The 72,089-nt window shown below is 39.9% G+C and overlaps 1 protein-coding gene and 2 long non-coding RNA genes across 4 annotated transcripts; 1 reads left to right on the top strand and 2 right to left on the bottom strand.

Annotated features, from left to right (window-relative positions):
* Positions 1-2,020: 2,020 nt before the first annotated feature.
* TMEM212 (transmembrane protein 212) lies at positions 2,021-40,085 on the top strand. The gene is made up of 5 exons (XM_043875439.1): positions 2,021-2,194; positions 10,183-10,242; positions 11,208-11,531; positions 18,242-19,012; positions 40,057-40,085. The coding sequence occupies exons 1-4, from the start codon at positions 2,036-2,038 to the stop codon at positions 18,260-18,262; spliced, it is 564 nt and encodes a 187-aa protein (XP_043731374.1). The 5' UTR covers positions 2,021-2,035; the 3' UTR covers positions 18,263-19,012; positions 40,057-40,085.
* Positions 19,222-31,447, bottom strand: LOC122676112. The gene is made up of 3 exons (XR_006335430.1): positions 31,331-31,447; positions 24,828-24,883; positions 19,222-19,355 (listed from the first exon to the last, which is right to left on the bottom strand). It is a non-coding gene; the product is annotated as an uncharacterized LOC122676112 (long non-coding RNA).
* An 8,009-nt stretch (positions 40,086-48,094) lies between the features above and the next one.
* Positions 48,095-55,683, bottom strand: LOC122676111. 2 transcript variants are annotated; one of them, XR_006335429.1, is made up of 4 exons: positions 55,589-55,683; positions 54,040-54,094; positions 49,339-49,637; positions 48,095-49,092 (listed from the first exon to the last, which is right to left on the bottom strand). It is a non-coding gene; the product is annotated as an uncharacterized LOC122676111 (long non-coding RNA). The 2 variants fall into 2 exon arrangements; XR_006335428.1 differs by having other exon boundaries at positions 49,339-49,653; positions 55,589-55,668.
* Between the last annotated feature and the right edge of the window lie 16,406 nt (positions 55,684-72,089).

Raw genomic sequence — 72,089 nt, forward strand, 5'->3', positions numbered from 1 at the left:
TTCAGTCCAGACCCCTTGCCTCTGTAACAGGGGAACACACTGACATTAGCACACACTGGCTGTGGTGCTCATATACAGAGCTACGAGGAGGCAGACCCGTGGGACCCCAATTGCATAGCTGGGAAGTCGAATGTGTTCATTAATTAATTTAACAAGTGTGTCCTAAGTATCTACTCTGTGCTAGACATGATGCTAGGTGTTGGCAATATCTTATACACCAAGGGGATTTATAAGACTTATAAGGCCTCTGATCACATGGAACTTACCTAGTGGCATTGGTAGGGGGTGGAGGGTGGGGATTAGAGACTATACTCACAGTGTTGAGTGGAGATGGAAAATAACTGCTACAGTGGAAAGTCTGAGCTGGTTTTCTGAATTCTATCTGTCTAGGAATGCAACTTCTTCAAAATCTGGGTCACACAGTGGAATGGAGATTAAGACAGAAAAAGGGAGAGAATCAGAGAGAAGCTTCTCTCCTCGGCTATTCCCGCGAGCATCCTTTGGGAGTTTTTCCAAGCCATCAGAAAGGGTCAAACATAGTGTCTGTAAGATGACAGATAAGAGAAACAATGAAAACTATGCCTTTGTCCCTTATTTCTGAAAGAACTCCAAAGATGGAACATTCTGACGAAATAACAGGTATCTTCTCAAGCATCTTTGCTATTTGGAGGTCAGTGCTATGGAGGAGGGCATGGCAACCCACTCCAGTATTCTTGCCTGGAGAACCCCATGGTCAGAGGAGCCTGGCAGGCTACAGTCCATGGGGTAACAAAGAGTCGGACGTGACTGACTGAGTGCACATGCTCAGTGCTAAGCATTTTACCTGTATTGGCTCTTTTAATCCTCACAATCAACACCTAGTAAGATAAACGCTCATTTTGTTCCCATTTCCCACATGAAAAAACAGTCCTAAAAAATCTAAGCGACTTGCCCTTGCCTAAGGACGCATCCCTGGTAGAGAGTGGAACTAGGACAGGATCCTAGCTGCCTGACTCCAAAAGCCTTGTTCTAAACCACAATCTTTCCATCAACAAAATTATTTTCCTCATTGTATTTAAGGAAAAAGAGAAAAGGTACTAACATTGCATAGGCTATTTAATCACAAATCTTCTGAAAGAAGTCTGTGTTTTCCAGATGTTATCTTGAAAGAGATGGTCAAACCTGTCCTTTGAATCAAAAGCAAATACTTTCTTACAATGCATGAGAAATTAAGAGATGAACTTTTGCGATTGCTTAAATATCCATGAGCCCATCATCTAAATTTTGAATTATGATTCGTGAATGGAGATCAGTAATTCAACCAACTAATGAATTACTCCTCAAAGTTTATTTTATAACTGCATACATTTCCATCTTTGCCCTTTACTTGATAATTGAATTAACAATAAATAAACTGAGGTGAAGCTGGTTTAGTGAAAACAATGTAGAAGTCCCTAATGAAGCTTATGCCTGTTGGGGGATAAATTCATATCAAAAATTCAAAAATAATATAGTAAAACTGAACTTTGAAGGGGTGGAGAGGTCTTTCTTTTGCTTTAAATCATTTAAATTAAATGTAATGAAAACTGATCAGAGTGCTTATTTTTACTTTGTTTTGTGGGAAATTGTGCTGGGAAAGTGGATCTATTGTGCACAAAGGATGTTGGCTTTCTGCTGCAACCACCAGGCAGGTTGAGTTGAGAAACAATTAGCTCAGTCAGCAAGCCTTTGAATCTGATTAAGCCAGGAAGTGGTCACTCCCCACGACAGGACAGAATGAAGGGAATGAAGGCGGTGGCCCACAACAAGGAATGATCTCTCTGTGCCTGTCTGAAGTACTAGAATTTACTGTGTCAAATTTATGTCGAGGATTATTTCACTCCATTTTGTTATTATTTCACTAAAACCAAATATAATCTTGTTTCCAAGTGGATCAACAGTCCACATGTGTCATGGCTACTGTCTCTTAGAAACTTCTGTTTATCGAGGCCTGACATACTCTCATGTTTTGGTAACGAGACGTCTTTGAGACCCAGAACCCAAGTCACAGAGGAAAATGCAGCCTTTATACCAGTCTGCTGGCTGGATTCTCATCACTCTGGGGGCTCTCAGTGTATTCTCTGGAGTTATTGCTTTCTTCCCAGTCTTTTCCTGCAAGTTTTGGTTCACAGGATGGAGTGTCTGGATTGCTTGTCCCATCTGGAATGGAGTTTTGGTAGGAAAATATTTAATATTAATGTTTTCTATTACATATGTTGAGAGAATAAAGGAAAGAGGGATGAGAATGATACGTCTTTTAAAGTTTTTCAACAACATGAGGACATAAAAATTCTACAGAAAATCAGATTGTACCTTAGAACATTGATTTCTATTAGTTATCTTTTAAAATACACATTTTTCTTAATGTCATTTAATCATGTATACAGTATATCAGGTGGTACTAGTGGTAAACCTGCCTGTCAATGCAGGAGACGTAAGAGACGTTGGTTCAGTCTCTGGGTTGGGAAGAGTCCCTGAAGGAGGGCATGGCAGCCCATTCCAGTATTCTTGCCTGGATAATCCCATGGACAGAAGAGCCTGGTGGGCTTCAGTCCGTGAGGTTGCAAAGAGTTGGACATGGCTGACGTGATTTAGCATACACACACACAGAGTGTATCAGATATACTATAATGAAATGCTGTTCTCTCAAAACTTACTTTATTTGACTCTTCTCACCTTGGCATTCTGAGAAATCTATCTTTCAAAATTTGAGTTTAGAAAAAAAATACAAACCATGAAAAATAATTTTTAAATGAAGAACAGAGTAAAATAATTTTCAGGCAAATACTTTTATTAGAAACACTAAGGTGTGTTTATGTGACCAAGAAGTTTGCCAGCCCAAAGTCTTAGTTCTCCCATCATTTTCTCTGAACAAAACTGTTTGCACTGAAAATAACTGAAGAAGTTGGGTGATGGGCTTCACTAGCTTCATATGTTGCGAAACCTGCATGTGCTAGATACATGTGGATACTAAGTAACTGCTCAATGTCTTCCTGTTAAATGGTCTCACAGATGAACAATGATACTGGTACCTCAGCTTCCTGGGTCAAAGAGACAAACAAGGGTAGCCTTGAAGTAGGTGGCCACCATGGGGGCATGATTGAAGAGGAGTTATAGAGGCCTGAACATTCAACAAATCCTTCTCTCACTGTTTCCGGGATGCCTGATATTCATTATTGGAAACTAGATAATTCGATTTTGAAACTTGTTGATCTTATGGAGTTTTCTCTTACAATATAGCCACTGTTGAGAGGGGCAATATCTTGTCCTTTTTCTAAGATTTTTTTCGTGTGGACCATTTTTAAAGTCTTTATTGAATTTGTTACAATATTCCTTTTGTTTTATGTGGTTTTTTTGTTTGTTTTTGTCTTTTTGGCTGTGAGGCACCTGGGATCTTAGTTCCCTAACCAGGAATTGAACCCTCACCCCTCTGCACTGGAAGGGGAAGTCTTAAGGGAATTCCCTTAAGTCTTTTAAAAAAATCAAACTTTAATGGAGATGCCATTTAAAAGCAAATCCCTAGGAAATATTATTTTAATTTATTTATTAAATAAATATATATTGATAGCCTACTACAAGCTTTAGTTACAATGGAAAGGAAAATAAAGTCTTGCTATTAAAGGCACTCAGTCTAGGGGGGTTAATGATGGTGTGCAGATGGAGGAACACTGGATGGGAGGAGTGTGGAAATGAATGTGGAAACCACTTGATGGCATTTTTCTTTTCTTTATTTAACACATTTTTTACAACCACCACCCAAGTGTTGAACTTTTCCTCTTTCCCCCAACCCCTACCACAAACCACACAGTCATTCAAGAAAGTGTTTATTAAACATCTACTAGAATGCAGAGATGACAGTTACACTTATACAAAGGACTACCAACTTTTTTGTTAGTGACCCAGAGTAAGAAAAATATTTTACATCAAGATCTGAAATGTACATAAATAAATCTTTCAAGGGGAAAAGATAGATGTTGAAACATACATATAAGTAGATTTATAGAACAAAAGATTCACAAAAAAATACCTTAGCTTCTGTGTGAAGCAAATTCTTATATTTTCTATTCAATTTTAAAAAGAAAATTCTGACTTTACAACTAATGCAGAGTTTAACAAAACCATTATTATAGCTCAACCCTGTTTCCCCTTCTTATAAATCTTTGCTTATCCCAGCTGGGTCTATCATAATATAGTCAACAGATATTGGTGATTTGACTTAGTTCACAAATTATTGAATATAAACTTTCTACACCAAACATCTGTTTTACTAATCATGCTTTATTTAGCTAATCAGGCCCAGAGAAATGATATGGTAGCCCAGAACTAGTCAGTGGCTTTTTTATTTTGAGAGTGACAGCATAGGGAAGTAGAGTCAGAGAGTTAGGATTTGGGAAGGTGGGCCTTGTTTAAGGCCTGACTTTGACATTCTTGGTATGTAGTCAAGAGCAGGGCACTCATTCAGTTGGTTCTTCATTGCCTTTACCTATAGACCATGGAATTTCACAGGTAGAGAGCCCATGTGAAACTGTCTAACCTGAGAGGCTCAGAGAGAATGAACACAATTTGAACAAAGACTTCATATTTTCAAAGCCCTACAAATGCTAGTTAATACCATGCGTTTGATTTATGCCCCACTCTCTGTCTAAGCCCTTTGTTCTTAATCCCTTGCACCTGCCTCACTCTCCCAATCTGTTCCCTGATGACATGCTAAGTTCTCTATCATGTTACCTCCTGGACCTCACCTCCTATCACTCTTCTTTCAGATCATTTCTTTCCCATCACATTCCAAGGTGTGTCTGCCTCAGGGCCTTTGCACTGCCAGTTCTCTGTCTGAAACCTTTTCTCACACAGCTTATTCCCTAACTTCCTTCAGTTCTTGGGTCAAATGTCACTTTCTCACAGATGCCCTCCCTTACTGCCATATTTAAAATTATATACCTCCCCTACATTGGTATTCTCAGTCTCTCATCATTGTCCTATTTTTCACCCGTAGCCCTTAACACCATCTAATATACAAAGTAATTGTCTTATTTATTGTCACCCTTCCCCCCAAATGTACATTATACAAAGGCAGGATTTTTTTTTCTATTTTGTTCACTGCTGTATGTCCAACACTTAAAACAGAGTGAGTAAATATCATGCCATATATTCAGTAAATATTGCCTGATATTTGGCAGTGTTTGCCTGATATTTGCCTGAATTTGCCTGATATTGTCAGTGTTAAATGAGTGGTGAATCCCATGCTCTCCATTTTGATAGAACAAAACTCCTTATACAGTTGAACTCTGATTAGATTGTAAAGAATAAAGGTCCAGCTGATATTTATACTGAAGCAGGAAAAATACCCTCATGAGAAGGAAAGCAATAAGAAAGCTTACTCTTTCAATAAGATCTAAATTTGGAACAGTCTGATTTTTTTTTTTTCCTAGTGAGTTTTCGTAGTAAACCACAGCTCTGTCTGATCAGGGTCAATCTCAAAAGGTCTCTGACTCATCCTGCAGCCATCTCTGCCAATCACTTCTCAACTTGTGTGCAAAATTTATCTTCCTTTGGTAGAAAGATGATTTTTACACTTCAATAATATTTTCTTTTGAAAATGACTCCATATCTCTTTTGAGATTAGAAGAGAGAAAATTTTAGAAGTCATCTATACTTTGTATTTGTTTGGTGACTTTCATTCAAGGCTTTCTATTCTTCACAAATATTTCTCTTCAGACTCTCACCTCAATTTGGACAGCAACATGATAGTCAGTTTTCCTAGGATTTCTGATGTAGGTTATTTAAAGGTATCAGCTGCTAGAAGTGTGAAGCAAGGAGATCATAGTGCCTTAAGGACTGAGCTCCACTTTAATCCTGGAAAACCTGGCCTGTAGATCAAATTCAGATGAAGAGACTGAAGTGCAGTGAATTTAAAAACAGGACCTAAAGCCTGCAGGATCCAGTGACTTGGCCAACAGTGAGCAGCAGTGCTGCACCCACAGTCCTGCTTGGAGATAGGAACTTTGGAGAAAAGCGGGGCTAGACTCATTCATGCAATCTGCAGTCTCCTCATCCGTTAGAGAAGGGGCTTGATGGCACCAAATGCTCAAGACTCTCATAGCGTCAGCAGTCCTGTGATTTCCAACCAACCAATGGTCAGTTTTCTACTTAGCTATCCTAAACTTTTTGAAGCTTAATTTGTCCAAAAATGAAATCATCTTACCGCCAAAAGCACTTATTTCTTCTTCTGACTTGGCAGTCTTTGAACTCAATTTCAAACCCTCAAATGAATTTTGACTCAATCCTTTCCTCTAGTGTTTCTCAAACTGAAATGTGCATACGAACCAACTAGCACACTTGTGGCCAGTGTGCACATGTGTGCTCAGTTGTGTCCACCTCTCTGCAGCTCCATGGACAGAGCAATGTCAGGCTCCTCCATCCATGGGATTCTCAAAGCAAGAATACTGGAATGGGTCGCCATTTCCTTCTCCAGGGGATCTTCCTGAGCCAGGGATTGAACTCGTGTCTACTGCATCAGAGGGCAATTTCTTTACCACTGAGCCACCTGGGAAGCCGAATCAGCTAGAGATTTTGTTAAAAATGTTGGCTCTGATTCTACGAATCTAAAGGGCAGTTGAGATTCTGCATGTCTGACAAGTTCCCAAGAGATGAGATACTACTGGTCCTTCAGACTTAGGGCAGCAACACACGAATCCAGCCCATTTCAGCCCCACTTCCGCCCCACCACGTCCAATCTACTGCCAAGTAACTTGTATTTTTCCCACAAGGCAAAATCTCTATGTTCTTTTCCTTTTTCGCTCTCACTGCGCACCCCTGCCTACCTCCTTACCACTTCCCACCCCACTTAGGTTTTATGCCTTGAGACTTTGATAGCTAAACTGTGAGAATCTGTGTGTTAGTGGATTATAAAATCAAGCTGTGGGGTAGTGAGTATTTAAACATATAGAATAAAATCAAACAGAAAAGAGTTATATCACATAATAAAATTACGTGTTATCATGTAAAAATATTTATAACTTGGTCATGATGCAAAATGTGTATCTTATTATGGATAGAGGTTTAAAGAAAAAGCTTGAAGAGCAGGATCTTATAGAGATCTCTAGGTCTTACTCCATACCTATCCAGCATGCAACAAACAGCTTATCTCTCCAAACCTCTGCTGTGTCCATCTAGTCCTGTCTTTGAAAATCTTCAGTGTTGCTTCATCATCCAAAGTTCAGATTTGTTAGCCTGGACTTTGAGGCCCTCGTCTACCTGGCCTCTTGCAGCTTTTGAGCCTGGCTTCCTACTCCTCTCTGCCAGAGACTGACCCTCTGATGGTCCGGGGTCCTCTCACCTTTTATCCCCCAAGCACGCCTGCCATGTTCCCCCCCTGTGTATATGAGGTCCCAGCTGCCTGGACTGCCCTTTCCTCTGTCTCTCCCACTGAAATCACAACCATCCTTCAAGCAATCGCCTCCATCAGCGATTGTCCCCCGGAAGTGGTATCTTGTCACCGACCTCTTCTCACACAGAAAGCACTCACTCTTCCTGCCTAATTTTGTGGACATTCTTATGTCCTTCCTTTCACATCTGGATGTAAATTCCGTTGAGACTTGGAGCCATGGTTTGTATAATTATTGTTTGGTGAGCTTGCTTTTCTTATTTAGCTTCTCTGTGCCTCAGTTAAAAACTAGAAAATGATTTACCTCCTAGGGTCATTCATCGTGAGGATTAAATGAATTAACTCTTGTAAAGTGTTTGGTAGAGTGCCTGGTATCCAGTAAGTGCACAATAAATTCTCAATGTTATTATCGTCATTCCATTGGCATAGTGCCTATCATGAACCAGTACCCCCAAAGTAGATGTCTGTAAGTGAATAAATTAACCCATATTATAAGGATTCCTCTAAAAGTTTCTATTTCTGCTGTGAAGCTCTCTGCTTCCTTCAATTCATCTGCTTCTGGGAACTGCATCCTTACTGGGGCCATTTAAAGATTTAGTGGGAGGGTTCACAATTAGCAGGCAGAATGTGAGCAGCAACTTTTGCCAGACCCAAGTAATGTCCCTCAAGCTGCTCCCAGAGAACAAGTCCACAGCCAGACAAGAAGGCAGAGGGTGCAGGTCTGGGTCACCCTCTGCGCTCACACCCTCCTCAACCATAGCCTCGCCTCTGCCCTTCCTCACAAGCTGGCTACTCCTCTCTGCCCAATTCTTCACCTCTCAGAACTTCACCATTTCCTTTTCCCAACTGACTTCTCTTCCCTATTTGCAAATCTCTCCTTCTTAAATTCTTTTCCCTTTCCCTATCTAAAAATATTTTTTTCTAATGAGAGGAGGCAAGGGGAAAGCCCGTGCTCTGGGGGGAACACCCTCACTCCATGTCCCACCCACAGCCAGGCACCAAGAGAGTTGGGTGTGCTTGCGTCCTCAGTCACCATCCTCAGGGTGGATTGAACAAGTTACTGAATGGCATTCATACACCAACCTCCCCCATGAAAGATCTTTTTCAAAGTTTTGTGTAAACAAAGCAAAATTCAAGCTGGCAGCTACAACAGAAATAACAGGCAGCTGCGATTCTGCAGGATTTTTCAACTTTTGAAAGGAAAGAAACAGTTTGTGCCAACGTAGCTAAGCCCATCTAGAATGTAAGCATCTGATAATGTCAGTTATCTACTGGGACTTCAATCAGGAGAGGTGTCTCCTTTGCTTTTATTTCATTTGCTTTAGAGTTTCTCCTGCGTGGAGGAGTGACGTGTCAGTTGAGCGCTTTGCCTCTGAAAGCAGAGATTGGCCCCAAGCTTAGCATCAGTGCTACAGTTGCTCTTAATAATTCTCCTGTTTTGTTGTACTATTTATGCTGGCTCAACCTCCATAGGGTCGCTTGGAAACTTTCCTCTTGCAGAATCAAGCCCAACCTCGTTTGACTACAGATGGTTCTGTTTTTATCCATGGGAGTTTAATGGGATGGTGGTGCCAAATCTGGAATTTCAGGCTTAGCTACAATGAGAAGTTTTGTGTGAGTGTATGTATGTGTGCTTCCCCCCTCACTCTCAAATTCTCTAAATCCAATATTCAAAATAGAATATGCCAGGAAAATGAAAAGCTGCTTCTCAAAACAATAAATATACCAGACCTGGAGCTACAAAAAGTAACATCCCACAAAACCATTTTGGTAAAAGCTCTGATTTTTTTCTCCTTAAATTTGTTGATGCTATACACACAGTGAAGTTTATTTCTCTGTCAAAACCCTAAATTGTAACTATTTTTAGTCCTGTCCTCATTCTATATCTTATTTCTGGCACATCTCTTTCTGGTTTTCTCTCTCAACCCCAAAACATTCCTTGCACAGGGACAAATTATTTATGGGTTGGGAATAAGCAATTTCTGGATTCAGTGGCCACAAAGGTCTCCATCAGACCCAGTGCCAAATCAAAGATGAGTCCAGAATTTTTCCCCACTGTTTCTCAATTCTGATGACACCATTCCCTCCTTTGTTGAACTATTTTCATTCTGCATTTGGGAACTTTTTCTTCAACGGAGACTGTTAAAAAAATCTCTTAAAAGTTGGACACCACTGTCCCTAGAACCATAAATGCCCCATCATGCATTTATTCTAATGATAATTTTTATTACTTGAAAAATAGAGATCATGGATTTGTATCCCACCAACAGGGTAAGCCTGCAAAATCTCTGAAGAAAGCAAACAGTAAAAGATATGCTGCTACTGGGAGGGTTTGTCCGGGTGGGTGTGGGTAGGTTGAGGGGTGGGGTGGGGAGGAGGTTTTGTGACACATTTCCACTCCAGTTCCTCCTGTTTGTAATTTTAGCAATTTGTGAGAGAGATGAACAATAGACAGTTAACCAAAATAAAACATATGGCAAGGGTTATAAAGCCAAGCTTTTATTGCAGTGACATCTTACAGTAGTAAAGGTTATAATTGTGATGGCAATGGCAAGATAGAAAATTTAAAAATGAGCCTGTGTGAATCGTGTCTTTGTGACACTGATGGCTTCTTTTCCTCATTGGCATCACTGATGAGGAGGCAATCAAAGCCATAAAACCATTTAGCTATCTGCAATTCCTTCCAGTTCATGATAAAGTTGTCAAACTGTGAAGCAGATTGAACTCTTTCCAGAGGTACCTTCTCTCATGGATGTTATTTTACCATGTTCCTTTTCCAGGCCATCACAACTGGTATCCTCCTACTGTTGGCTCACAAAGAGTGGACACAGAGATACCTGGTAAATATATAGATGTCAAGTAAAGTGGTAGAGTAAGTTTGAAGCTTAAATCTCTACTAGTTCAGGATAGAATACAAAGAATGTGATTTCTGATTAAAACTGAATTTTGTCTAATTTATGCCTTATTATGATGCATTTCAATAAAACACTGTTTTAAATGACTAATTTTTATCTGATACCTGCTCCAAGCATTTTCTACAAATTACTGTGATTATGGCATTTAAGTATTGCATTAATAGTTTGGGAAGAACAGAACCTGTGTTAGTCTTCTTGAATTACATTTTGCAAAAATGGATCTATAGTCTTGTCTGTTTTAATGATTCATTTTCAAGTTCTCAATTCCTGTTTGGGATCTCTTTCCACTCTCTCTACTGCCTCTCCCATAAAAAGGATAAAAAGTCTATTTCTTGCATTTCAACAGTATACAGTCAAGTACAGAATGACTACCTTGAGCAGATTATAGCTCCTCTTCCCATGGCCACAGCAGGGCTTCTGAAACTTTATGTGTGAGTTACCTGGGTATCTGGTTAAAATGCAGATTCTGACTCTGAAGATCTGCAAGAGACTGAGATTCTCCATTTCTAATAAGCTCCCAGAGGGTGTCAGTTCTCCTGGACCATGGACCACACCCTAAATAACCAAGTCCTAGAATAAGGCAGGGATTCTGTTCACTCATTTCTACTTTTCCCACCCTAGACTGGTTCTCAACATGTGATAGGAGATAAATAAATGTTTCTTGAATGGACTTGATTTCATTTCTGCCCCAGTAGGTTGATATGTTATTCTCCCGTATTGAAGGGTCAAGAGGAAAACAAAAGGACCTAAAGAGGTAGCTGGAACCCATTTCTCCTTCATTTCCCAGTAGGAAAGATTAACAGGCAGCCTCTCTTTTTCCCTTGTGTTGCTAAGAAGCTTCTAAAAAATCGAGCTCCCAAAGTAATAATCTGTTTATGTTTTATTTTCAGTGGGAAGCTAGTTTCACCTCTGTGATTCTGAGCATGATGGGATGCCCACTTCATTTTACAGTAGCCTTGGTTTCTGCTCTCCTTGGCCCGTACTGCTTCTACTCACTTTCAGGGATTGCAGGGATCAATTACCTTGGTTATGCAGTTGCTTTTCCTTTTCCGTATGCAAAATTCCCATCAGTCTGTGTGGACCCGCCACACTATGAAGAGTACCACCTGACACTGCAAGCCCTCGACCTGTGCCTGAGCTTTGCCATGTTCTGTGTGTCCCTGACGGCCTTCATCACACTTTCTGCAAGACTTATCCAGAAGGGACATGTCAATGTAAGTTTCCAGAACAGGGCAGACACTTCTTGTGCCACTTTCAATGCTAACATGGAAAGTTTGGTATAGTAATACTTGATCTGTCTCTCTTACTTACCTGTGTATCTTGTATAACCAAAAATTTCCCCCTCTTTCTACTTCTACCCCAGCCAAGAGACTGATTTACATCAACATCAGATTCAGCTTTCTTTTTCCAAAAGGGCTGATAATAATATTAATGATATGATAATAGAAATATAAACTGAATATTTAGTATGTGTCCATTTCACAGATAGTAAACGGAGGCTAAAGAGTTTACATGACTTGTCCAGCTTATCACACAGCTTAGTGGATAGTAAGACCAGATTCAGACCTCAGAGCTATTTCTCTTCATTAGGCCAGATTTACCCTGGGCTCCCTCATCACCACCCTGTATCCTCTGCTCCTCTGCCAGACCTTTAAGATGCAAGGCTTTGGCTTCCTTGAGGACTAGAGTGGGTTGATTGGAAGAACAGCACAAGGGATTTCTGGTTCAAAATTCCTGTGGTTGACACTGGGTCCCTCTTTTGTAGGTTGAACAGCCTATCCCTAAAAAGAGATATTTCCCACTACAGACTGTTACACTGGCCTTATGATTCAAGTTAGGATTATATCAAGGTTAAGTAAATTTGGGTTATGTTAGCCAATTTTTTTCCAGTTTCATCCTATCAACACCAACCAGTAAAGCTGGAAGACAAGAATTTGGCACTCTTGATGCCTTTTGTGGTCAGTCTTGTCCTCTTCAACTTCTTCATAAATCTGCAAAGGAAATCCTGTACATTCTTAGGAACAGAGTTGATTTTACAAGCAACTCTCTGAGAAACAAGGCAAGCAGACCAAAATCACCACCCCCACTGTACTGCCGGAGCAGTTTAGTATTTGAGATCCCTCCCTTGTGGTGAATGACCTAACTTTCTAGAGTCGTTTGTTAAAAGGAACATATGCCTAGGAGAACCACCCATTAAAGAGTTGACAGTCATAACCCCTTCACATGGGTGGCTAATCAGACATCTGGCTATCATTTTAGGCATAACCCCCACAACATTGAGGTTTAACCTGGGGTGGAGGATAGGGAGAAAAGAATGAAAAAAATATATGCAGAGCTTGGTAAGCCAGCCCCATGGAAACCCAACAGTGAGACCACCTAAAGTTCCTGGAGAGAGAGAAAATTAACTGAAAGCAGAGAAAGAGTCTGTGACTTCACAGGTTTTTGCCTTTGCCCATCTTGCTCAGAGCAGTTCCTAGGTGTGTGGTTTCTGCTCTGAGTTTAGGACCCAGTAGAACTGCAACATGTTACTCAAAGGGGTTCAATGGCATCAGAATCACCCAGGGTTCTTGTGAAACGAGGTCTCAGAATCCTTTCCAGGTCCTTTCACACCACATCAGAAATTCTGGGGTTGGAGGCAGGGAATGTGCATTTTTAACACACGTCCCAAGAGATTCTGATGAAAATTCTCTTCCTAGCACAAGCTTTACTTAATATCACTTCTGAACAGAATTTCAGTTATACAATTTACATAAAATGGAGTACTCGTGTGGTTGAGGGTTCTAGATAACTTTAATAAGCCTGTCTCTGGTGAATGTTCTTGGATGACTTGATGTCACTTAATCTGTAGGGGTGGAAAATCACATTTCATTAGCAAGGATGAGCAGCCGACATAATGGGATATGATGTCCTGTATTAATAAATACACCACTGTTGCCCCGAGCCCAAAAGAAATATGTGGAGCCTGAACAAACCTTTGTTATCAAGCAGAAATCTCAGCTACATTAGGTACAATTTTCAGCAGTAAAATAAATGGATTGTTTATCAAAATTCTAGAAAACAGACAACTTTTTTAGAAGGAAAGGTGGATCATTTGTTGGGATACAGAATTCTACATAGTGACTCTACTTTTAAAGAATCTTCATGTAGTTGTGTTGTTAGATTCCCTAAATGCTGAACTGGATAAGTAATATTTTAAAATTTTTATTTAAAACTAATAAACATTGCAAAATATGCTGCTGATTCACACTTTTTCATATAAACAGAACACTGAAAATGCTTTTAAAAGCTTCAAGTGTCTGCCTGAAAATTAAAATTCTCTTGTGTAAATATAGTACATAGCAGGCAACTTGAAAGCTATGAAAAATCATAAAAAATAAAAAGAAGAAAGTGGTGGTTTGAAGGAGGATTTGGGGGAAATTATGGTTGTATTGTACAACAAAATCAAATTTTTTTCAGATCCATATGTAACAGTCAATATTATGATGAAAAATATTCCCTCCTAAGGATTTGTTTCTGTAAGTTCAAAAACATGTTTTCAAAAATGAATCAAGCACCCCCTTAGGAATCACCACATTCATTATTTCTTGCTTCCTGTGCCTTTTCAGTTCAGTAGAATTGAAGTCATCTTGTGTCCCAGTCAGCTCAGCTGCTATTAAAAAATGCCATAGACTGGGTGGCTTAACCAACACATATTTATTTCTCACAGTTCCAGAGACTGGAAGTCAAGATCAAAGTGCTAGCATGGTTGGTTTTTGGTGAGGCCTTCTTCCTGGCTTGTGGATGACTGACTGCTCACATAGCTTTTCCAGGGCCCAATTCTAGAGAAGAGCAATCTTACTGTCTCCCATTTTTTACGGACATTAATCTCATCATGGGAGCTCCACACTCATGACCTCATGGAAACTTCTCCCAAATGACTTATTGCAAATTACCATCACAGTGTGGAGATTAGGGTCTCAACATATGGACTGGGGAGGGGAGAGACATAAAGAGTTGGTAACATCTTACTGAAGGTCACACAGTGCTGGTGTATGAGCATGCAGTCAATTGGTGCCCAACTAAAGTCAGAGGAAGAAATGCTTGAAAGAGGTGTGAAGGGTTTGATGATTTTGACAAACACGAAAGCATGGTGTAAGTGCTACAGACTAAATATTTGTGCATGTGCACGCATGCTAAGTCGCTTCGGTCATGTCTGACTCGTGACTGTGGACTCTAGCCTGCCAAGCTCCTCTGTCCAAGGAGTTCTCCAGGCAAGAGTACTGGGGTGGGTTGCCATATTCATCTCCAATGTTATCACCCCCAAATTCTAAGCCCTAACCCCTACTGTGATGGTATTAAGAGGTGTGGGTCTTTGAGCAGTAATTAGATTTGGATGAGGTCATGACGGTCATCAGAGACTCTGTGATGGGGTTAGTGCCCATAGAAAATGAAAAGACCAGTCCTTTTTCTCTCTTCCGCAAAACAGTATACAGTAAGAAGGGGGACCATCTACAAACTAGGAAGTGGGCTCCCACCAGACACTGAATCTGTTGACACCTTGATCTTGGAAGTCCAGCTGCCAAAACTGTAACAAATATCTGTGGCTTAAGCCATCCATTATCTGGTTGTGTGTTATAGCAGTCCAGGCTGACCAAGACAGTGAGTCCTTCCAAATTTGTAGGGCCTCGTGGGAAGGGGTGGAGCTGGAAAAAGACTGAGAGTCCCCTGCTTGCGTGGCTCCATACAACACACTAAAGTGATCCTGTGGGCTTAGCACTCAATGCATGGGGCAAATGAGCATCACATAAAATTTAAGTTGAAAAACTAACATGCAAAACAACCATAGCTGAAATTGTCTACATTCTTGGTTCAGTAAGTAATCAAGTGATGAGAAAGGAAAGAATTGGGATGCCAGACACACTGCAGCTGTCCCCTGCAGCTACTCTGCCCCTCCTCCATGGAATGGAATGGCTTCATTTGTTTTCCTTTCATTATTCATTGTTATGTTTGGGGTTGTTTTTTTTAATGAAAGGGGGAAAGAAAACATTTTCCCCTTATCATGTGATACGATGGTTTTATTTTATTTTATTTTTTGAATTGAGAAATATTTGGCATAAAAGGTGTAGGTAAACCCTTTAAATGCAATTTAAAACATTGGGGACAGATTATAAGTGGACGACTTTCCTTTCTTCAAACTAAAGGCGGATTAGCAGCAATATACTGGTTCCTAATCTTCCAGCAAACCTACTCTGCATCCTTAGCAATAGAAACGTGTTTTGAAACAAGTTCATCTATAACTCTATTCTAAAGGTCTGAGGTTCCATGTTGGGCTATATAGCAAGGTCTTTCTGGTGCCTCTGGGAACTAATCCCTTTGGGTAGATCCAGTAAAACTGAAGCAGGATCATGCAACTATAAGAATGCACTGTATTTCTTCCTCATAAATTCTATCGTGTGGTCTTCTCAAATTGGTCAGTAGAAAAATCAGAATCTAGAAAAAGAATCACAACTCGGGGCATCACTATTCCTTTTATCTCATAATTTTGTTTGGAATAATAATAGTAGTTAGATAAAACTGGGGAATAGAAGAATAACTGTAGGTGCTATTTATTGGGCAGTTACTGTTCATCAGGCACTTTGCTTACTGTATTCCTCACAACACTCCAAAGCTCACTGAACTCATTTCACAGACGAGGATGTCGAGGTATTCATGTCAGATCAGGGTTCTCTCCCAGGGCTTGCAGGGCCTGGAGGCCAGGCTCCTTGCTACTGTATCATACCTCTTAGGTGGTATATCTCCAGTTTTACATACTCCAAGTGACTTGGCATAATCATGCTTTTCATGGACAATTTTTCTTATGTTATTCACAGACCAAAATTAACTCATATTTTAGAAATGGAAGTATTTTTCCCAGGATATTTTCTTTCTATTTAATCAGTGGGACCATACCAAGGGTGATAGCAACTTACTAAGAGAGGAAATGAGACTGAAGTGTCCATTGTAATGTATTAAAATAAGCCTGATATTTTGTCAAAGAGGGAGCAATAGGTGGGGAGGGGTTAGCAACCAGAGAACTGCTTTCTGTTGAATTTTACTTTATATATTGTTTTGAGTTCAACATATTTTCCTTTTAACATGCAGTCAGTTGAAACATCTAATAAAAAATATCCTAATAGGCTTTCCCCCTTGTTACTTACTCTCACTCTAAAATATTATTGTGAATACATTTTTAACAAATTTTAAATGTCATAGTTTTCAAAATTAGAAATAGATTTAAAAGAAAGAAGAAATTTTTATTTCATAACAGGGCAGAAACTTCAGTAGAAATCAGAAGCCTCCATTCCCTATAATCATGTAAATCCAGTTTTCAACAAAGCAAACTCAACTTCTGCTAGTGAATATTTCAGAATAACTGTAATGGTGCTAATCTCTGAATACAAAGCCGTTCAGGATTGCAACATTGTTGGTTGGACACTTTAAATTTTATTAATTGGAGGGAATACTTGACAGCTATTATTGGATGCCTGAGACCCCTCTTCAAAGGAAAGAAGGGAGAGAAAGAGAGGAAGTAATGAGGGGGAAACATAATGGAGGCTTTGGGAGGTGAGGAACCAACCCAGACATTATGACACTTCCTCTCCTGACAACTGTTCCGTACCTCTCAAGTGTTCCTCTACTCTGCCCTCTTTTCTCTATACCAACCGTGGGGACCCTGGTTTGGCTCCCGTATTCTCTCACTCAGACTTCTTCACTTCCAATCTCTTCCTTAAAAAGTATCCTCCGCACAGGCTCTAGAATGAACTCTCAAGTTCAGATCTGTTTGTATCATTCCCCTGCTTTCCCCTTCGCACTCCTTCACAGGACATCATGTGTACTCAGCTCCTCTCTGAGCACGTGAGTTCCTCAAGTTCAGGGACTAAGGTGAGCAAGAAAGCTGAGTCTGGGAGTGTGAGAATCAAAAGAGGGAGAGAAGCAGGTTGCAATACTAAATGTCATTTTTTATGTCCTCTAGCCATAGCTAAAATCTTACTTAAACCTACAGCAGGAGAATTTTAAATGTAAAGACAATTTACATGTCATGGGGAAATTTACTATGGTCATGGAATCCAAGAAGAAGCTCCAGAAACGAACACAATAGAAAAGTAGATTTGAATTCCCTGCTGCACTCCATGGGGTCACAAAGAGTCGGACCCCATGCTCCCCAACCAAGGAGCAGTGGCTTACTGGAGAATTGCTTTCAATATTAGGCTACACACAGAATCTGATATATACTGTTTAAGTCAAACAGTTTGAAGGGTAATGGCTTCTTCTATCATCAACTATTTGAGCAGCCTTGAACAAATCAATATTGAACCTCTTTGAGCCTAAGTTTCCTTGTTGGTAAAATGGAGATAACACCTACCTTACATGTTGCAAAATGAAATGATATAATTAATATTAAGAGCCTTACACTGAGCATGGTATTTGACAAGTCCTCAGATGTTTGCTCTCTTCCCCTCGATTCTAATCAAATTTAAATTCTTGGCTCAGTCAAGATTTCAGAACATGCCCTTTAGCCTTCCGTAATTTTCCAAAAAACCCAAACCAGACAAAATAGCAAATGACCAAAAGAGACAATGAACAGAGAGAGTCCCCACTTCGTAGACAACCCCTGCCCACAAAAGTAATGGTTCTTCCAGACTGTTTCATGCGTATGCCAGATATTTTATGACACATATATTTCTTTTTTTATATTTCTCCGCCATCCCCTTCCACCAATATCACCAATTTTGTTCTCTCTAGTGATTCCTCTTAAATCCTTAAGTGGTACCATGATGTTGTTACTTGAATCATTCTTCACTAGGTTCCTGTGACATAAAAAAGGCTAAATTAAATGTCAGAAATGACACTCTATTTTCTTTGATAAATTGTAGAAATAAACAGTATTGTATTTTTTTCTTCCTAGGGTCAAAAGAATGGACAATAAATTTGAAGCAATGTTCCTCTTAAATTTGTCATATTTGTGACCATTATTTTGAAATATTTCTAAAATTATTTTGATCTTTAAACTTTTTTCCTCTATGTTCTTATAACATAAAAATTGAAATAATTATACATTTTAGCCCTTTTGATAGTTAACCTTTTTTCTGATTTATATGCTATGATACAAAAATTGAAATTACATCATTGTTGTCATAGAATTTTAAAATTTGAAATAGAAATGGAATAAATGTGGATAAATGTTTTAAGTTCCTCTTGTTCTTTGTGTGATGTTCCGTTAAACTGTAATTTCATATTATCCAAATTAAGGAAACGCTTTTCAGCCTTTCTTCATTGCCATTACGGAAGTGATTCTAAATCTTCAAAGCACAATTGAATTGTGGGCATAATGAGAAAGGTCTCCTGCAGGGGGACTATGGCCCTCCCTCCTGACCTCTCTATAGCTGGTCTTTGGCACTTAAGACAAACAGTTTAATTAATTAGAAAGGACTTTAGTTGGGCTTCTCTGGTGGCTCAGAGAGTAAAGAATCTGCCTGCAATGTGGGAGACCAGGGTTTGATCGCTGGGTCAAGAAGATTCCCTGGAGAAAGGAATGGCTACCCACTCCAGTATTCTTGGCTGGAGAATTCTATGGAAAGAACAGCCTGATGGGCTACAGTCCATGAGGTCACAAAGAGTTGGAAACAACTCAGCAACTAACACTTTTAGTAGAGGCACTGTAGACCAAATTTTCATTGTCTATCCAAGATCCACATGCTCCTGACAGCTCAGCCATTTCCAAGAGGCATCCTCCATCAGCTATTGAATGATTCTAAATGTAGAGGTCTTTCTTGTCTTGGCTGGAGACCTGCTTTTCACAATCTCTATGTCTTGGTCTTGCATCTGTAGCCCTTGAGAGCACAGTTCAGTGGTTCTCAAATGTGGTTCCAAGATCTGCAATATCAGCGGGGAATGTGTAATAACTGGAGAGTCTGGTGTTGGGTCCCACAGTCTGTTTTAGGAAGCCCTCCTCCAGGTGATCCTGATGCACATTAAAGTTTGAGATGCACTAGTATAGTGTAGCCAAGAATGGATGCAACCTAGGAATGAAAAATACCTGGATTCAGCTCCTGGCCCTCTGTCAATTTAGGCAATAGACTCTGTTTCCTCCCTAATCAGATGAAGCTAATGGTCAAGGCTAATCCCCGGACCTGCAGAGAGAATTCAGTGATACTACATGAGTCAAGCACACAGCAGAGAACCTAACACACCCTAAGCACTCAAATTATTTTTTAAAAAGGTTTTTTTTTTTTTTTTTTTAATTGGAGGATAATTGCTTTAGAAAATTGTGTTGGTTTCTGCTATACAACAAAGTGAATCAGCTGTATGTATACATATATCTCCTCCCTTTTGATCCTCCCTCACACCCCTCTAAGATTGTCATGGAGCACCAAGCCGACCTCCCTGTGCTACACAGCTGTTCCCTACCACCTATCTATTTTACACACGGTAAGCTCTCAAAATTAGTGTCAAGTGATACTGGCTTGTTCAACACAGTTATTACATGCCTTTGAATGTAAGTCTCTAAAAAGTCCATTCTTTTGAGAATGGAGAAGTACAGAAAATTTTTGACTTAACACCATAGACATAACAATGCTAAATACCTTCATTCTACAAATGAAAACTTAACATTCAGAGAGGCTAAGTGACATGTTCAAAGATACACAGCTCAATTGCTGATGTATGGAAGCCTTTAGGGTGCTTCCCAGTGGTAGCTCTTAAATCAACACATGTTTATCTGTCACTTAATGCAGTAATAAGGTATCTAGCCCTGGGCCTGGTGATTATGCAAGTAGGGACTTCAATTTTATCAGTATATTATCTGAATTAATTTTAATATTATTTGAGCATTCCCAGCTAGTATTGGGCACCATGGCTACTTATTTGTCTACTTACATTTTGTTTTCCTATTTATATCCTATTCTGTTCTAAAAGGATTTAAGGTGACTTGGGCATTTTTAAGACTGGTGTAAGTATGATTGGACTTCCCAGGTGGCTCAGTGATAAAGAATCTCCCTGCCAAACAGGAGACACAGGTTCGATTCCTGGGTCAAGAAGATCCCCTGGAGGAGGAAATGGCAACCCACTTAAGTATTCTTGCCTGGGATATCCTATGGACAGAGGAGCCTGGCGCTACAGTCTATGGGGTCACAAAAAGTCAGACATGACTTAGCAACTAAATAACAACAATTTGGGCATTTTATCAACAGTTGGAGTTCCAGCCCCTATAGCACTAACTGTTGGATCAGTAAATCCAATAGTCACTTCCTGGAACTTTTGCAAGTGATTATCAGCAAAATGTGCACAATTCTGAGGATCCCAAAAGGATACATAAGAGAAGTAGGCCAACAGCAAGTGCTTTAGGTTAACTGGAATCCCTCGTATAAACTGTTAATCAGAAACAAAGTAATATGTCCGGTTATTTCTAGCTCTTGCATGTACAAAGTACTGGGTTTTTTGCTATGCCTTTGCCTGGGGAAACTAAATGGTTAATGCTCATCATCCCATGCCCACTCCCAAAAGTTTGCTTTACAGAGTACAAAGAATAAGGCACTTTTACTTAAACAGCCTGTTCTCAGTTTTGTGGGGCTGTTGATATTACTGGACTAGTGGCAGGCGCCAAGGCGGGAAAATAGGCTGGGGTACTTATAACTCTGAATGTGGACACATCAGCTTGTGGGAAGGAAACTATTTAAAATGGGGCTTGGGGAAAGCAAAAAAAAAATCCCCTTTCCCCATATGAGATTCTTCCACAGTGTTGTCATGCAATCTTGAAAACCTCCATACAGGAGATCACTCTCATTGGATATATGCAAATTTTCTGAGATCTAGTGGTTTCCTGCCAGGGAAAAACTTACAATAACAGAGCAAGAATGCAATCTGAGCCCTTGCTCTCTGAAACCCTGAAAGAACAGAGTCGTTCTTGACAGGGCAATTTCAACCCTTGACATTCCAGGAAATAGCTTAATAATGTCATTTAGGCTGGGGTTGTAACCAATCCTAAGACACGGAGACACAAATGCAGTATGTAAAATTTTAAATATCAGTTCAGGGACCATTATTCATGTTCACACAGAGTTTAACAGAGAAGACCACCACCACAAAGCCAAAACTAAGCAAGGCTTCCTAATTAAATTTAACATTGTCCCCACTAATTTCACTCAGTATAGGAAAGGTTGCTGCCAAGAAATTACAGACACATCCTAAAGACTGTTTACTTTCCTAGGTCCTGGGCCCGTGCCATACCGAGAATGTAACACCCAAACAAAACCGTATTTCCATCATTAACATATATGCAGAAGTCACCCCTGTCCTGGAACCTCAGAGGCCTTAATGAGACATACTGGCCTTTACAGTCAATGTGTTCCATTTTTTTCTGGGTACAGTACAGCTGAAAAGGTTACAAGATTCAGGTTAAAAGTCAGGAAATGGATCAGGGCCCCACACCATGACATCATTTTCTTGCAATGCAATGAAGCAATGACATTTCCTGCAGGGAAAATGATTAGAGCTGACAAGCAGCCTTTTAGCCACAGTGCTTGCAGTGGAAGGTGTCAGGCTTGCCCCATGCCAGCTCCTGCCACCCTCCCTCCTGTTCCTTGGCTAGGGCTTCCCAGAGATCAGTGAGAGAAAGAGAGAGAGATCCTGGCCACTTCTATTTAGTGACAATTCTGATATATTTACGATAAAGATGTGCTAAAACATAGTTACAAAACTTGAATTTTTTAGTTGTGACAGCATTTGATACTTTAGGCAAAAAGAATATAATTTTGCCACTTGCAAAATGATTTACAGATTTGTTTGAAAACTGGCATATAGGCAAGAGCCACCAAGGGTGACTGTGCAGGATGGCCAGAGGCAGAGCGGGCCTCAAATCTGGCTCACTCTCTTGACTATCAAACCACGGTTACTGGTGAGGGGCTTGGGTCTCCCTTTTTCGGATTCACACAAACGTCTCACAACCAGCGATAGATGTTCTGGTAGTGAATGGGACACAGTGTGAAGGAGAGTGATAAGCCAGTCTTTTGCTTTCAATCTTCAAATTCACACTTCGAGAGACAGCCTTGAAGATGTTATATCTACAGTTACAGAGACACCCATAACATCTTCAAAGATATCTCTAGAAGTGTGTATTGGAAGACCTGGCTAATTGTGAGCTCTGGGCCACATCCACCTCCTGACTGGGTCACCCAAGCACATAGGGAGTCCGTTAGGGATTTTGAACAGGTGCTTCCAATAAGTCAACATACGCAGTGTGAGGCGCCATGCTTGGCGAGTGGGAGCTCTGAGCTCGAATTCAGCCTGGCCAGGTGCTCTCGCATGCAAATTGCATAACTGTAGTGGCCTGACTGTTCCCCACATGGTAGACCCTGCTCTGGGCTCCACATGCAGACAGACCTGCTTAGAGACATGATCAGGCACGAAGAGCTTGGGTCAGTCCCCTGGGACTCCACATCAAATTGCCCTTGCTTCTCCACATGTGGCCTTGTGATTATTTGGTTCAATAACTGAGTGTCTGCCTCGGACATGGGTTCTGGGGGCTAAGTGCCTGGTGAGTACTGCCTGGGAATAAGTGAACAAGTGCTTATTCCCCTGACTGATGATAACCATGTCCCTCTAGAAACCATAGGTCTACCCCATATACAGTGAAGTGAGGGGTCTAGCCTTATCATCTTCTGTCATTTTTCTTTTCTTTGTCTCCCTTCTCGGATCCTTCTGGGGAGATAGTGGAATCTGCCAAGCAAAGACTGCAGATGTGACAGAAAAAAAAAAAAAAACAGATTCCTGATGCTTCTTTTGTCCATTTCAGCACAGATTAATAACACTAACTCACTTGCATGTCACTGGAGGAGAGTGAGCAGGCAAGTTTCTATTACCAAAATAGCAAACACTTCTGATTTCAGAAATGAAAAGTCCTAGAAGTAGGATGAAGTTACACATTAGAAACAATGTTTCTAGATATGATGTAGGTTTGCCAAACAGATTTAAGCTCTCTACTGCAGCTGAGTGGATAGACGTCAGAGATGCTTTGAGACACAGTTTACACAGTATTCACATCTATAAATCATTACATAGTAACTGGATGGACCTTGTAGTGACAAATGTGTTATCTCTGGAAAAATTTGCAAATATCTGAAGGGCTTATAAGGGGTTTCCCAGTAGGCAGGGTGGTTAAGAATCTGCCTACCAGTGCAGGAGATACAGGAGATGAGAGTTCAGTCCCTGGGTCAGTAAGATCCTCTGAAGGAGGAAATGGCAACCCACTCCAGTATTCTTGCCTGGGAAATCCCATGGACAGAGGAACCTGGCCAGCTACAGTCCATGGGGTCTCATAGAGTCAGACACGACTGAGCATGCACACATGCACGAAGGGCTCATATATTTCCCCAGGATGAGCCAAAACAAGCATAGTTGTCACACCTTTCTTTCATTATCCTGTGGGTGTTCTCTCAAATACGCGGGTCTTTGTAAATGAGTCACTGTTTCCAAGGTCTGTCAAAAGTATCGGTGGTTACAAGCCTAGGAAGCGTAACAAGCCTAGAAAGAAGTATGGAACTTTAAATTATGGGCAAGAATGTAAAATGTCCGAAATTACTGGGGTTTTAGTACTCTGCCAAATTTGCATTCTTATACTATCTGATCACTCCCTTTTGAGGACATATTATTTCCTATAGTTAAACCTATGAGGAGTAAAAAGGAATTTATTTTACTTTTGACCTATTTGTATAGTCACCAGGCCTAGAGCTGTTATTTTTGCCATTTCAGTAACCCTTCTGCTTGCCTGTACATGTTGAAAGTGTCATTTAACTTAAATACACAGATGAGGCTTGTTTAAGACTCTACCCTTTCACCTTGCTCTAGGCAGGGAAATAGATCAAAGCTTCTTGTGTTTTTTAAGGATGACCCCTTCTTTGTTCTGAACACATCTCACATCTCCTGTTTGTAGAAGCTTCTGCACAGGCTGATTTGTTTTTCTTTTCTATAAATCTACTTCTCATAAACAAGACTCTCATTGCCCATTTGGCATCCTAAAAAAGGGAGTTTATCCACTGGATAGATTGTTTACCTAATCAGGATGGCTTTTTAAATTCATAGTATCAAAATAGATATTTTTAGTAGAAAGGGTTGTCAGGATTGATAGGTGAAAAAAAGTGTTGGTAATTAATATGCCATAATGATGAGACTGACGTAGAACTGTGGAAAAACTCACCTGTTATCAACTTTGCCTTGATATAACCAAATGACAGAGAGGTTTTATGTATTCTATTTTTATCTTAAAGGAACCCTAATTTATTTATTAATTCATTAATTCTTTTCAGGTGAAATAAAATATAAATTAATGATGATATCATTTCATTTAGTTCATGAATTTATTGTCAATTGAGAATATGCAGGGTACTGGCCACAGGACAAGGTGTAAAGAATTGGGAAATGAAATCTCCTAGCCCACAAAAGAGAGATGAATAAGAAAATAAACACCACAAAGCAATTTTAATGGGTTCAATACTTACCAGGATAAGGACTGAAAAGAAAGCTGTTTTACTTTTGCAGTCTTAAGTTTTCTCATCTATAAGACAAAGGAGTTAAAATTAGTTGTAAGGTCCTTTTAGTCCCCAAATTCTGGGGCTAAAAGAAATATATGTCAGTGTTAAAAATGAGTTTAAAGTTGCAAATACTCACAATTTGCTTTGTTTGGCAAATATCGTGAAGAAGATAAGCTCAAAGTTGAATTATTACTTCAGATAAGGAGATGGACACTAGTACAGAGATAGAGAAAAACAGGAGGAAAAATATGGAGCTTGGCTGTAAATAGGGGAATATATCTAAGTGGAAAGAGAATGAGAGGGAGCCGGAGGAGAGAGCTGTAAAGCAAGATGGGGCTGAGTGCACTGCAAGCCTCAGATCAATCAATCAACAAGGATTTTATTCGACTCAGGTTACTTTATTTGTTAAGGGATTCTTAGGGGGCGCCTGAGATAACATGGTCAAGGATTATAAGCCATGCTAAGTATAGTACTGCAAAAATATCCTAGCGTCTCAGTCCATAAGACTAGTGGAAGAAGGACATCTGTAAGGAGAGAGGGCTTAGAAAATATTTTAAGAATGCTCTGAGGTTCAGTTTCAAACAGTAGGTCCTAGCTGAGGATTGTGGAGAACCGGCAGTTACAGGCAGCCAGGGAAGGCATGGCAACCAGAATAGAGTTCCTCTCTTTAAGCAAGACTCTGGACGACACTTGGGCGGGGGAACTCCAAACTGAAAATCACTTTGGCTGCAAACCAAAGAAGAATTTCACATTTCCTCAAGATGTGAATGACACTTTGGGGTCCTAGGAAGATTCTCACACAGCTCAATTTTCCCCAAGAGAGAGAAAAGTGAGAAAATGTGACACCCTGGAACGATATATTCTTTTCCACAATAAGAACTAGGCAAAGCCCACTGCATTGCCATTTTGCCTTGATGGCTAGTAAACTACAAAAAGAACTTAGATTTAATTTCAGGGCTTACACTTAAATATCTAACACCCTATTTTTAAAAAATGTTAACTTCTCACTTGATCTTTTGCTCATAATTTTGCTTTATTCATTTCTTTCATTTCATGCCACCTCATTCATTCAATTTATTTCACAGATATTTATTAAGCACTTATTATGTGCTGGGCACTTCAAGTCATTTTGGAAGGCAGATGAAATGTGGCTCCTGCCTGGTAGACAGGAGACTCTGTCTCTGGCTTGTGTTGTATTTAGATCTTAGGGCTTGATGTTTATATATGGGTTACAGCTCAGGCATTTTCCAGAGGAACAAGGTTTCCGGGGTATATAGCTGTTTTTCCTAATAACTCATCCGATCTCCATCTCAGTTAAAAGTGGATTTTTTCCCCTGTGGGTCTTTGATCCTACAGCTGCAGACATTCTGGCACCAGGGAGCCTTAAAGGTCAAGGCACCAAGACATACAGAGGTCGATGAAATCAGGGGACATCTCAGCAACCGTTGAGAGGTCGTGGGGTGAGCACTGTGCCTTCCAAGATGGATGGATAATGTCATTTGTGGTCTAAATAAGTGTGTGCTTACTAAATTCTGACTGGGATCCAACAGGTGTGTTCCGAAACCGTGCTGTTTGGAAGAGACCCTTGAGGAAAAACAGTCAATGAGCTTTGTGCTTCCTTTAATCTGTGAAGTCCACCCTTTTAACTTCTGAATCCCTAAAACTGAGTATCGTGGGATACAAAGGCAAGAGTATGAACTTGAACCTCAGTTGCTTCACCACTAGAATAAATGAGCTGGACTCACTAGTCTTCTAGCCGCTTCTAGCGCTAATTATCTGTCACTTTATAGTCATCAATTCTGCTTCCAGTTTTTTGGCTCCACCACTCAACACAGATAGTCATCATTTTTACCCTCTTCAAATACAATAAAGACCAATGTGGGAACAAGTATAGTGGCAACATTTTTGTAATAGCAATACTGAAGGACAAGATTGAGACCTTCTTAAGTCTTATGAGTTATTATAGCAAAGGCTTACTGTAAGTGGTTATTACTTCTCAGGAGAGATTACTTCCTTCATAGCATATCCAAATCCATGGCAAATACGTTTGACCAGAGTTCTAATATTTGTATATATATACACCCATATTCACATATTGCTTAGCAGAGAGATGTGTATATAATAAACACGAACACTATCTGAATAACTTTTGAACTCAAGAAATGACTTACAAGCACTTTTATTTCATGTTAGTGATTTGCATATATAAAACAATATCTGAGAGTATAAAATACATAGATAGAGACACAATTCCTCTCTCAAAGAATTTATCATTTAGTGTTAAGTGCTTAAAAACGTATCCAGCTTCATGTGCAAAAATTTTAATAGATTCAGTGGTTTTTACAACATGTACAAGTGAAAGCTCTACACTTATTTAGAGTAAAATATCAAATATTGGGTAGTCTTTCCAGGTGGTGCTAGTGGTAAAGAACCTGCCTACCAATGCAGGAGACATAAGAGATGTGATCCTCTGGAGGAGAGGATGCCAACCCACTGCAGTAGTCTTGCCTGGAGAATCCCATGAAAAGAGGAGCCTGGTGGGCTACAGTTCATAGGGTTGCAAAGAGTCAGACACGACTGAAGTGACTTGGCATACACGTGCGATCCACTCCAGTGTGCTTGCCTGGGGAATCCCATGAACAGAGGAGCCTGGTGAACTATAGTCCATGGAGTCTCAAGGAGTTGGACACGACCGAGTGACTTAACAACAACAACAACATATCAATATTGGGTACCACCCACTATGCTAAATGCTGACTATACATAAAGGTAGGAAAGATCCTTGCACTTTGTACGCTTCTAACCTGATCAAAATGATACATATTCATTCATTTGTTCATTCTGCAAACAATTATTGAATGCTTGCTATGGGGAAAGGACCACGACAGACTCTTTGGAGGGCGTGATTTTTTAATGGTTCCTATCTTTAAGGATCCTAAAATTTAGTGGGGTCAGAAAAGAGCTAACAAAGCAGAATGGAAAAGAAGTATCAGGAAAGAGCTATAGGGAACACTTAGAGCATAGAGTAACCATACCCAAAGATTAGGGTAGATTTTAACGTAGATGGCCCTAGAACAAGACATGGAAAGATGTATACTAGTGGTGAATAGTATACTAGTGGATGAATAGTATACCAGTGGGGGAGACATGGGCCAAGGGGAAACTCACCTCAGAGAGAGATCAGTGAGAACAAAAACCCAGAGGCATGAAAATTAATGCATGCCCTGGGAATAGCAAGGAGGTTGCTATGGCTGGAGCATAGATACAAATAGGGCAGGAGGAGACGAGGCCAGGAAGTTAGGATGGAGCCAGCAAATGTAGGGCCTCCAGTGCCATACTAATCCAATTAATTCTATCTAGCAAATAATAGGGAGCCAGTAGAAGTTCTGGGGACAAGAACACTAAGAGGTTGGGTACATTCAAGCATGTAAATTCTGAAATAAACTACTGCTAAAGAGATCAACTCATTGGAAAACACCCTGATGCTGAGAAAGATTGAGGGCAAGAGGAGAAGGGTGAGGCAGAGGGTGAGACGGTTGGATGGCATCACCAACTCAATGGACATAAGTTTGAGCAAATTCTAGGAGATAGTGAAGGACAGGGAAGCCTGGCATACTATAGTCCATGGGGTTGCAAAGAGTTGGATGTGGCTTAGCAACTGAACAACAGCAAGGAGCAATCAAGTAGAGTGGAGAGAAAGGGTCTTCTGAGTTAGGAGACCAAGATTTAGGGACAACATGGCAACAAGAGGAAGCCTTGTGTGATGATGTATTTATACTTTTCACGGAGCCAACTCCAACACATCCTTTAGACCTCAAATTCTTTCCTTGGGGAGACTCAGCATCTTGATTGAACCAGTCTCTCTGTTGTGAAACCACAGAGATTCTAGTAGCACTCAGCAGAGTTTGTAACGGTATACTTACTCAAACTCTATTAATGTGTGTTCCCCTCATTGGACTATAAGCACCATAAGAGCAGAAATCATCTTTCTGTTTTGCTTTTCAATTTTACCCAATATGTCTGATCCAGAGTAGGGACTAAAATATGTGATGAATGAATTAAAGAAATATGGGAAGGGAGACAATCCTGGAAGATAATAATGAGAAGTAATATTTGGAACCATCTAAGTCATTGTGGTGGTTTTAAAATACAGCTGCCATTGGATTTCTCTGGTGGTCTAGTCATTAAAAATCTACCTGCCAATGCAGGGGACATGGGTTCACTCCCTAGTCTGGGAAGATTCCACATGTTATGAGGCAACTAAGCCCATGGGTCACAACTTCTGAGCCAGCACTCTAGAACCCATGAGCCACAACTACTGAAGTCTACGTGTCCTAGAGCCCATGCTCTGCAACAAGAGAAGCCATCACAATGGGAATCCCAAGCACCCCAACTAGAGAATAGCCCCTGGTCACCATAACTAGAGAAAACACCGCATGCAGCAACAGAGACCCCATGCAGCAATAATATGTGTATATTGCTGCCAAATTCTGTGACTTCGCTCCCATCAAAAAGCGGGATCTGTGAGATCAGTTGCTCAGTCGTATCTGACTCTTTGTAACCCATGGGTTGCAGCCCACCAGGCTCCTCTGTCCCTAGGATTTTCTGGGCAAGAATACTGGAGTGGGTTGCCATTTCCTGCTTCACCTGGGATCTATACCCTTTGCCTTTAAATCTAGGTAGGCTTGTGACAAACAGTATGCAGTGAAGATGATGATATGTCATTTCTAAGGCTAGGTTGGAACTATATGGTTCTCTTACTAAGCTCATTCTGGGAGAAGCTAGCCACCGTGTAAGAAGTTTGATCACTCTGAGACCTCCTGGCTGGAGAAGCCACCATGCTGGACAAGCAATGTGCAGCTGTTCCAGTCTACAGACTGAGCCCATCTCGGCCAAGAAACGTGAGTGAGGTTGTCTTCAACCTCAAGAATATCTCATCTTCCAGCTGAGCACTTTTGAGTGACCTCAGTAATTTCTTCAAAAAACTAAAGAATTGCCCAGCTGAGCACTGCCTGAATATTTGACCCAAACAGCCTGTTTGTACAATAAAATGGTTGCTGTTTTAGGTCAGTCAGTTTGGGATAATTTGTTACATAGCAATAGTAACTAAGACATCAACCAATGTCTCAATAGAATCCTCCCTTTGTTAACAGCTGGGAAAATTGAGACCCAGAGAGATTACCGGATTTATCCCTGGTTCTAAATTGGTAACAGTAATGCAGGCCCTAAGAACTAGTTTTCTGACCCCCAGGCCATTGCCTTTTTCTTTCTCGTATATAATAATGCAGTGAGAACATTTCTATATAATTATAAGCAGGGTCCAAAGAACTTCTCTTTGTCATGCCATAATATTATCCTCATTGATGCTTTATTCCCACTGATAATTAAGTGGATTAGTAAAACCCCTTGGCATAGAAACAAAAAGTGAACTGTGGTCTTAAGTGTGTGGAGCTTACAAGGGCTGTAGATGATTTGGACATTTGAATGCAACTACCTCCCAATTAGAGGAAGAAGCATGTTCAAGTATATAAACCACAATAACATTTCTCCCTAAGTTTATAGCATTCAAACTCTCAGCTGACTAGGTTTTCAATGCTGTCAGTTCCAAATTCACTGAAAGATCTTTTTTTGCTGAAAGAAAAATGCCACCTCTGTTAATATCAACCTTTTCGTCCTCAGAACACTGCTTGCTGGTGATTTATTGTGAACAAGCTGCTTCCTGCTCCTTTTGAAAGTTAGTTTCTTTCTTTTTTTTTTTTAATTCTGCAAATGGAGGAGGAATTCCTTGTTTCTTGTCCCCAAGCAATTTAGTTAAGGCTAATCTTCAGGAGAGAGTTTGAATATTTGCGATTCACAAATTGATGCTGCTGGATACCATACAAAAGAGAAAGGGTTTCTTGCTACCATGTCTGATGTCAATTGGGAACTAATCCAAAAACAAATAAGAAAGACAGCTCATGCTATGAGTGTGGGGGAAGAGTCTTCGAGTTTTGAACCTTGCAATTAGATCACAGAGATGGAAAGTTTTTCCTTTAGAAAGAAAAAAGATGTCACCTTTTTGTTGGTGGCGATGGGTTTCTTTCAAAAGTTTCCATTTGAGGAAAGCAATGTAATAATCTGATGTGTATGCATTTCATAACTATATCTTAAGGAAAACTATGTACTCTGATGACTCAAAAGTTAATGTTTATCTCGTTACATTTTTCCTATTCCTACAGTGAAACTCATCAACAATCTAAGGAAAGATAAATGTTAAATACCAGTTCTCTTCAGACATTCTCGTAATTACAGATGCACAGATTTTAACAGATGTTAATTTCTTAAAAATCCCACTGTCATACAGAAGGTACCTGTGGAGAGCGTGTGTACGTAACTTTAGGTGATGTTGTACTATATTAGGACTCTCAGTTGCAATGGCAGAGCACCCAACCCAAACCAGTTTTAACAAAAAATGGGATTGAGTAACTTACATATCAGAAAAGTACAGGTGTAGAACAGGTACAGCTGAAAGGGGATCCCACTGGGGCCAGGTTTCTATCTCCAACTCTGTCTCTCTGTCTGTCTCACTCTGTTTTCCTCAGCACTGGCACTTTCTCAGGCAGGCTCAACCCATGTAATGGAAAAGACGGCCACTGGCCACGCTCAGCTTACATTCGGCCAGCTTCCAAAACCCAGCAGAAGAATTTCTGGATCACTCCAGGCACAGTCCCGGGGCCGACTCTGTCTGGCTGCTCCTGAGTCGTGTGCCCACCCTTGTGGAATTCTCCTTGGCCCCGCCTATAAAGTACTGGTGATGTACTTTAGAATTTACCAAGAATTAAGGGTACGATTTATAGCATAATTTTTTTAAACTAAAACCTTTGCCCTAAAGAAAGTATATCGAACAGCATGCCAAGATATACAGCTAAGCTTTCCAGAAACTCTGCCTTTCTCCTAAGCTTTCCCACACATAACTCACCTTCTTTTCAGTTTTGAACTTACCAAAAGTGGAGTCTATATTTGCTTATTCCCCCTCCTCGCCCTAACCTTCCTGCCATCTAAGCCCACCTCTCTACTAAAATGGCCTTCCAGGACTTCCTTGGCACTAGAGTGGTTGAGACTTTGCAGGGGGTACAGGTTTAGCTCCTGGTCAGGGAGCTGGAATCCTGCATGCTTCGCGGCCAAAAAGCCAAAACATAAAACAGAAGCAGGATTGTAACAAGTTCAATAAAGACTTTAAAAATAAAATTAATAAAATTACTTTCCCAAGTCTCTCATCACTTTTCAACATATCTTTGCTGATGTTCCTCCTGTGTGTCCTGTCGGCAGTATCACACACTGTACGTCACTCCCCTTTTCCTCAGCTGTCTCTGTTCCTGAAGCGTGTGCTCCTTCTTTATTTGACAGATTCTCCTTGGCTTTCTTTTCTAGCATTCTTTATATTCTTCATGCTCCCTGAATGTATATGTTCTCTAAAGTTCAGCCTTCTTCTCTTCTAACTTTATAGTCTCTTTTTGGGCAACCTCATCAATGTGTCTTATCTGATGTTGACTTTAGAATCTGTAAGTCTAGTCCTCTTTCTTTTTTTAGGTGCTAGACAAAAATTTTTGAGTGTTTCTCTACACCTGGATGTCAGTTTTAGACCATTCAGGCTACTGTAACAGAATATCAAAGATTTAGTGACTTAGAAACAACAGCTCTGGATGATGGAATGTCCAAGATGGAGGCACTGGCAGATTCTGTGTCTGCTGAAGACCCACGTTCTGGTTCATAAACAGTCATCTTCTCTCTGCTTCCTCATGTGGCATAAGGGATAAAGGAACTCTCTGGAATTTCTTTTATAAAAGTACTAATCCCATTCATAATGGCCCCACCCTCACGACCTAATCATCTCTCAAAAGTCCCATCTCTTGAGACCATCATAGAATTTCAACATATAAATTTGAGGGGAGGACACAAACATGCAGTCTATAGCAATGTCCTCGTATTATATTAAATTCAGCATTTTCAGAAGCTAATTTATTAATTCACCCCAGGTTGTCCTCTGTGCCCTAGAAATGTCTCCACCATTCTTCCATTCATCCAGGATAGAAGAAAATGGTATAATTTTCACTCTTCTTTCTTACCTCATATCCAATTGGACCACCAAAGACCCCAGCCTCCACTTTCCTATTCTCACAGCCACGGTTCTGGTTCAGACCTTGATCTACTCTTTTCTATTACAGTAACTTCCTGACTTTTTATTTGTGTAAATTCTTACTGAAAATACATGTTCAATAGCCTCAAAATATTTCATTCTATCCCATGCTAAAAGCCCAAGATACTTAATTTTCAAAGCTTTTTATTACTAAACTGAACCTTTCTTTCTAATCTCATCTCCCACATGTTCATTTTAAGCAATCTCTGGTTGGGCCAGACCATCTACCTTTCCACATCTCTGCTCATCTTATTCCTTCAGTGTTAACACAGTTCTTCCTTTACCTGTCAATACCCTACTCATCCTTTAAGAACCACCTATAGTAACAACAGTGTATCTCATCATTGTTTCTGATTCTCCTCCTGTTAAACACATGGTAGACTGTACTCCTCTTACCCTTTTGCATCCAGATGAATTGATTTGGCCAATGAAATTTAAGTACAGTGACATATGTCACTTTCCAGCAAAAGCTTTACAATTTAGTATGAGATTGGCTTTTTCTCCCCATTAAAGTGATTAGTGATGTTCCAGATAATGGTTGCCCTGACAGCCTAAGTGTAAACATGTCATGGACCAGAGGCTCCACTCAGACCATGATGGACAAGCAGCACAGCAAGAAATAAATATAGGTTGTCTGCATGTAATGAAAAGCCTGACTCCATTTTTTGATGTGGGACTGCTGATATCTTTTAAACCTTACCACTCCTCTTTCTCTTCTTTTGCACATCTGCATAAGCTGAAAAAAGAAAAAAAAAACTCTTGGGTGCTTCTTTCTCTCACAGCGGTGGGAGGTCCAAAACACTCAGGCGCCTTCTCACAGGAAGGAACACTCACTCTGGCCCCATTCTTTGACTACCATAAATATCTGAGGCCAGTCCCCTTTTCTTGATCACTCAAGCCAATTTTAGAGCAACTTGGGAGGCCTTCCCTACTCTCCTCAGAAAGCCTCAGAATGGAATAAACCTTCTTATATCATCTTGGTATATTCGTGACATTATTAATTTTGACATCTGAACAAAATTTGGGAGCAGGAATACACCCTCCTTCAGACAAAGAGAGTACTATTTTGTGATTTGGGGGTTTGGTTACCTTTGGGAAGGTAATAACTGGGATGCTAAAAAGTGCTGTTTCTTGATCTGTGTGTTTATTACATGGCATTGTTCACTTTGTGAAAATTAATTTATATTTACAACTGTGATTTGTTCACTTTTTTACATGTATGTTATACTTCAGTAAAAACACTATTTTAAATGACTTATTAGGAGTATCTTTAAGAAATTCAACCTTATTTTCCTTATGAGGTAGTATGTGAGTATATTTGTATACAATGAGATGGGGGTTAGTGATAGAAGGAGAAAACAGACATTAAAAGAAAACAGAAGAATATTGCTAATTACTAAGCAAGACAGATGATACAAATTTTAAATAGAAACACAAGCAATATTCTATTGAATCGCAGGAGAGTATCACATGAAGCTTCAGAGTGAAGGTCGTATATCAGTTTTTGATAGTGATCAGTCAAGGCAGAGGAGATCATGGAGCATAACCACTGTTTTGAGTTCTGTCATCATTGCCATCAGGAAGCCTTGCCTGTCTTTGAGCTTCTTAGAAATAAAATCTCATGATATGTATTTTTCTGTGTCTAACTTTTCTTACTCAGCATTACATTCACAAGATTTATCTATTTTCCTGCCTGTGTTGGCAGTACATGGTGTTGCTATTGCTCTCAAGTATACCATCATATGAACATACTCACAATTCATTTCTCCATTTTCTTACTGTTTGGTAACTGGGTTGTTCTCAGTTTGGGGCTATTATGACTAATGTTTCTATGAACATGTCTTGCGTAAACATATGAATACATTTCTATTAAGTACATACCTGTGCTGTGCTGTGCTGTTCTAAAGCACTTCAGTTGTGTCCGACTCTTTGCAACCCTGTGGACTGTAGCCCACCAGGCTCCTTCGTCCACGGGATTCTCCAGGCAAGAATACTGGAGTGAGTTGCCATGCCTTCCTCCAGGGGATCTTCTTGACCCAGGGATTGAACCTGCCTCTCTTATGTCTCCTGCATTGGCAGACAGGTTCTCTACCACTAGTCCACCTGGGAAGCCCATGTACATACCTAGGAGTGAAATAATTTGGTGTAAGATATACATACTTTCTGCTTTCGGAGATACTGCCACACTGTTGTCTAGAGTGATTGTACCAACTTATGTTCCTACCAGCACTGTGTGTTACTCTATATCTTTGCCAACTGTTAGCATTTTCAGTTCTAATTTTAGCCATTCTGGTAAAGGTATAGTGGAATTACATTTGGATTTCTCTGAAGGTTAATAATATCTATTGGCCATGTGCATATCTTTTTTTTGTGATGCCTCTATTTCAGTTTTTTGCACATTTTTTTTACTAGATTGTCTGTTTTCTCTCTTACTGATTTGTCGAAGTTCTTTAAGTATTTTGACTACGAGTCATTAGTGAGTTCTATGCATCACAAATATATTCTTCTATTTTGTGGCTTTCCTTTTTATTCTCTTAATGAAGATGTCTTTTGATAACAGAAGCTCTTAATTTTATCAAAGTCCAATATGCCAATCTTTTCTTTTAATTTTTTGTGTCTTGTTTAAGGAATATTTTTCTACTCTAAAGTCACAAAGATATTTTCTATGTCATTTCCTAGAATCTTTACCATTTACCCTTTCACATTTAGTTCTATAAGCTATCTGGAATTGCTTTTTTAGTATTGTGTGAGGTAAGGGGGTCAAGATTCATTTTTCATACATACATATTCAATACATGTATGTATGTTGATTCTCACTGTAATTTGATCTATTAAACACATTCATTATTTCTTCAATTTCAACTTCCCTACAATTATTATATGATTCTTGAGGTTTCTAAACCACTGACTGTAAAGTGGAAGTTTCTGTTAAAAAGTCCTCCGGTAGGGGGTGGGGAGAGACCACTGTGCTTCCTTATCACTAATTCTAGAGATTGGCAGGCTGATACTTTTGTCCTAACCAGCAGTTTAGGCTTCGAGCAAATAGCAGTCATTTTTGTCCACCAAAATAAGTACCTCTATCCTTCTCTTTTGGTTCTTTCAGCCCATATATACATATTCTTTAGCATAAATTAAGTTTCAGTCTCTTCCACAGTATTTTGTGGAAATTTTTTTTCTTGAGTTTATGTGTTTTGATTGAACATAGAGCAAACAGTGGACCACAATCTATTAGCTATGGGAAGATGTTCCCCTACCTCCCCAGATGTTGACCAACAAAAAGCAGCTAGATGCAGCTCATGGGAAGGCCAAGGACCCAGCTCTGAATAAAACTGCCCAGATTCTTTCCATTTTTTTTTCCATGAACAGTGTGACCGCATGTAAGTCCCTTAACCATGTTAAGCTCAGTATCAACAGTCTGCTCACTCAGGATAATAATACTCTAGTATTAACATGGGTTTTGTATCAGTGTTATCATAGGATTGTTGTATAGAGGGCTACATGCAAAGTGATCATCTCAGTGCCTCTCACACAGCACCTAATAAACGTCTTCTGTTATTATTTTCTGCCATTAACTCAGAAGCTCAACTAGGGCTTATCCTAGGCATTCTCCATAAAAAGGAGTTTTAGAAAACTGATACAAGGAGGTGAGAAGGCTGACTTTTATTAATATACCATACCCAAATACTCTACCATAGATTCCCAGGTTTCCTCATCACCATCCAAAGACATACTTTGAAAAAAGGTAAATCATCTTTAATGTTAAGCCTTTTTCCAGAGGTAGATAGAATGAAATAAATAGGTAATAAACATGCCAACTGTGAAATGAAAAAGAAATATATTCTATGATTCCATTCTCCTTGGATTATCATAGTGACAGTACTTTGGAGTGTTACCTCCAAAATGACTTTTTCATTTAACTCTGAATATCCTGGGGCAGGAAAGTCCTGCCCTTAATGATATGTTGAGGGGAAAAAGAATGTAGTCATCAAAAATAAGTCAACAGTAACACTATACAGACTTTTAGACTTTGATATATTAACAGGGACTGAAGGCCATATTTCTAAAGACTTGGCTTTATGAACTCATAAGATGATTGTAGCTATCAGAGGGGCTGAAAATTCATTTTACTCTTTTCTTCCAAATAAATCAAAGAATTACTGTGAACTAAGGTAGCCAAGGGAGAAGGCAATGGCAACCCACTCCAGTACTCTTGCCTGGAAAATTCCATGGACAGAGGAGCCTGGTAGGCTGCAGTCTGTGGGGTCACGAAGAGTCAGACATGACTAAGCGACTTCACTTTCACTTTTCACTTTCATGCTTTGGAGAAGGAAATGGCAACCCACTCCAGTGTTTTTGCCTGGAGAATCCCAAGGACGGTGGAGCCTGGCGGGCTGCCGTCTATGGGGTCGCATGGAGTCGGATACGACTGAGGCGACTTAGCAACATCGCAAAGGTAGCCAAAGCATCTTTTCTCAGAGAATGAAGAAGATTGGCTACTTCAAATAAGAACACTTTTCTTTTCCCTAGAAGTAACTTTTGAAAGAGTTTGCTTGATTTGATCTCTTTTTTTCTCCAAATATGTCAGAGTTCCTAACCTCTATTTGATGAGCAATTTCAAAGATGAGGCCAGGAATATCTGAGCCATGGTGACCTTCCTAGGTATGCAAATCTCTCTTCCTTTTAAAGCATTTCTCACTCACAGAGAAGCAGAAGGAGGATATGAGTTACTCTCCATTCAGCTTTTCCAGAGCCTCATGAAAAAGGGCATTTCTCTGAAGCCTGGTCAAGGTGATTCCTGGTGAGTGGGCCTAAAAAGGAGTGGATTCCTTAGCTCTGTACTTCAATACTGACAGAAGATTGCTATATTGCTTAATCAATGATGTTTAAGTTAGAGGCATATAACCCTGCTCCACCTGCAAGTGAGCAACAAATTGAAAACCAAGCAGGTATGAGCAGAGGTAGCAATGAACTTGGGTAAGAATCTTTATTATTAACAGCTGCAACTCTCCATTTATAGTCTGTCTCCCAAGAGCAAAGACAATCACAACACAAGAGGCCTATTCAGAGAAAAATAGCATTCCCAAATGGCTTTCTTTGGTTGTGTGGAAAGAAGTGTCTACAATTCACCTAGATGGATCTAGAGAAGAAAAAAAAAAAAAAATCGAAGGTGCCAGGTCATTCCAGGTCACTCACTGAATTCAGGAGTGCTAAGTCCACAGGATGGGGTCTTGGTGTTTCCCGCTGGAAACTGAGTTTGGGAAAGAACTGGTCACCCTCACCAATAATCTCTACCCCATATCAGCAGTGTGATCCCACCTCCCCTTTTCTCAATGCATAAAATTATCTCAATAAAATGGAAAGGTTAAAAGTGTTTCACAAAGGAGAATTTTATTGTTAGCATTTAGCATGAGCTCTTGACTATTTGGATACCGAAGTAAAAAAAAAAAAAATCCTATGTAGCTTTGTTGTCCTATGTAAAAGTCCTGTGTATCTCTATTCCACAAAATTGCTTTCTTCGTTTACTAAGTTGCTTAAAAGTTGTCTGCTGCTGCTGCTGCTAAGTTGCTTCAGTCATGTCCGACTCTGTGACTCCAGGCTCCTTTGTCCATGGGATTCTCCAGGCAAGAATACTGAAGTGGGTTGCCATTTCCTCCTCTAAAAGTTCTCTAATTGGTCCTATTTTGTTAAAGCTCCTTCTAATCTCTTAACAAATAAAAACCAGGAATCAAATACTTCTACCATTCTACCAATAAGTGTCTAATGGATAGCTCTAGGATTCTATTTTCCTTCAAAATTAGAAAGGAAATGTGGATAACATTTTTCACCCAGGAATTGTGGAGCATTAATACTGGAGCACTACTAGTAACATACTATTAAATTTCAGGCAAACCACTTAACCTCTCTGCCCTTTCTCCATCTGGAAATTCAGAAGATAAGTAGCTCACATCAACAATAGCATTTCAAAGGCAAACTGGTAAAAGATTGGAAAGCACTTTACAAATATTAAGTGCTCTGTAATTGCTGCTTGTTGTGACAAAGTCTATTTTCAGACCTGTCCAGGATACAAAAAACAAAATAACCCCCTGACTTCTAATCTAAGCTGAGCAGTTTGATGCAGACAAAAATACAGCAGGAAGGAAAACTAGTCCTAAGTAGCTCTTTGGCCACTGTGAAAAATGGTGCTTCTGGAGAGAAATACGAAAAAAGAAATTTTAATATATTAAGAGGGGGATGTGAAAGTACAAACAATGCTTCTTCAGCAGCTAACTCCTTTCTTTCCTTCTAACCAATTCAACACAAATCTCCTCAAAATTTCTCTTTTGTTAAAATTTGTAAATTGAAATGGATACTACAGCTGGGTGGCTGTTTTGTCTGTTAAATGACAGGGCTTGCTACAATAGCAGAAATGGAATTATCTTCAACCTGAAGTCACTCAAATTTGGACCTTGAAGCTCGACTCTCCATAAAGGAAAACTTCTGACTCCTGAGGATTGTTAAACTTTTTTCTGTTCTTTTAGCCAACAAGGTGGTCTTGAAAAATACATTATTTTCTCTACTGTCTAATCATTCAACCAAATTTGTTGACCACCTACTCCATTGTGTAAAGCACCATGCTGAGCTCTTATTTGGTACAATTAAAAAAAAAAAAACCAAGATAGTAAGGTAGTAACTCTTAAGAACCCTGAATCTAATTGGACAGATAAGACATAAACACAGGATGAGATAAATGGCACCACCAGCCTGTCATTGATATGGGTCAAATGGTTAGTTCAAATAGTAAGTGAGAGACCGAGGGGGCAAACTTCCCTGGGCTGGCGTGGTCAGGGAAGGTTTCTGAGGACAAGCGGGATAAGCACTGGATCTTAGTGCACTGGGGCAGGCGGGAGTGTGTTCTGAGTACTCTACCAACCAAAGTTCAGTCTCTCTCCCTGGGCCTCCCTACACCCTGAAAAAATGTTAGTCACGTCTGACTCTTTGCGACCCCATGGACTGTAGCCCACCAGGCTCCCTCTGTCCAAGGAATTCTCCAGGTAGGAATACTGGAGTGGGTTGCCATTTCCCCCTCCAGGGGATCTTCCTGACCCAGGGATTGAACCTTGGTCTTCTGCATCGCAGGCGGATTCTTTACCATCTGAACCACCGGGAAAGCCCTCCCTATACCCTGGAGACACAATAATATTTAAATTAGGCCAATTAATACCTTTACCCTGTTCAGTCAGCATAGAGGCAAGACACTCTACCAGCAAAGCTGAAGGCTCAGATGATGGTTAGCATTTTTAACAATAACGAATTTTTTAATTAAGTTGTGTACTTTTTTAGACATAATGCCATTACACAGTTAATAGACTACAGTATAGTATAAGCATAACTTTTATATGCACTGGGAAACTAAAACATTCTTGTGACTCACTTTATTACAGCATCTGATTTATTGAGGTGGTCTGGAACTGAATCCCCAATGTCTCTGAGGTATGCCTGTTAAAAGCCAACACAACTTTCTGGACATTTAAAAAAGAGGAGGACTACTTTGGCTTTTCCAGTCTTGACTTTCTCATGAGCTGTAGTGTGCTCTTTTCATTTCACATAAAACAGATTACTTAAACTTGACTGATCATATCACATTCTAACTACCTCTCTGCACGCACACACACCCCACCACCACCATCACCACACATTATATGTATGCGAGTTTGTAATTTAAAAAATGAAGAAATTGTGACTCATTTGTAGAATAACAGAAAACTAGAATTCACCAAACAATAGATGTCACTTTTTATAATCATTCTGGTATCATAATGGTATTCTTGAAGAGTTTTTTTCACAAAATATGTCCTTTGCTCCTTAAGCAAAGCATTTCAATCCTCAAAGTAAGTCACTGGTTTTGAGAACAATTTACTAATGGGCATAACCCTTGAGAAAAGTTCTGAACAAAACTCAGTGATGTATAGAAACCTTAATAATAGAATTTTAGTCATTTGGATCTGTGACATTTGGAAGAATGGCCTATTAAAATCTACAAGTAGGTATGGTCATTTACACAATCTTTGGCAAAAACTAAGGACACTATTATAAATTAACATTTCTTTCTATTAATTTACTGGAATGAGTTAGTTTTTATTCTTTAAAAAAATTCAACACATGAAACTAAAATAGAAAAACCAAGAGTTTGCTGCATTAGATCAAGTAGGATCAAGTAATACATTTTATTTTTAAAATCTGGTCAAAAATAACTTATTTTGAAAAATTTTTACTGTTACATTACTGCTGAAGAATAAAAGTAGTCAACATGTTCAATTCTTTGTCAATCTTTTCTTCACTTATTTACCCAAGAGTACACTCATTATCTTACTGCAAGAGATTAAGGCTCCCTACACATCCAGAGTTTGTAAAACAGTCTTTTTTTCTCAAGACAACACTCCTAAAATGCCTAGAGCTAAAGGGGGTTATTGATGTCTTCCAGAACTTCATTGCAAGAATAACTTTATCTCCTAGGCAGACAGACACTACACAAATGTTTGGTTTACTCCATATCATGTAGTTAACAAGGTTCTTATAGGTTCAAGGAAAAGAGATTGTAAGACTTAGCCAGGAAGACTTAACATTCTAGGAGGAAAAAAAAAAAAAAAAACAGATAATTCTGAAAAGACTAAAAATTTTAAAATAACCTCAACTTAGACATAATTGACAGGAAAAGGCAGAGTGGGAGTTTTTAGAAAAGATGACAATAAATGTAAAAGGCAAGAAAAGACATTCTGCTTTTTAATCCCTACTCAATAAATATAACCATCCTTAGAAGACAGCCTATGTATTGTAATTGCACTCATTTCTGGCCTAACGATCCAATCTAATTATTCCAAATTGTTCAAACTATAGGGAAACCTGATGAAAATAGCCCTTTCATTTGACTTGCATGTTTCAGTTGAATGCTAAGTATATCTTTCAACTAAGCTTTAAAAACACAGTTCATCAGTAAGCTGTGCAGGCTCTTTGCTCTGCTCTGTCCTTGCACAGCCATCAGGAAAAGAAGGTAATGAAATGTCTTAACATGCTCGTCATGAGCATACATCCCGCCTGCTTTTACTGACTTACCAATGGGCTTTGTTTGTGAGGAAGTTACAAGACTGACATTTATGGCTCTTCAGGCAAATGAGAGCCAAAAGAAGAGATCCTGAATTTTAAAGCTGTTTACCAGCTGCTGGAAAAGTTTGGCTTTGGGCACCAACAATCCGTACAAAATCCAAAGGTATTACAGCCGTCTCTTCTTCTTTACCCATGTCAAGCTGGAAAACACAAAAGCTGGAAAATATTGCCAAGCTAAATTAAGGCATGAGGAAGAAATTACATGTACTTCTGTGAGAAATGGAGTCTTGAAAGACCAGTTCTTTGCTCAGATCCCATGAGTTACATTGCTTAGAAGCAGACATTGTGGTTATGGTTCTTCGCCATGTGGTGTTTGCTGAGTTCTCACTGGATATCCTAAAACACTTAAGCCTGGAGGATTTAGGATGTCTTTGGAGGCCATAATTTGGAGAGAATAGCTTTATCTTTGTGGGAGATGCAGGACACAACACAAATGTTTGTTGGTTTCCTTCTCTCTTTCTTGACAACAAGCTTATCAAATAGTTCTCAAGCAAATTGTATGGGAAAGTAAATGATTTCATAGAGAAGCAGTATTATGGTTTAGAGTTCTAAGGCAAGAGGCTGCAGTCAGGTGACTAGGTTTACAGGGAATTGAAGGCAAGTTAGAACGCGGTTCATCCAAAGTTAATAAGATACAGGTGATATTCCTTGACATGGGACTTGCAGGAAGATGCCAAGAAATTTCAGATGAGGGGATTTGTTACAATGTGGAGGGTAAAATTCCAGGTAGATGGGAGAGGAGTGGGACAGCAGTTGCCTAGAAAGTGATTTTCTAATCCAAGGGCTATTCCTTAGGTTGGAGTATTTTCTCACATGAAAGAGACTGTGTGTGTGTGTTTGGTCACTCAGTCTTGTCCAACTTTTTGCAACCCTATGGACTGTAGCCCGCCAGGCTCTGCTGTCTGTGGAATTTTCCAGGCATGAATACTGAAATGGGTTGCCATTTTCTCCTTCAGAGGATCTTCCCAGTCCACGGTTCGAACCCCCATATCCTGTGCCTCCTGCGCTGCAAGAGGATACTTTACTGCTGAGCCACCTTGGGCCATAAGTACTTGGAGGGGATAGTCAGTAAGGAATGCAGAAATGTTCATAAACCATACATGGATCATCTCATCTCTACTTAAGATCCTCCAGGGGCTTCTTACTGTTCTTCAAGGGAAACTCCTATTCTGGCCTTCCCACTCCTAGGTGTCCGTGCAGCACTGCCGCCCAGGGCAGCCTCCTTAACCTCATCTCTCTGGCTCTCCACATACCTCCCTCTGCCATCAGGATTCATGAGCACCTGCCTCACCAGCCTCAGGGGCTGTTCATCATGCGGCCTTGGCCTGAATGTTCCTTCCTTACCACGTTGATGGACCACCATCGTTTATATTATTTCATTTAGTTGTTTGGTTTTGCTCTATGTACACTATGTAGTAAACATCATAAAATCAAAGACCATATTTCTTTTGTTTCTGTTTTATCATTGGGATTTTTCACTATACCTGGCTGGTTGATGCTACACAAAAATTGGTTAAACAAAAGAATGCAAATGAAGGTAGTGAAGTCAAAAGAGATCATTTCCTGGAGCTCTCCCAAAACACTAATAGCAGACGTGGCCCAAGCACTCAGGTTTCCTGAGAATCGTGATTTTCAAGGGTAGCCGGAATATTCTTGACTAAGACTTATCATTGGCTTTTATACAGGGGTTGATATTAATGCTTCTGGAGAGATCATTCAAGAGAAGTTTTAAGGAGGACACTAAATGAAGCCAGCTGCCCCAGGGGTGTCCAGGGGGTGAACTGGGTAATAATATATTCAGTTACCCTTTCTCCTTGGTTGTGTCCAACCACTTCCTATGCCCACTTCAGGGTTTCCCTAAGATCTCTTCTCCCAGAGCCACTCCTCAAATGCTATGGTTACCAGCCCCCACTTTCAGTTTTCCTTCTTTTCTTATTTCAAGCACAGGCTCCGCTAAGCCCTTTGGAATGTCCTATCTATGGACCCGGACCATCGCTTTGAAGTGGAATTGCAGCTTTTAATTTCCAGTGCTTATTTGTGGTGGGGAGGGGAGGAAGCATGATGGAAGGCAGGGGTAGGGCGGTTAAATAGCATCCTATTGTCAGCCTAGGTACGAAGCCAGCCATCTATTAGATGGTATTTTATGTTAGGAAGAGAAGATCCTGTTATATTAGCAAGAGGAAGATACTTTGTTTACTTTTCTGTTAATATTTTAAAGGAAATCTCAAACCCTGATTTTGAAACTCCCCATAGAACCTTCAGTAGCACAGAGGGTGTTACAAAATCTAAGGTCTCAAGAAGCTAAATCACTTAGACAAATAAACATGTCACATAATACTTTGGGGTCCTGGGGAAGGGTAATATCATGAAATCAAGCAACGGTCAGCTTTTAAATTTCCCCAAAGGTCAGACATCATAGGCTAAGTGATTTGTTACTGGTGTTCATTTTCTTTAACTTCATCTTTCCTCTATAATCATCCTGTTTATGCTCACAGACCCTTTCACGGGCAATAATAATACTAATAGTAGCTACCCTTTACTGAGGTGCCTACTATGTGTCAGGTACTTTGTCTTGAAAATAAAAGCATTAGTCACTCAGTCATTTCTGAGTCTTGTGACCCCATGGACTATATCCTGCCAAGTTCCTCTGTCCATGGAGTCCTCCAGGCCAGAATACTGGAGTGGGCAGCCATGTCCTTCTCCAGGGGATCTTCCCAACCCAGGGGTTGAACCTGGGTATCCTGCATTGCAGGCAGATTCTTTACTGTCTGTGCCACCAAGGAAGCCCTTACAACAACCTTAGTAGATGGGAATGGTTGTCAATACTTCAAATGAGAAAATTAACACTTAGAGAAGTGAAGTATATTGCTCAAGATCATATAGCAAGTAATGTCTGTCAGATATCCCATGCTGTACCTAACATCAGTGGCAGTGCCCTTGGGTGGCTGGGGGTAGGATTTTAGTCCTGGCCCACAGACCCAATCTTCATCAGCCCAAAGACATAGATTTTTTTAAAAAAGAAAAATCTTTTGTTTGCTATGTAGGCCCTGCTTCAGGATAATTTGCTTAATCCCATCACCCCCTTTTTAACCATGTTGCCATATCTGAAGTCATTCTACACAGGAATTCTAGAAATAACATTGCTTTGCACTGTATCCTATAAAAAGCAAACAAAATGAAGGTGCCATGGAAATTTGAACGTGAACCACTGGACTTGAAATCTAGTGTACCAGATATTGCATCGCAACCAGAAAACTATATTGTTTTAAACAGCAGAGACTTTTTACTTATTTTCTCTAGCTCTCTGTGTATCCAAAAGGCTTTTATTTGATGCCATACATATGATTACATATGTATGTAATCATAAGGGGGGGCTTCCCTGGTGGCTCAGACAGTGAAGAATCTGCCTGCAACTCTGGAGACCTGGGTTTCATCCCTGGGTTGGAAAGATCCCCTGGAGATGGGAAGGGCTACCCACTCCAGTATTTTTGCCTGGAGAATTCCATGGACAGAGGATTCTGGCGGGATACAGTCCATGGGGTCATAAAGAGTCAGACGATTGTAAACTGCATTAGGACATGGGGTACAATCATCTTTTACAAAGCATCAGGCTCTTGAGAAGCCTGCAACTATAGAACCTCTTTGTTCAATATAAAAAGGGGTAGAAATTGAAATATAATGTGTCAAATTTAAGTTCATATCTTTAATATCTTATTACTAGCAACAGTAAGAATCTGCTAAGTACCCTAAAATCATCTCTGATATAAAACCTCTGTCCTGTCACACTTTCTATGAAGCCAGCCCCCTTATAGCTAATTTATCTGTCCCTCATCACCAAAAGAACACAGCAGATGCCACACCCTCATGGAATTTAAGCAATATATTATTACCCAAGTATTAAAATTATAATTTTAAAAACTGTGATAATATTCAGTATGCTCGTGGTCAGTTTAAAAAAGAGAAAACAAAATTTTATCTATGTTGTTGTGTCAGAAAAGTATTTTTGAAATATTAACAGTTTTCTCCAGTATTTCCTTTTCTGCCTTCCCTCTAACACTAGATTAGACCTTCTTCATCTCAGGAAAAGGTCGCGATAACATCAAGCAGAGAAAAGGAATCTTTTCCAATTTCTGAGTCTAGTTTCTTTAGAGCACAGAAAAGAAGAAAATTAGGAAAGGAAATTGGGAGGAGAAGCAGACACAGCTATGGAGTGACTGTTCTACAGGCTGAGCTCCAGAGGGGAGGCAAGAGCCCAGAGAAGAAATGGTGCCATGGTAAATGGTTGAGAGCCCTGCAGAGTTCCCTGGCCCTGCCATGGTATGAGAGTTGAACAATGATCCCCCCACAACGCACAGAAACGGCAAGGAGGGAGCCCTGAAATCAGATGGGTCCACATTTCTTGTTACAGTGGAGATCTCCAGTGGTTGACATTCAATGGGTGCTCAAGGAGCAGTCAAGGTGATGTACACCTAAGCAGATGCTAGGTAGCTAGGTGACATTAAGGATTTACAGCAACCGCCCTAGGGAAGAGGAACGAGGTGTGGTAAATTGACTGAAGTTATGTTTCCATTGCACTCAAAGAATGGGGTTAGAAACCAAAATTGATACATTAAGTCAGAGAAAAGTGAAGAAAGTTATTTATCTTCTGCATTTCAGGACTAAATTTCATACCTTCTAACCTGTGATTAAACTTATAAATTAGATCTGTGAAGTAACAATGAGAAAGCTTGTCATGATTTTTCTGAACCTTTGCTTTTTCATCTTCAAGTGGGGGGGGTAATAAAAACATTTATAACTTGAAATTATGCACATAAAGAAATAATAAGATACTATCAAATGACAACTAATTATGTATTGGTGTTGTTAAATTGCAAATTTTTCTTTCATTTTTATTTCCTATGTTTTTGAGATTTGTTGTTTTTACTGTTTTAAGAAATAAAGATTAAAAAAAAGAGAAATAGTATAAATGAATGCATATGCAAAACAGAAACAAACTCACAAATATAGAAAACAAACCAGTGATTACCGAAGGGGAGAGGGGCAAATTAGGGGTATGTATAAAATAAAGGGCTTCCCTGGTAGCTCAGAAGGTAAAGAATCTGCCTGCAGTTCAGGAGATCCCTGGGTCAGGAAGATCCCCTGGAGAAGGGAATGGCAACCCACTCGAGTATTCTTGCCTGGAAAAACCCATGGAAAGAGGAGCCTGGCAGGCTACAATCCATGGGTTCACAAAGAGTCATGACTGAGTAACTAACACACACATAAAATAAATAAGTAACAAGGACATATTGTATACTACAGGGAATTATAGCCATTATCTTGCAATAACTTTTAGTGGAATATAATCTGTAAAATACTGAATCACTATGCTGTACACTTGAAACTAACAACATTGTGAATCAATTGTACTTCAATCAAGAAAAATAAAGAAGAGAAAGAGGAGAGAGAGAGAAAAGGAAGGAAAGAAAATCAAAAAAGCTAAGGAAAGAAGGGCCTTTAAGAAATACTGTGTAATTAGAACACAGGGCTAGTGGTAAACAATGAAGTGGGAAATAATCATCTTAAATTTCAGACCAAGACATTTAGATTGTATCCTGTAATCAATGAAGAGCCATAGAAGTCTCTTTTAAATAACAGGAGTTTTTAATGGAGAAATAGTGGGAGTAACAGGAGTAATAACATGTCTAAATCTGTTTAAAAACAATACCTTGGTAGTTTTGGGGTGGGGTTGTTAAGAACAGAGGCAGAGAAACCAATTTCCAGGCTATTGCAACAATCTAGGTAAAGCATCAAAAGAGCATTTTGCTCAGTCCAGCTCTTTGAGATCCCATCTCTTTGAGATCCCATCGGCTGTAGCCCCTCAGGCTCCTCTGTCCATGGGATTCTCTAGGCAAGAATACTGGAGTGGGTTGCCATTTCCTCTTCCAGGGAATCTTCCTGACCCAGGGATCAAATCTGCGTCTCCTGTGTCTCCTGCATTGGCAGGTGGATTCTTTACCACTAGCGTCACCTGGGAAGCCCAATCTGGATAGGATCATGGAGCAAGTCAGGCAATGGGATGAGGAGTGGAGTTTGGGGTGAATGAGAGAGCTAATTAGGAGGTAGCTATTTAGAGAACAACTGGTTCTGGGGTTGAAAAAAATCATCTCTGAGAATGACATTGAGATACAGATTCTTCCACCTTGTCATGCAGGAGTGGGGTTTGAAAAGGAGGTTGAACAGCTTGGGTGTCATTTTGAGAGTGGATAGAACTGGAGGCTAAGCATTGCTGGTCAACTAGTGGCTGCAGTTAGCAACTTCAGATCACAGTCACAGGTATGCTGTTCAGAGGCTCTTGGCTTTCTGTTCTTCCTGTTCCTCCAAGCTGCCTCACAACTGATGGCAAATCAGAGCAACCAGAGCAAAAATAAAGCACTGAAGCTTCCAGATCCTCACTTAGGGGGATATTCTTCCAACTTAGAAAGGAAAAGCTGAGTCAAGAGCGCCTGCCTCCACTTCCAGGAGATTCATCTTCTTGCAGTTTATCTTTCTGTTCTGTTCTAGTCATGGAGCATGTCTGTCCCCGAGAATGGCCACAGAGATCTTTTTTGCTTAAGCAGAAAAGAGGCTAGTTTGTTTGAACCAGATTTTATTAAAGTCTTGGGGATTACAAAAAGAAAATATATGAGGAGAACATAAAACTCCCAGCCTCATAAGATACAGCCCACACGCCTAGATCACACAGTCCATCTCATCCTCATGAATTCCAAGAAAAAACTGGGAACCCCCTGCACCTCCATCCTTGATCTCAAACTCCTTTCTCTTGGTAGATGCTATCTCTAACTCCCACAGTCTCCAGTGTCACAGCATGCTGGGTGAGTGATAGTGTTCTGGATTTATAGTTTTGTTCATAGCTGCCCTCGGTTCCCAGGAATCCTGACCAAAAAAAAAAAAAAAGGTTGTATCATTTGTACCCTACTTAAGTTTTAAAGTAATAAAACAATCTTGAAGAATGCTTAAATTTAGAAAAAAAATTAAAATTGCTCCTACTTTGAAAAGACCTTCGGAAAATATTGCCAAACCTTCCCAAATGGGTCCCCAACAAGGATTCTTCTGTCCAGTATTGGTTGAGCCAATAGAATGGGACTGAGTTTGCCGCAGAAGCAAAGAGAAGTTTCTTACTTTGATTAGGCGTAGAGAGGCAGGAGCGCTCGCTCTAGTAGGTGTGGCTGCTTTACAGAGATCTTCTTGCAGGGATGTTCTCGGGAGAGTTCTCGGAGAGGGGTGCGGCTGTGCCGCTCCTGGCATTCACTCAGATCTGTGTAGTTGCAGCCTCTCTGCGCATGGGCAGCTGCCGCCATCTTGGATTAAGCTGTCGTTCGCAGTGGCTCTGCTGTCTGCCTGAGCTGCGTCAGGCACAGCCATTTTTCAGGAGGACCTCTGGTCTGAAGTGCCTGTTTGAGGCCACTGCATGGAACACCCTTTGAGCAAGTGAAACTAGATTAATCACAAAGGACAAGAAGGTTAGGCTTTATTTTATTACGCAGATTCTGTTTTTATTTCCTCTGTTTTATTTAATGGACTTTGCTGGTGACAAAAAACTTTCATGTTTTTGTATAGTCCCTTCTGTTTTGCTTTTATTTTTATATAGTTTTAATTATACCGCATCTGCTTTTTGTTATGTTTATTATAGCATAGTCAAATTTTTATATTTTTTATATACTTTATTTTGTCTTTTAAAATAGTTCTTAAAGAACCATAATTATATTATCGATTCTATATTTGAGGCTATTATTGCTTCCAAAATAAAATGGTTTTTAATTCATTTTTTTCTGATTATATAAAAAATACACTAATTATAGAAAATTTGGAATATAGAAAAAATAATAAAAATGATAAAAATTCCCAGTACATGAAACTGTGATCATAGATGTACAGATTTGATTTCAACTTTTTTCATTTAGCCTTATAAGGTTAGGTGGCTTATCCGGTTATAAGGGTTTGGCCTTACATGGTTATTCCTCATACAGGAAATGGGTTCTAAGGTTATTGCAAGTCATTTGATCCTGTTTAGGCTCTTGTCTCAGCACAACATCCCAGACTGTCCTTCCCCACGCTGAGGCCAGCTCAAATATGTTTCCAGATAGAACATCTGCCACCCTGTCCTCCCTTGGAGGTCCGATCCTCCAAGTCACAGCTCTTATTCCCTCATTTTCTTGTCTTCCTTTCTTGGAAGAAACATGTTTTTGTAGACTTTCACCCTTCGTGTGAGACCAGCAAAGTCTCCAAAACTGTGTCCTCTCCAGGGTTAGTTCTGTGTTGGGATCTTTCCTAGGATCCCCCAGGCTGCAGCTCCCATAATGTGCAAAGCAGGAGTGGGCAGTTTTCTTTACAGCAAAGTTCTGAAGTGCGGAAAACAGACTAACGAATGAACCTTTGTATATTATATATATTTTTTTACATTGCTGAGTGTTTTATAATTGCTTTACTCAGCAAGCCTGAGAAATATGTAAGTAGTCATCAGTTTCACAGATGTGGGAATTAAGGTTCAGAGAGGTTAAATGACTTGCTTTAAATAGTCACAAAATTATATCATTTGACTGTCAAATGAGAGCTCTCTTTCCTATCAAAATTACATTCTTCTTAGGGTAAAAATAAGTGATACTGTAATAAAGAGAGTACACAAGTTGGCCTAATAAGCGGGTAGGGGGCAAAATAGCAGGGAGAACAAGGTGAAAGGAGAGTGGAAGAGCAGAGAGAGACCCAACAAAAGTCACAGATTGTAGGGAAAACAATAATTTTGTACCCTGGTGGTTTAAAAATGCTTGTTTGTGTATGTGTTTGGGGTGGGGAGTGGGACAGGGGCGGAGTTCCTGATTTGATCTACACATATGCCAATTGGCTCTCCTCCGTTCTTGTAAGAACGGGATGAGGTCTTCCTCTCCTTCAGGGACAGTTTCACTTGTACCTTTGGTGGCACAGAGTTTGAGTCTCAAATCAGATTAGTGTCAGTGCACACTGCAGCTTTCCTCTTCCCCATGCTCTTCACTGCTCCTCTAAACCATGCTGTGGCGCTCTCTCTGCTCACTCTGGTGCTTGGCACTGTCTCAAGCTCCTGGACAACTATCTCCCCCAGCCCACACTATATATCATGCATGCTGCCACTGCCTTGCTGGGTTCAGAGGAGGGGGTGGGCTGGAAGACTACATTTTCCTTCACTGCCTCAACATTCAGTTCCTCTAGCACCACTGAACAGGGCTATGGGGTATAACATGCTGTATTCAAGGTTTCAGGTTGATCAGAGCAAATGTCTCTTGTTGAATGAAGGGACAAGATATAGTGGTGCAGTAGAGCCTGCCAATTTTCTATACATTGTCCATCTCCACTTTTTACTTAGTAGCATAATCCTGATTTCTATTTGAGGCAGTACTGTGCTCTAACAGAAGGATATATTTTTCAGTGGTAGTTAACTGTGGCCTTATGGCTAAGATGGGCTTCCCAGATGGTGCCATGGTAAAGTATCCACCTGCCAATACAGGAGCCACAAGAGACGTGGGTTCGATTTCTGGGTCAGAAAGATCCCCTGGAGTAGGAAATGGCAAGCCACTCTAGTATTCTTGCCTGGAAAATTCCATGGACAGAAGAGCCTGGTAGGCTATAGTTCATGGAGTTGCAAGAGTCAGACATGACTGAGCACAGCTATATTATCTATTTAATGTCTATTTACCATATGGCTAAGGTAAAGCCATTGAAATCATTGCTGGACTTCCAAATAGGGTCCCTTTGGAAAATAGTAATTATTCCTCTTTTGGTGTCTCCCTTTGTCTTTCATGCTGTCTGGAATGGGGAAGCATGCGTCTAGAGCTCCAGCAATCATTATGACCCCCGTGTGAAGCCACAGTGAAACATACAGAGCAGCTGAATGCCTAATGATTCCATGATTCACCATATCATCCTATATTCCTACCTCTGGGCTTAACAAAATAAAGGGTTTTCTGGGCCTTACATATGAAATATTTTGTTAACCTTAGGTATTTTAGCCACTATTAGGGCTAATTTAATTTGGGGGCAGATTTTAAGTTTTAATATTTTTGAAGTGACTATTACAGTGACTTTTTTTTTTCACCATTGTTAGTTTTTTAAACTTCCAAACCTAATTATAACTTAAACAGAGTAATTTTATGTTCTACTTGTTAAGTAGAAAGTGAAACAATATTTTGGTAAATGATTAAGTATTAGGCTTGTAAAGTGTTCTTATAGAGTAATTCTACTTCTTGGAATAAATCTTAAGGATTATGTATATATGTATGAAACTTTAAAAACAAAGCCATTTACATTATAAGAATAGAAACCACCTAAATAGCAACATAATAAAATGGGTAATAAAATATGATATATTCATTGAATTAAGAAATTTGAGAAAAAAATAACATTTTTATTTTAAAAAGTATTTTGTGGTAACAATTTAAACAATCTTGAAGTTTATGAAGTAAAGTTATATTCTTCCTCTTCTACGTAAGATCCACACCCTTAACCATTTAGTCTAGTGTTTGTCTTTCCACAGTTTTTCCTTTGTCTATGTAAACAAATACAGATATGCACTCACATATAACAAATAAAATTTGGATTATAACACATATATAAAATGCAAATTATCAATAACATGGAGAAATACCCATAGTAAAATAAAAAGTCTTATAGGTAATATAAAATTTGATATACAACAAGATCCCAATTATATTTCAGAAAGTGTTCAGCAAAAAGACTGGACTGAAATATATGATAAACAAATGTGAATAAATGAATACATATTGCCAACATTAATAAATGTGGGGTAAGTCACTTCAGTTGTGTCTGACTCTGTGAGACCCTATGGAAGTATAGTCTGCCAGGCTCCTCTGTCCATGGGATTCTCCAAGCAAGAATACTGCAGTGAGTTGCCATCCCCTCCTTGAGGGGACATTCTCAACCCAGGGATCGAACCCATGTCTCATACATCTCTTCATTGGCAGACAGGTTCTTTACCACTAGTGCCACCTGGGAAGCCCCTATTAAATACTATTAATAATAAATGCTATTTTCTCCTCAGTTCAATTCAGTCACTCAGTTGTTTCCGACTCTTTGAGACCCTATGGACTGTGGCATGACATACAGATTTTTTTCCACAATCCCCACAAGGCTAAAAGTGAAAGATATCTTACTGTATTTCAGAGGAAATATGGGAGGCTGAGAGCACATATTTGAACCACCTGCCTCCCAGTCCCATCCAATATGACCTAGAAAATTTTAAAATATGTAAAACCCTAAATCAGTACTGGAAGCTAGGGAAGGAAACCATACGAATGCCAGAAACTTCAAAGAATTTCTTCTAAATCCTGTGCAGTTGGGACCAGATTAAAGGACATCCAGGGCCTATCTGCCGGTCACCAATGAGCAGCTTGACCTGGAGAGATGAGGCCAGGAGGCTGACTGCAGGATTGAATGAGTTTGAAGGTAGCAAGGTAGCAAATAATGGTAAATGTTTCAAGCAGAGAGCTCATACACAGTGGCAGTAATTCTATTGTTGGATGGTTTCCCCAAGCTTTGGAGACCTTCACTGCCTCTGTGGAACTGGGCGTGAAGGTAGGCCTAAGTGGCTCCCTCAAGCAGCAGTCTGTCACTAACTGTAGTGTTCTTTGCTGATGTACCTGGCTAGAGGCCTTGGCCTGGACAACTGTATCACTCACAAGCAGTGAGCTTGGAGAGGGAGGTGGTGTCCACAGAAACCCTAGATAGGAATTACACCACCAAATCTGTCAACTAGCACAACTCTTTCACAAAATACAAAGAAAAGGCTTTATATATTGAAGTTTAGATGGCTTTTCCCCCAAATTTTTACCTTACCTTCATACAACACATATCAGGGCTTCTCTGATAGCTCAGTTGGTAAAGAATCCGCCTGCAATGCAAGAGACCCCAGTTCAATTCCTGGGTTGGGAAGATCCACTGGAGAAGGGATAGGCTACCCACTCCAGTATTCTTGGGATTCCCTTGTGGCTCAGCTGGTAAAGAATCCACCTGCAATATGGGAGACCTGGCTTCCATCCCTGGGTTGGGAAGATCCCCTGGAGAAGGAAAAGGCTACCCACTTCAGTATTCTGGCCTGGAGAATTCCAGGCCTATACAGTCCATGGGGTCTCAAAGAGTCGGACACGACTAAGCAGCTTTCACTTTCATTTTCTTTTCATGCAACACATAAGGATTAATGTGAGACAGAGCATTGATGTAAACATGAAAAGTGAACCCATAAAGCTTCTCGAGGAAAACACGACGTCTTCATAACTTGTTTGAGAAAATTTCTCAAATAGGATAAATAGGATACCAAAACTCTAACCTGAAAATAAAAGATTGAAAATCTGAACTTTATTAAAACAAATAATTTATGTTTATTAAAAGATGACATTAAGAGAGTAACAAGGCAAACTTCAGACTGGTAGAAGATATTTGCAATAGATGTTAACTGACAAAAAATTCATATTCAGACTATACAAAGAATAAGATCAAATAGAAGAATAAAATTGAAAAACGAACTAAAAATGGATAAAATACTTTTAACGATCACTTTAGATAAGTTGATAGGTCAATAAACAATAAGTGTAAACATTATTAATTAGAGGAAAAAGCAAGTAGCTAACAATACAAAGTGTTGGCAAAGATGTAGAGCAACTGGAACTCTCATAAATTGTTGGTAGGAATATAAACTGATTTTTAAAAAATTAATTTAGAAAAATGTTTAACAGTGTCCACTAAAACATATGTATACCCTATGGCCCAGAATTCCAATTTTAGATGTATACCCTACATAAATAAGTACTTGTATCTATCACAATACATGTGCAAGGGTGGTCAAAGCAGGCAGCTTTATTTATGAAGTCAAAAGTATATATATTTTAGAATATTCACATCCATGCAAAAAAGGAAAAGAAAAACTACTGCTATATGAAAAAAAAATGGATTAGTCTGAACATAATGTTAAGCAAAGAAAACAGACTTAAAAGAGTAGGATGATGGCTGGGTTCATCAAGGAGCAGATGCCAAGATTGAATTAGAAGTGCAGATTTTCTGGGAATAGGAGTGGATGGAGAAAGCCTTCACCCCTGATATTTAATGAAGGAAGGGAGGAAAGGGTAGAAAGAGCCTCAGCCAGTAGTGTAGTTCTGGTGAAATCTTGGCTAGCTCGATGAGGAACTTCAACACAAAGATTACCTATAGAAGGTTGCCTCACAGACAGAAATGACATACCCTTATACCACCATGCTCAGTTATCAACTCTTAACTATCCAGAAAGAGCATGATCTTGACTCAGAAGCTTAGACACTCACATCTGGAGACTGTCAACTCACTGTACTCCTTGTGACAGGTGCTCTTTTGAAGGGAGATCTGAGTAACATACCTCCATGGCCATCAGAGGGATAGCCGCTCTTGTGTGGAGTCCAAAGCCGTCAAATCTAGTCTGCAGGCATAGTCAGAAGAGCAAGGGGTTGTGACTCAGAGAGGGTGGGAAGAAGCCTGATGGGTAGTAGAAAGTACTCTATTTTTAGATCTGCACAGTGTTATGTAAGTATGTACATTTTTACATCTATATTTACATAAGTGTATGATATGTAAGTTATGTTTCTGCTAAACAAGGAAGGGAATCCTTCCAAGATTACACATGGCCCTGATTGCTGAGGTTGTTTGATTAAGGAACTAGTCACATGCCTTCTTTTAAGATTTAAGAAGTTCCTAAAAGTATTTTTAAGAAAGAGTTAAGACTTAAAAAAAAAAAAAAAAAAAAACCTCCTCGCCTGATTTCTGGAGGTGATAACTAAAAAAACCTCACTGTTTAAATATCAGAAAACTCCCATATCAGGTAGGACTAAGTTTGGCTGTGACAATTACAAAATAATAGTAACTTAAATAAGGTAGAATTTGTTTCACTATAACCTAAAAAAAAGTCCAGATGTAGACAGTCCAGGCCTGATTTGGTGCTACTTAATGGGTGCCTTCTATCTTGCTGTTCTGCCGTTCTTGGCTAATGGTTTTTACCTCCTGTCCAAGAGCTATAGTCATTTTATCTGTATTCCAGCCACAGGAAAAGATGACGAAGGACACTCTCCCTTCCATTTAGAGACACTTCCCAGAAGTTACACAGAGCACTTCCACTCAACCCCCACTGTGTAGAACTTAGTTTTATGAGCACACCCAGCTACAAAGAAGTCTGGGATGTGTAGACTTTATTTCAGGTGCCAGGAGACCAGCTGAAAAACAGAGTTCTATTGTAATACTAGGGACAAAGGGAAAATAGATATTGGGGAACAACTAGCCTATTCTGCCATAACCCCACAAAGAATTTGTAGTATCAAGGAAAGAAAACATAGCATGCAAAAGGTAGAGAAAAGTCAGATAGAGTTTCATATATACATAGAAACATTTATAGTTTAGGAATAGAAATTTTTAGATGCACCTGTACAGTGATACTAATTTTAAATATAAACATACATTTGGAAATAAAGAAAATATAAACTGAACAGAGTTGAGGAGGGAGTTAGTTGAGAGAGCATTTTGAAGTTAATTACTTTACTGTGAGATTTTGTACTTGATTAGAAACAGTGGGGAGCAGAACTGATAATGTAGAAAATGAATCATTAATACAGTTGATAAACTTGATGAATTTTCCCCTAGTGAATAAGATAGGGAAAACAGGTAAGGAAGGTGGGCATTTGGAGAAATAAGAGATGTGATACATGAACAGTAAAGAGTCATTGTGTGGATTACGGGGCTTTTCTGAACAAACAGAAAAGGAACAACATTTAAGACCACAACAAAGAAAACATCTATAAGCTGAAGGTAAATTTTAACCTGCAGATCAGCATAATTTCTTAAGTACCAGGAAAAAAATAAATAAAATGAATAGAAATCTACATCTAGACATAACCTGGTCAAAGTCTGAATTTCAAGATAAAACAGAGGTGAAATCCAGGCAGAAAAAATATTTTCCCACAAAGGAAGGAAAATAATTATTTCTCTGATATATATTAGAAAGCTAAATATAGTCTTTGGGGTGAAAAATGTAAGAGGGCAGAAAGAGCAAATAACCTTGGTAATTTATCAGGATTGAGATGTGGAGGTTCTATACTTATATTAAAAAAAAATGACACTCCCTTTCTTGATAGGGAAATTGCATTTTAAATTTCCAAGTAAAACTTAGAAGAAGGGGATATGTGAGCACTTGCTAGAAAATCCACATGATTTCTGCTTCCTATTATACAGCTGATTATACCTAAAAGGCAAAAATGAAAGACTGGATAATAAGTGACAGTCACCCTCTTAGAAACCACTAAAACCGTTTAACTTAAAGAGGTTTCATCAAACGAAGTCTAGAACAGTGAAGGCACCAGCTTTTCATATGGATGCCACAGGTGAACAGGAACACACACTAATTTCTGAGCCAATCTCTCTCACCTTTTGTTTGATTACAAAGTACTGAACAAGATAGAACTTCTTTTAGACCAGGAGTCTATCATAGTGTTCATGAGCCTTCATGCAGGGATCACAGAGACTGGAAGAGTTGGTCTGTGAAGTAGCACGCACATTTTATGATGTGGCCGTTTTTCTGGGACTAGGAGTCAACTTGAACAAGTTCTTAAAAGAGTCTGTGACCCCCCAAAAGACCCAGAACCAGTACCAACTGCAAACTTTATTCAGGGAGACTACTTCAATAGGGTTTTGAGGTAGAGGAAAGAGGGTTGAAGTCTGAATACAACAAGTAAAATTGGGGATTTATGGTCAAAAGAGCAGGATGAAGGTCAGTGGATGGAAAACAACCAAGAAGGAACATCAGGGGTCAGGGGGTATTCTGGCTGCATGGACCTAACAACAGGAGTCTAGCTGAGCACAGGCCAGGATGATCAGTTATCACCAGTGAGGTAATGGAGGATGAGGCGTCCTGTCAGATATGGAGTGGGATTGGATGTGGAAGGGGCAGGGGGAGTTCTTGCCAAACTGACTTAGCCAGATTATTGCTAACAGTGGTTCATGCAGATTGTATGGAAATGAAAAATAAAACCACAGAGTTACAAATATTGTTAACGGCAATAGACAGCAAGTCAAATACCAAAGAGAAATGGGAAATGTGTACTGACATCATAAGAACCCAGCGATAAAATGATGAGAGAAAATAAGGAAAATATAAGGGAGAGATGCAGGAAATCCAGTCAACATGTCCTAAGAATACAAAAAAAGAGAAAGTAAAATGAATGTGTTGGAAGCAATAATCAAAGGAATAATAGGGGGAAATTGCTGAGTTTGTAGAACTCAAGTTTATGAGACAGTAAAGAAGAGGCATAGTTACCTTGATATATCATGTTGAATGTTACAAGATTCAAGGAGAAGGAGAAAACCTATGCAAGCATCCAGGCAAGAAAAAATAGCTTATTTCTTAAGCAGTGGTTCTCAACCACAGCTATGTTATTAAAGTCATGGGTGAGCCTTTAAAAAATATTAGTGTCTGGGCTTCATCTTTAAGCAGTCTGATTTAATTATTCTGGGAGGAGCCTTGGCATTGATATTTTTTAAAATCTCACCCAGTGATTTGAATGTGCAGCTAGGGTTGAGAACCACTGCCCCAAGGGAAGGGAAATCATTGACTTTTCCAGAGAACCAAATACCATCTGTAAATGAAGACTGGCTCCCAAGGTTGGAAGGAAAAGAATGTTGTACTTGGTCAAGAGGTCATTTGTAGGAAAGACCAATATTCTCTTACAAGCCAGTTCTCTGAAGGTACTATACTCACAGTTTAGGGATACAAACCAATCAACCTAAATAAAGAAAGATAAACAGAATGAAAGCGCCACAATAAAAAAAAGAGATGATAAAAAGCAAAGGAAGCTCTAAACCTAGATTAACATCTTAAAAACTGTCATCAATATATTTATTGTACAAGAAAAAACAAATTTCAAAAGTCTTCAAAGTTGATAATGTAAAATAGCAATAATAATTTAGATCTAAATTCCAGATTACATCAATCAAAATTGTGAAGTGGGGAGAGAATAAGGACAGTAAAAGCCTAACAGGTTTTTCATTTTACACAGATGTTAATTAATAACTATATTCTTAACCTTGGTAAACAGAGATAAAAATATTTCAAATTTTAATAACAAAAAGGTAATCACTAATAGAAAAAAATATCATTGTACTTTCCAAACGATAGAGAAATGAGCTAAGAAAACATAGTTGGTGAAAAATATAAAAGGATATAAAAACTACCATGCCATATTAACCCCTTTTTACTATATTATATATAACATGTATAGGAAAATACAAAAAATTGTAACAGTGGTCATATTCAACAGATTGGGGTGATGGGGCTTGTGGTTTGTTTTCTTAGTAAAGTGTCTCAACTTTTCTAAATATTTTACAGTTAGAACACTATTTTTATGTAATTTAAAAAATCAATAAGAATCAGAATTTTAAATTAATATCCACTTTTTTATTGCCTATGCCCTTCTATAATGCTTTACTATAAAAAATAAAAGTTAAGTTTCTTAATCTGTTAAGTTTAGCAATTATAGGATTTTTAAAATCTGATTTCCACATATTATTAAAGACCAAATGCCTATGAACACTATAAAGGTGCTTCTATTAACATTTCTTATTAAGTCACTTTCTGGAAGTAACATGTTTGTGTAAAATCTTGCCAAAAACAAGAATATTAAAATGTGTTCTGCATTAGGAACAAATCCACATCATAACTATATTAGAAGTTAACAAGATTTAAAAGCAAAAAACATGAAACCAGAAGAACCTGGGAAAATGTGCTTGCAACTATAAATTCTGTAATTAATTTGCTCTACAAGTTTTTTGGAGATGCTAGGTCACCAGTTGACATCTTGGATTTGCTTTTTATTCAGTCAGAACATATAAAAGAATATATTACTTGTGGCCAGATTGTAGTCTAAATATATTTTCCAACCAAATGTCCAGTTTTGATATGAAGAAAACTACATAGTCACGTTGTTCTTTCATTCCAGTGCAGGCTTTCCTTACTTCTGCCCCAGAAGAGAGCTCAGGATTTTATTTAATTCATGTTCCCCCAGACTTCCATAGCTTGAGAACAGTAATAGAGTCACATTAAAGATCAAATCTGAATTCCATGGGCTCCTACCTTACCTTCCAGGGGATATTTTTATAGGACTTCAGCTTCCTGCACTTTTCAAGTACTTATCAATATCCCTGGATGTGTTCTGTGTGGTCTGCCTCTGCTAGTTGCATTTCCTACTGTGCCACTCCCCACTAGACAACCATTGCAAGTCACCATATCTGAAGGTCCTACTGTATTTTGCAATAGTGAAGGCAATAAAGATCTTTGAGTCAAAGGTTTAAAGCTTCAGAGTGCTGTGTTGAGAAGCAGGCAAGAAAGTTTCATTCCTCTCTTACCACTGTGCAGCCAGCTAGTTCGGCTCTTGCCTCAGCACTGTGTAAGTAAAGCTGTTCTTGGTTTTTGTTTTTGATAGCCCTACTTTCTCTCTATGGGACTCAGTCCAGCAGGGTTTAAATCTAAGTGACAACCGCTTTGCTACTCCAAATCATCCCTCCCCTCCTTTGCCTAGTTCCTTCTTCTCGTGTGGGTAGGTCTTTCTACAGGATGTTTTTTAATCCACATTCAAGTAGGTTTCTGGTGGGTTCTTTCCACAAGTTGGTCAGACATGTCCACTAAAACTCACGATAGGACTCGCGCTGCACTCATACTCCAAAGAGGTCTTATACTCTATACAAAAAAATGGTGTTGCTTGAAGTTTGTTCTAATCAATTTGCTATGAACTGGTCTTTTTAAAATAGCACATTATTAAAACACTGATTCAATCATTATCAGTCATAAGAGATTAAGTGGAATAGGCCAAGGTGATTGATATCATCATAGATCTCTTTTACACTAGAGTAATTGAGGAGAAATTCCTGTTGAGAAACAAGGAGAAAAAGTTATTATTGAAGAACAAGTTTGAAAAATGTTCCAGAAAGGTGCTCAGTGGGAGAAAATTTTTTTAAATAAAAATAACAGAATAAAGGATAAGTTGATTTCTTCTAGAAAAGTTTTGCTTCAGAAGGAGGATTCTATCAAGAAATAAAAGCATTGACTGTCAAGGAACGTAAGGAATAAGCAAGCCACAAATATTCAAGACCTTGTGAGGCTGGAGGATGGGAATAGGGAGATTCTGTGCATCTGTATACAGTAGTGAGTGATGATGCAACATTAACACGTTAGTATGGAAAGATCACAGGATTTTGGCTAATTAGAAGACAACTGGAAAAGGATGTGGTTAAGAGAGAAGAGATGCTTTTTTTGACCATGCTATGCTTTGTGTGGGATCTTAGTTCCCTGACCAGAGATCAGACCTGTTCCCCCTGCTGTTGGAGCATGGAGTCTTAACCATTGGTCTGCCAGGGAAGTCCCCAGTAATTTTTAAAAATACATGTATTTCACAATGCCTTCTTTGTTTAAGCTGTTTGAAAGCCAAGGGCTTCTCTCACCCTTTCCAGGAGTTTTTGTTTGTTTCTCTGCTTTGGTACTGCATTTATTTATATTGATAAGAAGAACTACCTAACTAGCCAGGTTACTAAATGCATGTTAACCATAGCATGACTTCATCCCCTGCTGTGCTAGTCTTGCCGTATGGCACCAGGGAGCAATTTTCTCCAAAATGGCAACCAACAACGGAATAGACTCCAGGAAGGAAACTTCAAACAACTCCCAAGAATGGTGACAAGGATTTTTACATGCAATGAGATATCACCTCATACCTATTAGAATGGCTATTATCAAAAAGATTAGAGGTAAGAAATGTTGGTGAGGATATGGAGAAAAAGGAAATATGACACATGATTGCTGGGAATGTAACAGTACAGCCACAGTGGAGAACAGTATGGACATTTCTCAAAAAATTAAAAATAGAAATTCCAAATGGTGCAGCAATCCCACTCCTGGGTACATGTCCAAAAGGTACAAAATCATTGTCTCAAAAAGGTATCTGCACCCCCTCCCCACTGTGTTCATTGCCACATTATTTACAATAGCTAAGGCATGGAAATAACCTTGTTCATCAATGGATGAATGGATAAAGAACATGTGGTGTGAAAAAGAATATATACAATTAATATTATTGTGTCTGTATACAATAATATTATATATATTTCACCCTATTTATTTCCTTCAAATAGTGTTAAAGAAAATATACAATAAATATTATTCAGCCATAAAAAAAGAAGGAAATCCTGCCATTTGTAACAACTGAATGAAACTTGAGGGCATTTGAGGCTAAGTAAAATGTCAGACAGAGAAAGACAAATACTCTATGATCTCATATGTGTGGAATCTAAAAAAGCCAAATGCAAACAGAGCGTAGAATGGTTTGTTAGGGGCTGGCAGCTGGGGGAAGTGGGGAGATATTGGCCAAAGTGTACAAACACGCAATTATAAGATGAAAAGTTCTGAGGTTCTAACATACAGCATGGTGATTACAGTTAACATTAATGTGTTGTTTGCTTGAAATTTGCTAAGAGGATGGATCTTCAATGTTCTCACCACACACACACACACACACACACACACACACGGTAACTACATGAAGTGATGGATAAGTGAACTAATTTTATTGTGGTAATCATTTCACAATGCATAAATATATCAAATCATCACTTTGTCCACTTTAAATTTATACCGTGTTATATGTCAATTATATCTCAATAAAGCTGGTGGGGGTAGGGAAAGAATATTTTATTATAGTTCCTAGGATAAAAGTTCTTATAATAAAAAGATAAGACCTTTTCAGCTTTTCAAGTGAAATACCAAAGAAAATCTAATTTTAAAATCATATTTACTCATTCAAATACTTACTAACACCTGTTAGTTTCTGGGCACAAGTCTAGACCTGGTGAATATAATAAGGTATGAGATACTGCCCAGGGTCTCAGAGAGCTTACAGTCACCTGGGGACTTATGAAGTAATCCAGGAACAGTGGCTTCTTTCCTTCCTCCAGCACTCCAGGTTCAGTGTTTCCTTGGACTTCATGCATCCCCAGGACTGTGCATAGTTTTCCTCTCATCATACTTCTGGACTTCATTCAAATATTACCTCCCTCAGAGGGGTCTTCCCTGATTCTCACCTGGTCACATACCAGAACATTATGTAATCAATATTTCACCCTATTTATTCCCTTCAAAAATTTGTATCACATTTTTATTGGAAAATAATTTGTTCATGTATTTATTATTTTTCTTCTTCTACTAGAATGTAAGCTCCATGATAGTAGGATTATTTCTTGGCTTAGTTATGTGTACATGTCTCTAGCATCAAGAAGACTGTCTGGTAAGGGCACTGTAGCAGCACTGAATAAGAGAATGAATGAATGGAAGCTAGATGAATGAATTCAATAGTTAGCTTATGTCAGTCCTGGAGTGTGAAGTCACGTGGGCCTTAGGAAGCATTACTACCAGCAAAGCTAGTGGAGGCAATGGAATTCTAGCTGAACTATTTCAAATCCTAAAAGATGATGCTATTAATGTGCTGCACACAAAATATATCAACAAATTTAGAAAACTCAGCAGTGGCCACAGGACTGGAAAAGGTCAGTTTTCACTCCAATTCCAAAGAAGGGCAATGCCAAAGAATGTTCAAACTACTGCACAGTTGTACTCATTTTACATTCTAGCAAGGTAATGCTCCAAATACGTCAAGCTAGGCTTCAGTAGTATGTGAACCAAGAACTTCCAGATGTACAAGCTGGATTTAGAAAAGGCAGAGGAACCAGAGATCACATTGCCAACATCTGTTGGATCATAGAGAAAGCAAGCGAATTACAGGAAAACATCTACTTCTGCTTCATTGACTACGCTAAAGCCTTTGACTGTGTGGATCACAACAAACTGTGGAAAATTCTTTAAGAGATGGGAATACCAGACCACCTTACTTGCCTCCTGAGAAACCTGTATGCAGGTCAAGAAGCAACAGTTAGAACCAGATATGGAACAATGGACTGGTTCCAAATTGTGAAAGGAGTATGTCCAGGCTGTATACTGTCACCCTGCTTATTTAACTTATATGCAGAGTATATCATGTGAAATGCCAGGATGGATAAAGCAAAAGCTGGAATCAAGATTGCCAGGAGAAATACCAAATAACCTCAGACATGCAGATGACACCACCCTAATGGCAGAAAGGGAAGAAGAACTAAAGAGCCTCTTGATGAAGGTGAAAGAGGAAAGTGAAAAACTGGTTTAAAACTCAACATTCAGAAAACTAAGATCATGGCATCCAGTCCCATAGTTCATGGTAAATAGATGGGAAACAATGGAAACAGTGACACACTTTCTTTTCTTGGGCTCCAAAATCCCTGTAGACAGTGATTGCAGCCATGAAATTAAAAGACAATTGCTCCTTGGAAGAAAAGCTATGACCAACTTAGACACCATATTAAAAAGCAGAGATCACTTTGCCAACAAAGTTCTGTGTAGTCAAAGCTATGGTTTTTCCAGTAGTCATGTATGGATGTGAGAGTTGTACCATAGAGAAGGCTAAGTTCCAAAGAATTGATACTTTCAAACTGTGGTGCTGGAGAATACTCTTGAGCAAGGAGATCAATCAGACAATCCTAAAGGAGATCAACCCTGAATATTCATTTGAAGGACTGCTGCTTAAGCTGTAGCTCTAACACTTCAGCCACCTGATGCAGAGCTGACTCATTGGAAACTACCTTGCTCCTGGTGGGAAAGATTGAGGGCAGGAGAAGGGCGGTGACAGGATGAGATGTTTGGATGGCATTATCGACTAAATGGACATGAGTCTAAGCAAATTCAGGCGATAGTTAAGGACGGGGAAGCCTGTTGTGCTGCCTTTTATGGGGTCTCAAAGAGTCGGACACAACTGAGAGACTGAACAACAATAATTCAGTATGATTATTACTATGGTGAAGGAAAGATCTGGGTGTCTCCTTGCATCTAACAAATGAGGGGATAGTAAAGCATCTTAGGAAGAGACAAAGATTACTTTCTAGAGCACATGGAAACATGGACTTGAGAGAGGGGTCTGATCTGCAACATCATGCAGCTTAGATGTCCAAATATAAAAGGAAGTGAAGAGTGGGAGGAAGAGATGAAGAGGGGGAAATGGGCAGAATGCAGAGATCTACCCTGAAAGAAGTGGTGAGCCCCATTCAGCCTTTATCCCGAGGGAGGTAGGAAGCAGATAGGACCCTGAACAATGGCAGGTGGTAGGGAAAGGTCTGCCTTGTAGGATGTTCAACCTGGAGCACTGTGGAGAATGGGATGGAAAAAAACAGGAAGCCAGGTGATAACAATAATTCAGGCAAGAAATGATGAGGAGCTGAACTAAAACCAGGGTTATGGGAACAAGCAGAGGGAAAGATCTGGTCCAGGGAGACCTTTAGGAAGTAAAACAACAGCAGAGGGAGGAGTCAAGTTCAATTCCTCAGGCAGCTATACTTCCTCAGTTGAGTTCTCCATTTTCTGTAAAACCATCCCAAGGACTGCAGCCACATTCTTTGGAGGCTATACTGAGGCTGGGGACACATCTACCAGATCAAACTTACAGCCATGTGTTCTGGGAGAGCCTTAGGGGTCAACCATTACCGCAGGAGCTAGAAAACGTGGACCAGGTCTCTTTGTTTTGGCCTACAGTTAACTTTAGCCCAGGCCACTTATATTCTGATATATATTGCAGGAAAGGATTTTTATCTCCTTCCAATCAAAAGCATCTATCTCCTTGCTAATCAAAATTCTTTTTAGATATCTAAAAAGATATCTGTACTTTTCCTAGAAATATTTGGTGAAGGCCTACAGCATATTAAAAAGCAGAGACGTTACTTTGCCAACAAAGTTCTGTCGAGTCAAAGCTATGGCTTTTCCAATAGTCATGTATGGATGTAAGAGTTGGACCATAAAGAAAGCTGAGCACTGAAGAATTGATGCTTTTGAACTGTGGTGTTGGAGAAGACTCTTGAGAGTCCCCTGGATGGCAAGGAGATCAAACCAGTCAATCCTAAAGGAAATCAGTCCTGAATATTCATTGGAGGGACTGATGCTGAAGCTGAAGATCCAATACTTTAGCCACCTGATGTGAAGAACTGACTCATTGGAAAAGACCCTGATGCTGGGAAAGGTTGAAGGCAGGAGGAGAAGGGGATGACAGAGGATGAGATGGCTGGATGGCATCACCGACTTGATGGACATCAGTTTAAGCAAGCTCCGGGAGTTGGTGATGGACAGGGGGGCCTGGCGTGCTGCAGTCCATGGGCTTGCAAAGAGTCCGACACGACTGAGCTACTGAACTGAACTGAACAGTGTGGTATGTTCTGGGAACAAATTCCCTGCCCTCAAATAACCTATAATTTAGTGAAAGAGACAAACAAACACCCCCCCCCCACACACACACACACAAATCAAAGTACACTGTGGTGAGTACTGTGAAAGTACTCACAGAAAAAGCACAAAGTGGAGACCCTTAGGCCAAAGATGAGTTTAGGAGTGGGTAAGAATGGCTTCTCAAAAAGAAAAACAGCCTCTAACAAAAAATAAATTCCCATTAGAAAATAATAGCTCAGGTGTAAATAAGCAAAAATGCATCAAAAACATGCATAGTTAATAAGTGATACTTTTGAGTGTATGAAATGTGCCAGGAGCTATGGATCTTGTATTTTCCCCCCTCAGTTCATCCTCATACCAAACTTATGAGGTAGTGATACTTCCTTCATTTTACAGATGAAAAAGCTGAGGTTCAAAAAGATTCAGTATCGATAGTTGGCCCCAGGTCACACGGGAGCAGTAGAGCTAGGATTCACACCTGGGCGGTCTGAGTGCAGAGTTTCTAATTGGGATGCATCCCTGCCCTCCGCAGTTAGAGCTATTTCTCTACTGATGAGAATGATGTTTAAGAGGTTTGTCCACTGTTCCACATCACAGTTGGGAATTTAACCCGGTTGGCTGAGCTCCAGTGTTTCTGCTCTTTTACACAGCCCTATCTTCAGGCTGAATGTATACTCTTTACCGAGAAAAAGAGTGAGAAAATACACTAGTAAAAAGAAACAGAAAGCTCTCTTCATTTTGTTCTCATGTCAGTTCTCTAAGGGATGAGCCAAGCCTTGCCTCCTGTCTAAATGCCCTTGTTCCACAGGGGACTCTATCAGAGGTTATAAAGTCTGGGGCAGTTAAAAGGGGGCTAGTGGGGCTAACTTATCCCCACCCATCACCTATCTCATTGCCCAGAGTACTGAGAAAGCTGTCAGCCCCTGACAGGCAGTCATTCTCAATGAACGTTTGCTTGTAACTGCTATTATTGTGTGGACAAATTAAATACCTTTTTTTCTTCAAAAACTAGAAATGTGCAATTATTACATTGTTTATGATAAAGTGGAAGGTTGGCCAAAATTTATGTTGAGATTCTTCAATATTTATACCCCAGCATCCCAAAGGCTGAATAATTGTGGTGATAGAGGTCCTATTACCATTGATAACCACATCTCCAGTTCCCTCCTGTGTAACTGAGAGACTTGGTCTCTTCCTCACCTAAAGGGGGCCCCAAGTCATTCTGGTGGGAGTCTGGGGTGTCTTGCATAGTTTGCTGAAGTCCTTCCCCACTCAGACCTCTAGAATTCAGAGCCGTTACTTCTGCTCTCCTGGGTGAAAGCTGCTTTCGTGCCCCTTCTTGCTGTTTCCCTCCAAGATACAAATGAGCTGGGCTCCCTCCAAGCCCCCTTCTGCAAGAAGTCTGTCCTTTTCCATCAAAATTGTGAGTTACATTTCCCACACCTCTCCCTTACACCTTTCCAGCTGGGCCCTGAAGGAGCATTGCTGTGTCATGGGTTTCAGGAAGTCATTTGTGAAAAGAGTGCTTTCAGCATCTGCCCCCAATACTCTTCTCCATGAACCTTAGGCTGCAAAGAGGTCCTAGGATTCCTCCCATGTTCTCCCCATCCCTCTTTCCCTCCAGGGGACCTGCACTGAGGAGACTCTTGCCCTCATGCTCACCAACTAGTCCAAAGTGGGGCATTACTCAAATTGGGAACCTAGCCCAAGTTCCCACTTGGGCCAGTTCACACTTCTCAAGCTAGATGCCACCTGCTCTAATGAACATGGTCATATAAAAATTATTGAGAAGATACTGAATTATCTCTAGTAGGAGTAAAGCTATCATGAGATGAGAAAATAAAGATAAAATACATGTATGTAGTTGTGTGGATAAATATGCACGCTCAGTCTCCCAGTCATTTCAACCCTGTAACCTGCTATGCTCCTCTGTCCATGGAATTTTCCAGGCAAGAACACTGGAGTGGGTAGCCTTTCCCAACCCAGGAATCGTTCCTGGTTGGAATTCCCAACGAATTCCCAACCCACATCTCCTGCATTGACAGGCAGATTCCTTACCCCTGCACTACCTGGGAAGCCCAGTTTATGCTAAGCATGTATAAATATATGTATACATAAAATCTAACTTGCAAACTTGCTGAAGAATTGCTCTTTTTCATTCAGGAAATGAACTCCAAGAAGGAAGCTTTCTCTTGCCTTGTTGGAGCCTTTGGGAAGCATAAGTAGACTGATGCAGAGAGGATACCATGGTCCAGGTAGTCACAGAACCTGCAGGGTTGATGGTGGGACCCCCAATAGGCAGAACAGGAAGGCCACAAGTTCATCAATTACCCTGTAACCTGAGTAAGTCACTGAACCTCTGAGCCTTACATTTGTTTTTATGCTAAAATGGGGATAATTTTATAGTCCTGACAGGGTTGTGTGGGTTCAACATAGTTATCTATGTTTTGTAAACTGCAAGTGTCAAACATATTAGTTGTTACAATATTGCTTGCAAGGAAGAACTAGAACAAAAGTTTAGATGGAGGCAAGGGTGTCTTGTAGGTGATGCGGAGAGTTGTCTCTAAAGATTATGGGGGTTGCAAGCCTTAAAAAGGTACTTCAGGAAAGAGGAAAAAGTCCGGGGAGAGAAGTCTGAAAGAGATGAAAGGTGTCAAAGAGACTGTCTATCTAGACAGAGATTTTCTGAAGAGTCCTAAATGTTCTTACAAACAGTCCATGGGCATCTCCAGCTTGATCTGAGTGGCAGTTCCTGTTGATACACTGCACAGAACTGAGGCCAGGAGCCTTGTAAGCCGAAATGCGGACCAGAAGCATAAGTCAGTGCCACTCAGACTTTAAGCCTGAGATGCCATGGGGTGTGTGTGTGTAGGTATGTGCGTGCTTGTCACACAGGTGCAGGCCTCAACCCCAAGTCCAAGCTGCACAAAACGGGCAACATGAGGCTCTGCAATTGCCTTTCATTGAGCTCTTATTCATACTGCCAGGGAAATACCAAAAATTTCCTTTTGCAAGGGCCAGTGTGAACCTGGCAAGATACCCAGGACTGAGGAGATGGTCATGAGGTCTGGTACTGAAAACAAATTTTTTAAATTATGTAAGATAGAAACTAAATGTTCAAGGTAGCAGGTTTCATTCATTATAAGAATGTTTCTTTAAGATGAAACAATAAATGCTTCTGCTGAGGTTTCTGGTTGAAGCACCAGGCCTCACCCAGGAAAGGATTTAAGAGTATGTGTGTGTGTGTTAGTCACTCAGTCCTGTCCGACTCTTTGAGACCCTATGGACTGAAGCCTGCCTGGCTCCTGTATCCATGTGAAGAATACTGGAGTGGGTTGCCATGCCCTCCTCCAGGGGATCTTCCTGACCCAGGGATTGAACCCACGTCTCTTGTGTTTCCTGCATTGGCAGGAGGGTTCTTCACCACGAGCGCCACCTGGAATTCCTTGGTGGCTCAGATGGTAAAGAGTCTGCAAGGCAGGAACCCAGGTTTGATTCCCTGGGTCAGGAAGATCCCCTGGAGAAGGGAATGGCAACCCACTCCAGTATTCTTGCCTGGAGAATCCATGGACAGAAGAACCCGGTGGACTACAGTTGATGGGGTTGCAAAGAGTCGGACAGGACTAAAGCATCTAGAGAGAGAACGCGCCACCTGGGAAGCCCTTTTAAGAGTATAAAGTATGTTAATTGTATTGGTTTCAAAAGAGGGCAGAGGGATTGCCCCACACTCAGACTCCAGGTACATCTGACTGGCAAGGCAACAGTTGTAATCTGGAAACCCCCATATGAGAATTGGTTTTGCCCCCAAATGAGGGACACCATCTTGACAGTCTTGAATTCCTTTGTTGGTGGTGTAACTAAGGAATTCTAGGTGAGCTTTTCTCACAGTCGGAAAACAGACAAGGCAGAGAAAGAACAGTATAATCTCCATCCTTCGTTTCCTGCCTCACCTGGAGGACAATTTACTTGCTGTTGTGTAACAGCAAGTAAATTGAACAAGTAAATTGTGTAACAATTTACTTGTTGTGGAAAAACATTTCACATCCGCCTTAAGAAGTGGGAATAAGGAAGAGTGGTTAGCGACAATAAAGAGTGCTCCTGCTTGAATGTCACCCTTTGTCATTTGGTCCCTATGTGTGGAGCAAAACCTCAGGTTTTAATATTAAAAAAAAAAAGTCTTGAATGAAACCCTACAATATCTAACTTCCCCACCCCTGCTCCCAGGTTAGTTTACATTTTAAGGAAACATCAGGGTGAGTGTAGTAGTAGTGGTGTTAGTCACTCAGTCATGTCGAACTCTCTGGGACCCCACAGACTGTAGCCTGCCAAAGTCCTCTATCCATGGGATTCTCCAGGCAAGAATACTGGAGTGGGTTGCCATTTCCTTCTCCAGAGGATCTTCCCCTGACCCAGGGATAGAACCCAGGTCTCCTGTGTTGCAGACAGATTCTTTACCATCTGAGCTACAATTCTGACAAAAGGAAAGAACCAACAATGGTTTAATCTTAGGCACTCAGATGGGCAGTCTGAGAAACTTAGGGATGATTTCCCTGGCTCCTGTCACACCACAAGCAGCTCCCTGACACTCAAGACTGACCTCTGCGCATATAGATGTATGTCTAGTGTGTAACAGGAAGTTTGCTTTGGCTGGTCTCAGAGGGATCCATTTGTCTAGGGAGTCTGCATGGCCAGTGAAGCCACTGCCTCCCTTGCCATCTTAGCAGCTTTAAGAGGGTGGAGTATTTTTCTTTGAGGCCAAGTTTGGCCCAGAGAACTTCCTCACTGAAATTTTCTGCCAGGTTGGGTTGCTTTTCTTACATAAGTCCACCCCTTACTCTCACCCCATCCCCCTAGTTGCCTTTGGTCAAATTTCTGGAATTTTGGCCTATGTTTGTGGGGTTGGGTCTATTCCTTCTTGGTGCAGTGGATGCAAAGATATGCTTTCTCTTGGGTGAAATTTACAAGCACATTTTCCTCCTTGACAGGAACAAAGAGCCACAAATATTTCCTAAGGGGAGAAAAAAGCTTCCAGATGCAGGACTCCAAATAAATGTGAGGGTTTCCCCCCCACTTTTTCCTTTGGCATTTTTTAAGCTTAATAATTACACTGGACATTTTTATCCAGAAGAAGGTCCGCAGTTTTCTTCCCAACTTCACTGAAATTTCCAAGTTACAAATACATCCACCTCTCCCTTGCTTGGGCTCCAGGCCATTGATCTCTTTCTTAAGGCAGTCACCACAGATGACTTGAGTTTCAACCCTGTGTAGAAACTGAAGAAGATAGGAGAAGACCCCTTTTTCCTCTTATTCTCCTGAGCTCTGGTGACACAGAATAATCAAGGTGGGAGGGACACTTCTAAACTCTTGAACCATCAGTAAACTACTTTTAAATTATCTCCACTTAGAGGGTTACTGAAAAGAAAATTATAAATGTCAAGAAGACCTTTCAGCAAACTTTTACAATCTGTAGCGTATTTCTATATTTTCTAAACTAATTAAAGCATTCTAATTGGTATCATTTTCTATTTTTAGTTTATAA

This window comes from Cervus elaphus, chromosome 19 (genome assembly GCF_910594005.1).
Source record: "Cervus elaphus chromosome 19, mCerEla1.1, whole genome shotgun sequence".
In the NCBI taxonomy this organism is placed as follows: domain Eukaryota; kingdom Metazoa; phylum Chordata; class Mammalia; order Artiodactyla; family Cervidae; genus Cervus; species Cervus elaphus.

What these genes read in the sequence shown, in the direction of transcription:
- TMEM212 (XM_043875439.1), top strand. Translation starts at nt 2,036, where the DNA reads ATGCAGCCTTTATACCAGTCTGCTGGCTGGATTCTCATCACTCTGGGG. An exon ending in CCATCTGGAATGGAGTTTTG is followed by an intron (nt 2,195 to 10,182) that starts GTAGGAAAATAT and finishes TTCCTTTTCCAG; the next exon opens with GCCATCACAACTGGTATCCT. An exon ending in AGTGGACACAGAGATACCTG is followed by an intron (nt 10,243 to 11,207) that starts GTAAATATATAG and finishes TTTTATTTTCAG; the next exon opens with TGGGAAGCTAGTTTCACCTC.